Here is a 72,089-nt window from a genome sequence, read left to right as displayed (position 1 = left end):
ATGTGTCAGCGGAGCTCAGGCAAACGCAACTGAGTTAGTAAATGTTTCCTTGGCCCGAGGCTTGATGCCTTTGATGAGGGTATGGGACTGTTCTAGGGATTACAGGCAGGACATCACCGAGCAGCCAGGCGGCTTATTCCTCATCTCCCCAAGGCTCGGGGTTAAAGTGTGAGAGTCATTGGCCAGTGGTGATTGCAGTGTCCCTGTCCTTAGGAGCTAGTAATGAGAGGTGACTTCAGCAAGAGCACAGGGAGGTGATGAGCTCCGCTCTGTACACACACACACACACACACACACACGCACAGACACACACACACACACACACACACACCTGTTCCTGAAGAAGGATGTACAGTTCTGCTCTGAACATTATGCTGAAGTCATCAAGCCTCAGGGAGTGTGGACTGGTTTCTCAGCATCTCTGTAGACACGCAGACACCAGATTCATCCTACAAGGTGTGTGGCCCTGAACCTCTCACTGACATCAGAGAGAAGCCAAGAGCCTGGAGCTTACTCTTCTCATCCACCACCTTCAGAAATGGAGAAGTGAAGACTCCACTCTACCCCTAGGGAAAGGACCCAAAGGGGACAGGGCACCAAACTCTAGGTTAGAGACGTGCATTAAACATGTATTAATTGCTCAGTGTACTTCTCACTCCCTCCAAGACAGATGCCCTAGGGCAGTGGTCCATCAACTTTAGAGTTCATCAGAATCACCTGGGGAGCTTGTTAAAGATGCAGATCGCAGCTCTACCGCCAGAGATGCTCCTTCATGAGACGTGGGACCAGGTATCTCCAGGCAGATGGTTCTGAGGGCTCACTCTGAGGAAACACTGTCCTCTGGAAGAACGTCAGGGTGGATGCCCTATGAGTGCATCCCAAAGGAGATGTGGAAAGACGTCCTACTGGCCCTTCCCTACCAGATTTCTGTTTCCCCTAGTTGGGTCATAGCTTGAGATTGAAGAACGGTTTTTCTCCCCAGTGGGTATTCCTCTTTGGTTTTGTGCTTATAAAATTAATTCTGCTGCGTGATGGATTCCAAATAATGTAGATGTGAAAACAAAGGATAATGTCAAAGGACTTCACCCTTCCATGAGTTATTTTATCCTCCTAAAATGATTTTTCGTCATAAAATTTTATGTTTACATTAATGGGATTTAGTTTATATAGTATTTCATAGCCTTCTTTTTGTATAATAATTATAATATTTGCATTCCTACTTCTATGTATACCAATATATAGAGTACATACAATATCCAACAAAACTTAAAAGTTTTGGTCAATCTCATTGAATTGACCCAAAGATTCACTGTGAATCTTTATTTAAAAATATACTACTCCTTAAATTTTCTGTCAGTTATCTGATCAAGGCAACTTCAATATCTCCAAAAGAATGGATTTTGATGGACTCCACTGTCTTAATATCTGTGTGCCAGTGTCTTGCTCCTTTAAAAAGACAAGAACCTAACTTTGAAAACACATGAAGAGTGGAAGTCAAAGTGGAACCCTGTGGAAAGTGAGGCAACAAAGCCAGATTGTTTTCAATTACTTGTAGCCTAAGTCCTAACTTACTGAATGAAATAAATGAGTAATAAAGGAAAATTGATATTATAATATCTGACACATGTATCAAATATCACTCCATCAGATGTTTTGATTTCAATATTCACACCCCAAACAGACTAGAATTTGGGCAATACTACTGCCTGAAACGTCACTCTACTTGCTGGTTACCTACTAATTAGTTTTATATTTATAAAGTTGGGCAAATATATTACATTTTGCATATGGCAGACACACACAAAAAAAGAGGTGAAAAGATGAGGGTGAAAACTTGACCATAATAACAACAATATGGATTGGATTCAAGACAAATGCTGTCTTACGGGCTGTGTCAAGAAATAGGGCAACTCAAATGAGGACTTTTAGACATGAGTGACATCATATAACAAAATCGTTTAATGTCCTGTCAGGAACTCAAGTGTCCCTTTGTGGATGTAGATATACTCTGATATCAACCAGTGCTTTATAACAAATTTACATTTTATTGGGCATCATGTGTGAAACAATGGTTAGTTAAAATAGTAAAATATGTTTTTGAGTGTCATTAGCAAAATTACAAGTCACACTGCAATCCCAGCAGGCTTAATGGAAACAAGAAGCCACCAATGGACATAGGATGTAATTCTTTCAAAGCTTTGGCTTCATTTTCATTGAACTATGTAGTCTCGGGTGATGACACAAAGCATGATATGTAGTATCTGATATACGTACGTTATTTTTGAAAGAGAAAAGAAAGTCAGAGAAGAACCTCTGGTGTTAGAGATTGAAAAAAAGGAATTTACTGCAGCCAGAATCAATCTGAAAATATCATCATGAACCACAGACTTCTCTATTGCTAAAACAATTTCAGCATTCTCTTGCTTCACTCTCCCCTCTCACAGAATTCATGTGAGGTGTTATAAATGTGTCTCCCATGACCTCCATGATGTAATTCCTTACACCAGTCTCTTCAAAACTCAGTTCACAGATCTGCAGCAGCAGCATCACGTGAAAGCATCGTTCGTGCCAAGTTTGGGGTCCCGTCCCAGAACTACTGAATCGGAGTCCATGGTGGTAGATTCCAGGAATCTGTGTTTTCACGAGTTCTGGGAACTCTTGTGCACACTAAAGTTTGAGAAGTTTTGCTTCATTCTTCACCAGGCAAGACAGATGTCGATGAAGGATAGTCAGTGCTGAAACAGGAGTGGCATTTATAGGAAAGCAATTATGCGATCAGAGAGTGTCCACTATAATTTGGTTGTATTTACAAAGGAGGCCAGCATGAAGCATGTTTTTATAATGATTCTGTATGGGGGCTAAGACATATCAACTACACAGTGTCGGCAAAGGGGGTGGGAGGAGACCCAATGCCAGTCTCGGTCTCCTCCAGGCCTTCATCTTCAGAGCTGTTGTGACATTTTATATCATGGGCAGAGAGTCATACATTTCCTGTTACTTAAGAGACATGTAGTTTGGATTCTTTGATTTCAATAGACACAAGAAGATGAAAAGAAAGCCCATTTAGTCTGCATAAGCGAGTGTACTGAAATAATATAGCTAATTCTTCAGATTCTGGGGTGTGTTAAAAAGCCTGAGATTACAGTCCCAAAATATAAGGGTTTTCAAAAATATCCTGAAATAAGAGATAACGAAACTATATATTATTGCATCATTTATGCCCTTGAGTCATAGAAATAAGTAATAAAATTATATTAGCATTGGCTAATGAAATTTATTTATAAAGGAGAGCATTATTGATAAGAGAATGAAATTCTGGTCAATAGATATTTACCAACATGCCATCATTCATCTCTTAGGAGACATTAAAGTTTTAAGACATATTTAAATGGAAAAATCAAATCTGTGAGATTAACAAAAGGGAGCTTCTGATTTAAATAAACATCACAGATATATCAGTGTGAGAAAAATGTTGCCCTACGGAAAAGCTTCCCAAGAGCCTCTTTCATGTCCCTGTTCCTAAAGCTGTAGATAAAGGGGTTCAGCATGGGTGTGACCACTGTGTACATGAGAGCCACAATAATGTCCTTGTCGATGAAACTGCTTAACGTAGGGAGAAGGTACTGCCCAAATATTGCCCCATAGTACAGGGACACCACAGAAAGGTGGGACCCACATGTGGACAATGCTTTGCAGATGCCCTTGGTTGAAGGGACCCTCAGGATGTTGACCCCAATGTAGCCATAAGATACCAGGATGCATATAAATGGCAGGGTAATGACCACCACCCCTACTGTGAACATGACCAACTCATTGAGAAAGATGTCTGAGCAGGACAGCTTGAGCAGGGCACCAAGGTCACAGAAGAAATGGGGGATGGTGTTAGCAGCACAGAAGGATACCTGGGTCAGGAGGAGGGTGTGGGTCAGGGAGCTGACACAAGACAGGATCCAGGACACAGCCACTAGTAAAGCACACAGCTCTTCCCTCATGATGGTGGTGTAGTGAAGCGGGTGACAGATGGCAACATATCGGTCATATGCCATTGATGTAATAAGGAAGCTGTCCAGGTCAGTGAAAAATATGAAAAAATACATCTGTGAAATGCACCCTGCATAGGGGATGGATTTGTACTTAGTCTGCATGTCCATCAACATCTTAGGGACGGTGACAGATGAAAAGGAGACGTCAGAGAAGGCCAAGTGGCTGAGGAAGAAGTACATGGGCGTGTGCAGGCGAGCGTCCAGCCTGATGAGCAGGATGAGGAGCAGGTTCCCCAGCACCGTGGTCAGGTACATGCCCAGGAACAGGACGAAGAACATGCCCTGATGCTCGGGCCTGATGGGGAGCCCCCGCAGGAGGAAGTGGGACACACTGCTGTGGTTCTCAGGCCTCATGCTGCCCCGTGTCTGCTGGGGATGAAGAATGGTTGAGAGGATTAAGGACTTTGAAATAATCATTTTTAGCAGTCATATGAAAATATGTATGTTTTATTTCAGAAACTGGGAAACTTAATCTGTTTCTCATATCTTCCTTATATATTGTCACATAAGGGAATTAGAAAAATTGTTGATGAGGGAATGTGTATGAGAGCCAGTTTGTCTAGGTTCACTGAGGAGAGAGAATTCTCGTGTCTAGGGCACTGAGGACCAGCGCATGGAATATGATGTCTCAGCCATGTTATTGCCCTAAGGATGCTGTGTGGTGAGCTCTCCAAATCATCAACCATGGCATAGCAACCTTTAGAAGAGTTGACTTCAATACCCATTGTTAAATTTCAGAGGAGAGGTGAACTTTTCAAATAAAAGGACGCAAAGAACGGTATTGTATTCCTTAAAGAAAACTCATCAATATACATTTTGATTTATTTCAATTGAGTAAAAGATCCCTAAGAAAATCTGGATTATGTTAATTCATTCTCCCCACTGCAGTGAGGGGGATATTTTGGAAGTGTAAGAGGCCTTCCTGAAACTGCTGGCTTACCCCACTAAACAGTTTCGGAATGCTTACATCTGGGCTTTCCAGACCTAGTTTTCCATGTCAGGATCCAAAGCAAGTGGAAATGCCTCCTGAAAGACTCTGCTTCCATGTATCTCTGTCTTTACATGTTAGGTCACTTTTCTTTCTTTTAGCCCCTTTCTGTCTTCCTGTCTATCCCTTCACTTTATCTTTCTATGTTTTTCTCCTTCCTCCCATCTCACTGTCTCTGCCTCTGTATCTTCATTCTTGCATGACTCGGTGTCTCTTTCTCCTCCATGACAAAATCAGCTTTCTAATTCTTCCTCTTCTATACCCATAAAAACAGATAAACATATATTGCTGAGGAAAACATCCATTCCATTCTTAACACTGTTCTTACCTGCATTTATGACCCAGTGTTTGACGGGTAAGTGTGTCCGGAGATTCTCTTTTGGGGACTTAAGTATCAGCTTCCAACATCCTAGACATTTCCTGAGCATACAAAAGAAAAGCTACGAGCTCAGACTCTCACTTCTGTCTACCAGTCCCAGATCTATCAACCGAAGAGTATAACTAGCCAAGGAGAGAACCCTAGGGGGTGGGGAGCTGGGCTTATAATTTCCTGTTAAAGATATCCATCAGACTTGGGTTAATTGCCCAACTTTCCCCTTGGTTCCTTTGGAAAACATGTCCCTTGGGAGTCACGTTTGTGCTGGGAAACTTAGAGAATGAGCCCACAGAGATGGCTGTCAAGGCTCTGCTTTCCCAGCCTTAATCACACTGTGGCACAGGATAAACTCCAGAGAGGTTTAAAAAGAGAGAATTGCTGGCTCCAACCAGATCCAAATAGGAAGCCAGACGACTGAATGGCTTCTGAGAATTTAGGTAGAACCCTATCCCACGCAAAAGGATCTCACTGGGCACCTACCCACCAGGTAACCCAAAGGAAATGACTTCATGTGTCTTCTCTCTGGTGATCATTATAAAATATAAAGTGGGAGGAGGCATGAATTGTCACTTTTTTTTTGAGGTTTTATTCTTTTCTTGACAAACTTAGGTTTAGTTACATCAAGCAAAAATAGTTTTCAAGGAAGAAAGAAAAGGAAAGAAGGAAGGACGGAGGGGACGGAGGGAGGGGGAGAGGGAAGGAGGGAGGGAGGAAAGAAAGAAGGAGGGGAAGTGGGCAAAAATTAACGCCCAAAGAAGACAAATTTGCAAATAGGAAAAAAAGTTGACACACACAATCCAGAAAAATGGACTCTTACAATTGAAAAGCTTCAGGTTCTTTAAAGTTGACCTTTTGAAGAAAATGATCATTTATTGTAGCATTAGTGATTCTTAGGGGTGAGATATATAGGACAAACAAAGAAGTATTTATAGCTTGAGATAATCATTTTTTAGTTTATTTTGCCCTTTTTGATATCTGGGTTTAAGAGGTGGGAGACACAGCAAAGCTTCCATTTGCGCACCTTCTTTCTAGCTATGATGACCCTGTTTTACTGCCATAAGTTAATGTAGCTCAGGAGACTCTGTCAACTCAGAACTGTGGAAATCCAGCAGCATTCTAGGCAAAAGCCTGAAAAGAACGTTACCAGAATATTGGCCAGTAGCAGCTTAGCAAACTCAAAATAGGCCATAAGCTAGACTGTCTACAGACACTGCATGCCCTGGAAAGGACACACCAGATGCTTGGTGCCCTGGAGAGGGAAACCCCATGGCAAGGTCAGTAGGTCAGCTGAACAGACAAAAAGACTTGGATACAGGATGTAGGCAGCTCAGGTACTGGATACAGGAAGCTATGGAAGCAAGCAGTACAGATGGGGATAGGCTGCAAGGCACAGACAGAGGTGTGTGTGGTGGCTTTGGACAGTCAGGATGGAGACTCCTTGGATTAAGGTCTGACATGCTGTGGACAGAGGAAAGACCCCAGGCAGGTGGCATGGCATAGACACAGAAGGGCTTACAATGGGATAGATGAAAGACAAGATTCTAACTGGAAAGCAAAGGACAAGTTATTGCACCTTTCACAACACTGCGTGGTCCTCTTCAGCTTTTAGAGACATACTACGGACTACACACTACCCCTGCTCTGCCCAGGTTGTCACATGACTTGATAGACTGACAGTTTTAAGTAGGATAAAGAGCAGTAGAGGACTCTGCAGCTGGTTCACGCTTTGGTACAAGGGACCTTCTCATTGGACGATCTGAATTGACAGAACCCACCCAGTGCTGGAAGTAGCCATGGTCTACTGTAAATATAATGGCACCACAAGGAGCCTCCGACAAACTCCATTAGAAGACTTGCAGTGCATTGCCTCTGGAGCCAGGAGCTGCTGGCAAGCTCCTGGGTTGTAGGAGACTGTGTGCCTACTCATAGGACATCAAGTGACTGGAGCCAAGTATTGCCAGGCACAAAAAGTCCTGAGGTCAGGTAGACACAGCAGCCAATTTGGCATTAAGCCTTAGTAGGTGTAGAGAGCCCGAAACAGGTAGCCTGTCATTTAACTATGCTGCATTGATGTCTATCCCTCAGCTCACAACTATGGCCACCGTCTTGATGAATCTGTAGCAAGCCATGAATGGATCTGCTCATGGCAGGAGGCAAATGTAGCGACTCTGTCAGTTCCCCACTCGTAACTGTCATCTTACCATTTCAGTGCAATCTAGCTAGAACATCAACGTCCAGTATTTCTATTTCTTTGAGGCCTTTCTGTGGCTACTGGAGCCCAATTTTCCTTTACATGTAGCAGGCCAGAAGTGCCAGAAAAATCAGCACTCCTCACCCTCTCCTACGACCCGCAGCACTCCTCTGTTAAATACAGACAGGAGTTGGCACAAAAATACTTCAATTCATTCACCCCTAGGGTGGACCAATTTTAGGTGTGTTGGATTCTAATGTTCCCAGTGGAGATAGCTTCAGTTACCTAGGTGATAATTTTATTGATATATATCCTTCCTGTGTTTATAGCCTTACATTCCCTGTCCTGCTTTTCCCACTCTCCTATTGCTGTTTCCTTCAATCCCCAAATAAACCACTTGTCCTTAATTCTTGTTTCAGAGTTGGCTTCTAGAGGAATGTAAGCTGATCAGTCTTTTATCGTGTAATAGTGATTTTCTATTATTGACCATTTGTTAGGAAACAGTATTTCTAGCTTCACTATGATTCAGTAAGCATTTTTTAAGTGGATCTCTATGTGCCCAATGCTAAGGGACAAAAATTCAGGGATAAATGAGACAAAATCTTGCTTTCTTTACTTCAACTGCTTAGGAAGGCTAAATCCAGCGGTAGAATATAAACAATGCTAGGCAGTAAGAATTTCTTGTGGGCTGTAGATTATTTTTAGGAGTGGGCACCAGGAGCTTGTCGTTACAGGTTTGTGCCTTGATTCTCAGGGTCCTATGTGAGTGGAAGGGGTGGGAATCTGAGCAATCAGAGCAGCGGTGCCTCTTAGGGGCAGCTGTCTTCCGCTTCTTAAAGTTTGTCAACCTTTTGGTTTTTCCTCCTGGATTACTCTCTTTCCCAGGAGATTCAGCAATAGTTCACAAAACTATCTAATATTTTCATTACTTATGTAAGAAATGCATGATTATATAAATTTGGCAGAGAAATAATTTTTAAATAAATAAATTCTTCGGTTCCCAACAACAAAATACAGCTTCTGTTAACATTTTGGAGCACATCTTTCCAGATTTTAAAAAAAGCGACAATCTGCATTTTTGCGGTTGGTTATAAATATGCCATATACAATTTCTTATTCTGTTCTTTAAAAATTTATAAGCTTTTCATGAACATAATTTTAATGGTTATGTAATATTCCAGTGGGTGTGTACCATAGTTGCCTTAACCCTTCCCATATTGATGGGAACTAATTCCTAGTTTTTGTAATTATGCTGTAATTAGTACTGGGGAAAAATCAGAAACTGTCGTATGTCAAAGCCTATCCTGCTAACTACCAAACTCAGATTACTCCTATTTTGTTACAGATTTTGGTATCTGTGTCATTTTACTTCTTCCTTACGAATTACTGTCAACTTGGAGGCCATCCACATTTGCATGAGTGAACCATTCAACAAAGTGACGTATTTATCCTTTGATCACATCGTCAGGGACCTTGGTCTCCATTGCACGTTTACCGTTCCTTCCCATGGTCGTATTACAAAGACTGGAATTGCTTTACCTATAAAATATTAAATTTAAATGTTCAATTCCTTGTTCTGTTTTTCCACTCTACCCAGTATACAGAATCTTTGGCCACATTATTCAGTCTCTGATTCTGTTCATTTGTCCCTAGAACTTGTTTTGTCTTCATTCTGTGAACTCTCCAGGATGGATTTTATGGGTTATCATTCTCTAATGAATTTGCCTGAGTCTTTACCACAATGGCCTTTCACCCCACCCATAGCAAAGCTTCGGCGTCGGAGCAATTCAGTTAGCCACTTCTGCACTTCCTTACTTTCCATTTATTCCTCAATCCACTGCAGTCTAGATTCTGTTCCCACCACTCACTGACCTTGCTACTGGTCACATCATCAAAATCCTCCTTATTACTAAATTCAGTGGATGGTTTTTCAACACTTAACCTTCTCTTCCCTTAGGCCCCATGGTCCCACTTTTTCATATTTTCCTTCTATAACTCTGGTTGTTCTTTGATGTCTTTTTGGGGACACTCTTTGCCTGCCATTGCCTTAATTGTCAATGTTCTGTATGGCCTGTCCTCCGCCCTGTTCTCTTCCCTTCCCTCTTTTCTTTCCCTCCTCTCTCCTCTCTTTCTCTCCTCTTCATTCTTGTGTCCTCTTTTCTCAACTTTTCTTTTTCATCTCATTTCTTTTTATGCAATCTCATTCTCTCCTATGTTAATGGTCCATGAATTTCCATCTCTGTCCAAAATAACTGCCTCCTGCATTTCTCCAAATGGATGACCCATTGGTACTTTATACTCAGTGTGTTAAAAACTTCTCAGATCTGTTGCTCCTTCTATGTCCCCTATCTCAGTAAATACCACAACCATACACTCAGCTGTCCAAGCCATACATTTAGAGAGAGGTTTTTTAGCTCCTTCATTTTCCTCATTTTCTACAGTCTTACCAAAATTAGCTCACATCAAAATTACCACATCTTTTAGGTTCTGACGCTGAAGGAGACTTAAATTGATACAGTTCTCTCCGACTCCATTATCTCTCTTAGATGTATTTCCATAATCTCTTACCTAAACGACTGTGACCACTTCCCAACTAGTCTTGCTTCTGGCCTTGCATCCATCTCTCCATCCTTGCCCTGCCAATATTCTCTCCGCTCACTGCAAACACATGCTACTATCCATTCTTCACCTATAGCGATAGTTTTTAATATGACACTCAATCTTCTGGTCAAATCCTTCTATGGCTCTCCTTTTCCTTTTGGATAAAATACAAATTGTTTAGTATGGCTTCCAAGCTTCTGCATGATTCTTTCCTGCTAATTTCTCTGGCCTTATCCTGAACCTCTTCCCCTTTTGAAGTGTACATTTCAGCCATTCTAATTTTCCTGATAATAGTTCCCCAAATTTGTCATCCTTTCTCTTCTCCAGGTCTTTTTCGAGTCCTCTCTTTTACTGCCTTCCAAATGTTCTGCGGCTGCACTGTCCATGTCCCCTTTTACTTGTTTCGATTGTCTTAGGTGTCTGCTTATGTATGACATCCTACAAACCTAATCTGCTTGCCTCCTTAAATTTGGGTTTGATACCCCTCCTCTGTGCCCCCATAGTACTCAGCACTCACTTCCATTACAGTATTTGACACACACTGTTTTATCTATCCTGCTCACTAGGTTAGCAGCTTTTGAGAGAAAAAACAACAAACCTGTGTTTTCAACTATATACTCACAGAATTCACACAACTCTTGCTACGTAGTAGGTACACACTGTTTTAAAGAATGAGTAACTGAATGAATGAGTTATAAAAAAAAAATGAATAAAATGCTATCTCCTCCCCTTAATTCTGTGACTCTTATCTATATTTGCCAGTCTTAATGGAGCAGGTTTCAGAAGGCTTCTCCCACTCATTCTTATGGTTAAGAATAGATTTTGGGCCCTAAGTATGTGCCAACTGTTACTATGTCATAACTATCACACACACACACACACACACACACACACACACACACACACACACACAGAGTCCCTGCATGCATTCAGGTGTTTTTGTAGGAAGGAAAAAAAAATCTCTTTCTGAGAAACAGAAGCCCAGCTATGCTTTCATAAGTGTTTAGTAGCCACTCTCCTCCTAATTCCAGACTGAATATGAGAGGAAAGAAGCCCATAGGCTACAGAGCCCACTATTACAAGGGAGGAATCATTGAACTTGACTTTCAATTTGAAGTTAATGTGTTTGGGTTTGAATTCTCGCTTGGTCATTTTCTTCTGAGCCACTCTCAAATGCAATAAGATAGGAAAAATGCTATCTATCTCAAGAATTATTGTGAGGGTTAAATGAACTTACAGTTGTGAAAATTCTTTGTAAATAAATGAATCCTAAAATCATAAAAGTTCTCATTTATATTCCCAAAGGAGTTGACTATCTTTAGTTTCTGGCAAAGGCACATCTCCACTGAGAACGGTTAACGGAAATGCAGTAATTACTCCCAAATTGTTCCTCACCAGAAATTTGTGGCCTTGGTCTCCTGGGTTCCCAGCCTGCCTGGTAAAAATAGATATTTTTGTCATTGTCTGTATCCAGCTTAAAAGAAATATTGGTTCATACTCTGGAGCTGACAGTATTTGAATTTATCACTCTCGAGCTAGGTAAGGGCAATACTTGTAAATCCACTCAACAATGTGCGTGTGTGTGTGTGTGTGTGTGTGTGTGTGTGTGTATGTTGTGGTCTGTTACAATATCTTGCAGATTTGTGCCAGGCACTTTATGTAATTTTGTTGTGTCATCTCAAATAACTTAGGTGGATATAATAATTATAATTCCATGTGGTTTGTACTTTCCTCTCTAGGAAAATTATCTTTCACAGTTTTGCTGAGTATCTGGCCTGCATCCAAGCTATGAACACAACCTTCCAGGTTTAAAAAAGTAATAATGATCTTCACTTTTTGCAGATAATTGTAAACATGCCTATATGTAATTTCATATTATGTTCTTTCAAATATTATATCATAAGCCTTTCATGAGCTCATTTTATTGGCTATGTGATATTATTTCCAATGGATGTGTACCATAGTTGCCTTAAACTTTCCCATATTGAGAGAAACTAGGTAGTCCATTAGAAACATTGGCCAGGGTCCAATCTGCTTTTGCCCTGAAGCTCTGAGAAATTTCCTTTATGAGCAGTTGTCTTTGTAAATTTAGTAGCTGGTAACTTAGTTTTTCTATTCACCTCCAATCATCTGAGTAAGGACTGAAACAGTATATCTATCCCAAACTTTTGGTGAATTACAGACCCCATCTTCTCTTTAATGAGGACTAGGTGTCTTTTTTTTTCTGTCAAATCATGCTCTGCTAGAGACAATGCAGTGTGTGCGATGGTTAGAAACATGGATTTGAAATCAGATAAATCTGGGATTGAATGATCGGTCCATCATTTTCATGCTGAATGATTCTAGGCAAATTATTAACACTCAAAGCCTTACTTTGCAAATGGTTAAATAAGAATAATTTCTTTTTTGTGGTCCTGTTAGGCTGATATGATGTAAAGTAGATGTCACAACAGCTGGTCTACAGTACACAATAAATATGTGATTAATGAATGGTCATTATTATAATTGTTACTGTTGTTATTGTTGATATTACCATCTAGACACATATCTTGAAAACATAGATTTTCATTCATTCCCAAACTTTCTGATTTACTTCCTAAAATTCTAGAGTGCTCTCAGGCAATAGGTACTGTCTTACTTGAGGATATAGTTAATAAAAACATGTAATATAGTGGGAAGAATTTAGTCTTTGAAGCCAGGTACACCTGGGCACAAATCCCAGGCTCTGCGTATACTAGTGCTAGACATTGGGCAAGTTTCATCACTGAGCCCCAAAGTTCTTTTCTGTTACATGATGGTCAGAAAGCCTATGTTGAAAGATTGTGGGTAGAAGTGAACAGTATTTGAAAAGCACCTGGTGAAAATTAGGTGCTAAATCAGATTTTATTAAAATGTGACTATTTCTAGCCCTGTCACAACCATTTCAGCCAAATTGGAAACATAGTACATTTGCTGTCAGTGTCTTAGCCTCTGCTTCCACTCTGCCTGAATCCCCAACTCTCACCACTCCTCACTTTGTCTGAGGAGTCAGTGCCTTGGTTCTGCCATCCAAACCTGTCCCCCCAAATGAGTGGCTCCCAGCCATTCCATCTCAGTGAGCATGTTGGCTAGAGGGATCTCTGTCCCAGAGCCCTAATCTGTAGTTGAGACCTTAAAGCATTTTCCTCTGTTGAAAGAATTTCAGGTATCAGCAGCCTGTTGAGCTGGTGTCTTGGGTAGGAATATGAGAGGCTCAGTATTGTTCTGGAATCCTCTACACAGCGTAGTTCTGCATGCCCCCACCCCCCAAAAAAAATAACTGCCTCAGATAACCTGAAGAATCTCAAGAAATTTGAGAGTATTCCATCACTCCTTTTCCACAATCCATGAAGATCGCAGGTAGAGTCAGGGTTGGGCCCAGGTTGTTGGAATCTGTGTCGAAAGCCTTCTGCCTCTGGGACTAAGCACCAGACTATCTTCACCTGTTTCTGGGAGACCTAATGTAAATCCTGTGTAAATACTCTGATTTGATATCTGCTCCCGGGTCTTATAGGGAGCCAGCTGACTGCTTTGCTGTCATCACTGAAAGTTACCATTTGACTTGAATTTACACTTACGAGTTTAAGCTGGTTCGTGATTATACTTTTCTTTTTACTCAGTTGGGGGTGGGGGAACCAGGACTGGTGGTCCATTGCTGTCTTCTGAATCCAGTTGACAAAATGATGATGAGACCTCGGAACACTACCTTCTCCCTCCTGCTTCTTTTCCTCTAGGTGGATAGTGTATGTGTAGGTGGGAATGAAACAGCAGCAATCTTTACCCCTTCTTGAAAGGGGAAATCATTACCTGGGCATGGAACCTCTGATTTCTTACAGCAGCCTTGTCCTACTCATCTCTTTAGGGCCTAGGAGCAGATTTGCCCTTTGCCATAAATTTTGGGATGATTGACAGTCTGCCTATTGGTTATATATAGATTGGCCAAAGGAGTTCCATTAAACTTTAATACTAAAACTTATCTAAACCACTAGCGGTAAAGCATAGAATTAAAAGCGTCTTGGAAATGGACAGGGAAAAAGAGAGGGAGGCACAATGGCTTCCTAACATTGATTATTATGAAGTCATTCTTTTAAAGATGTGAACATTGCCCAACATGAACCATGCGCTGGTTAAACTGACAACATTTTGTTATGAGTTGGATTTTACCCAGACACATTTTTCCTCCATTTGACATCCTGCTACTTTCTGGGGAACACACTTCACTCTCCATCCTCTGTCTCACACTTCTTGAGCGCTAACATTTTCTAGAGAATGTAGCTGAAGAAGTGTTTCTGTTTTATTTAGAGCAATGTCTTTATTATTTAATATTTCAAAAATAATGTAAATAAGATATGTGACCCCATGTACCCACACACAGATTTAACAAATATTGTCATGCTGCCTCATTTGTTTCTGACCGTTGAAACAAACAGCCTAGAATATTACAGACACAGCCCAAGTTCTGTCCACCCATCCTTATTTCCTTCCTCTTTCTCTATATGGTTAACTATTATGAAGATTGTTTTATACCTTTTGATACTTCTTATATGTTTTTATACTTTTACCACATATACGTACCATAAATAAGATATAGTGTTGTTAGGTGTTTTAATTGATATGATATACTGTAAGCATAATTTTGCATTTATTTTAACCCAAAGTTAATTTTTAAAGATCTATCCATATCCAAAATATACAAGGAACTCATGAAACTCAATAACAAACAAAAATAAAACCCAATTGAAAAATGGGCAGACAACCTGAAGAGACATTTCTCCAAAGAGGACATACAAATGGCAAATAGACATATGAAAAAATGCTCAATATCACTAATCATCAGAGAAATGCAAATAAAAACCACAATGAGATATCACCTCACATCAGTTAGAATGGCTATCATCAACAAGAGAAATAGTAACAAGTATTGGAGAGGCTGTGGAGAAAAAGGAACCCTCATACACTGTTGGGGGGAATGCAGACTAGTGCAGCCGTTATGGAAGGCAGTGTGGAGGTTCCTCAAAAAATTACGAATAGAATTACCACATGACCCAACAATCCCTCTCCTGGGATCTGAAAACATTTATACATAAAGACACGTGTGCTCCAATGTTCATTGCAGCTTTGCTTACGGTGGCCAAGACATGGAAACAACCAAAATGTCCTTCGATAGATGAATGGATAAAGAAGTTGTGGTATATATACACAATGGAATACTATTCAGTGGTAAGAAAAGATGATATAGGAACATTTGTGACAACATGGATGGATCTTGAGAATGTAATGCTAAGCGAAATAAGTCAGACAGAAAAAGCAGAGAACCATGTGATTTCACTGATATGTGGTATATAAACCAAAAACAACAAAAGAACAAGACAAACAAATGAGAAACAAAAACTCATAGACACAGACAATAGTTTAGTGGTTACCAGAGGGTAAGGGGGGTGGGGGTGGTAGATGAGGGTAAAGGGGATCAAATATATGGTGATGGAAGGAGAACTGACTCTGGGTGATGAACACACAATGGGATTTATAGATGATGTAATACAGAATTGTACACCTGGAATCTATGTAATTTTACCAACAATTGTCACCCCAATAAATTTAAAAAAAAGAGATCTATCCATGTGGACACTGTGGTAGAATTCATTCAGTTGTACTGCTGGATAGCATTGTATGAATAAACTAACCTCTGTTTATCCATTTCTTGACTATTGGTCAATTAACTATTTTGATTCTTTACTATTACTAAGTTGCAAACAATAAGTGGTTTTTGTCCTTGTGAAGAAACGTGAACAGTTTTCTACAGCATAAATGGAGAAAAATTATTACATCAAAAAGAATATAAATCTTCAACTTTATGAGATATATTCAAAGTAGATGAACTAATTTAAATATCTGATAGCAATATCTGAGAGTTTCTTTTCTTCACATGCTTCTTAATGCATGGTGTTCTTGCATATTTTAAAAATTTTTTATCAGTAGCATCTCATTTTAATTGACATCTCTTTCATCATTGGAAAGTGGATCCTCTTTTAATATGTTTATTGGCTATTTTGAGTTCATTTTCTGTGGATTTTAGCTCTTACGGATGGAGATTTTTGTCTTGTCGTTATTAATGCACAGGAATTTTGCATGTATCCTGAGTTCTAATCTTTTTCTGATTTGAGGAAGTTTATATTGTTCCATCCGTGGTTTGTGATGGTTTGTGGTGGTGGTGGTTGTGGTTGTAGTAAAGAAAATTTGTTTTAATGTAATCAAGTTTATCAGAATTTATATTTATGTTGTATGCTTTGGGGGGGTCATGATTAAGAAATGTGATACTACCCTAAGATCATAACGTAATCTACAACATTTTTTCTAATGTTTCTAAAATTTTGCTTCTTACATTTAAATTTTTATTTTTTTTTAATTTTTATTAAATTTATTGGGGTGACATTGGTTAGTAGTTATATAGGTTTCAAGTGTATAATTCTATCATATATCATCTATATTTTGCATTGTGTGTTCACCCCAAAGTCAATGCTCCTTCCATCACCATATATTTGACCCCCTTTACCCTCTTTTGCCACCCCTCCCTACTGCCTTAAACCTCTGGTAACCGTTAAACTGTTGTCTGGGTTTATGAGTTTTCGCTTGTTTGATTGTCTTATTTGTTTGTTGTTTTCAGTTTTATATCCCACATACAAGTGAAGTTATATGGTTCTCGACTTTTTCTGTCTGACTTCTTTCGCTATCATAATAATCTCAAGTTCCATCCATGTTGTCCCAAATGGCACTATTTCATCTTTTCTTATGGCAGAATAGTATTCCATTGTGTATATCTACCACCTCTTCTTTATCTAATCATCTATCGAAGGATTCTTAGAGGCTATTTTAGAGACACTGAAAAGATTAGAATTCCTTTTTAAAATTATTTTTGGCTTTTAGTTGTACCTCTTTGACCATAATGCCATGTGGCAACTAAATAACAGGGAACCCCAGGATTATTAGGGTTAGACCTGAGTCTTGAACACGGCCTGATGTAAGTTTCTTAAAGGGGCTGCCATGCCAAATTTATTGGATGTGACATCTTTTATTCGATCAGCAAATTATATTGTGTATGCATTAATTATCTGTGATAGATTCTGGGCCTACAACCAATGAACAAATTAGAAATAATCATGGGATATGTAGACAAGCAGGGAATACAGAATTAAACAGATCATTACACGCAAAATTATGAAGGGCAATGAGATTTCTTTTTTTTTTTTTTTTTTTTTTTTTAGATATTTTTATTGGGGAAGGGAAACAGGACTTTATTGGGGAACAGTGTGTACTTCCAGGCCTTTTTTCCAAGTCAAGTTGTTGTCCTTTCAGTCTTAGTTGTGGAGGGCGCATCTCAGCTCCAGGTCCAGTTGCCATTTCTAGTTGCAGGGGGCACAGCCCACCATCCCTTGCGGGAGTCGAGGAATTGAACTGGCAACCTTGTGGTTGAGAGCCCGCACTCCAACCAACTGAGCCATCCGGGAGGCAGCTCAGCTCAAGGTGCCCTGTTCAATCTTAGTTGCAGGGGGCGGAGCCCACCAGTCCTTGCGGGACTCGAGGAATTGAACTGGAAGCCTTGTGTTTTAGAGCCCACTGGCCCACGTGGGAATCGAACTGGCAGCTTTCGAAGTTAGGAGCATGGAGTTCTAACCGCCTGAGCCACCGGGCCAGCCCAGCAATGAGATTTCTGATGTCAAATAATTTGTTTTGCTTTCAGAGAACAAACTCTGAAGTCAAAATACTTGGGTCCAAATCCCAGCTTCTCCACTTCTTATCACTGTTGACAGTGAGACTCTCTGCCTCAGCTATTCCATCTAAAAGTGGAAAACAATAACAGTCCCTGCCTAGCTCAGATATGTAAGACTGTTGAGTCAGTTACTACAGGTAAGCTAGTAGAACAATGCATAAGGACAATGTTTAATAAACATTAGTTGTTAGTATTATCATTTACAGAGATGGGGACCAGACTGAGAAAGAAAGTGGCTGTGTATCCTAACCTATACCTTTTGTACATTTATCCAGCAAAATATGCATGAAATGTAAGAAAATATGAAGACAAGACACTCCCTAAATCAAAAGAACATCTATTATGCTATGCAGCGACTATCATTTTCTTTTATCCTGAGGCATTCCACCTTTTCCCTTCAACTTTCCGCACCAGTCCCCTCCAGCTGGTCTACCAGTATGAGGCCTGAGAACCAGAGCGGTGTCTCCCAGTTCCTCCTCCTGGGGCTCCCCATCCGGCCAGATCACCAGGGCACATTCTTCGCCCTGTTCCTGGGCATGTACCTGACCACGGTGCTGGGGAATCTGCTCATCATCCTGCTCATCAGGCTGGACGCTCGCCTGCACACGCCCATGTACTTCTTCCTCAGCCACTTGGCCTTCACTGATATCTCTTTCTCATCTGTCACCATCCCTAAGATGCTCGTGAACATGCAGGCTCAGGACCAATCCATCCCCTATGCAGGCTGCATTTCACAGACATATTTTTTCATATTCTTTGCCGATTTGGACAGTTTCTTGATCACTTCAATGGCCTATGACAGGTATGTGGCCATCTGTCACCCTCTACAGTATAACACCATCATGAGTCAGAGCGTTTGTGTCATGCTGGTAGCTGGGTCCTGGGTCATCGCTTGTGGTTGTTCTCTTTTGCATACCCTCCTCCTAACCCGGCTGTCCTTCTGTGCTGACCACACTGTCCCCCACTTCTTCTGTGACCTTGGTGCCCTGCTCAAATTGTCCTGCTCAGACACTTCCCTCAACCAATTGGTAATCTTTACTGCAGGATTAATGGCCATTATGCTTCCATTCTTATGCATCCTGGTTTCTTATGGCCATATTGGGGCCACCATCCTCCGGGTTCCCTCTACCAAGGGGATCTATAAAGCCTTGTCCACTTGTGGATCTCATCTCTCAGTAGTGACTCTCTACTATGGGACAATTATTGGTCTATATTTTCTTCCTTCATCCAACAGTACCAATGGCAGTAACATAATTGCTTCATTGATGTACACAGTGGTCACCCCCATGCTGAACCCTTTCATTTATAGCCTGAGAAATAAAGACATGAAAGGAGCTTTGAGAAAACTCTTGAGTAAGAAAGCAGATTCTTCCAGCTGATACCTACCTTTCTTTTTAATGCACCCATATGATCTTATTTCTTCAATAACAGTAAATACAAATTATTGAAAATATAGCTCACTTGTCTTCCTTCCACAGCTGTCACTCACAAACCTTTACTGATATTATTCTTGTGCCTGTTCAGGGCAATAGTGAAATGGGATATGCTTTATAGGGCTTAGTTTGCTCTTTTCTTGGATGATGCCGATTGTAAAACATTTTGAGGATATATGTCACTTTGGCTGGTATCATTAAATGGAAACTCTTAGGGCTGGTCCTTCCCCAAATTTTAAAGTTGTTGTTAAATGTATTTCATCTTTTACATCTCCATGTCAAAAGAATTTTCCATTTTGGTGACAACATGTCTTCTCCTTTCCCAGGTACCCAGGCAAGCAGGGACCTTGAGCCCTTCCAGAACTTTCAGGGAGAACATATTAAATTGTACTCTCTTACAAAATAATTAACACACTGCTTTCTTGTCCTTCGAGAACACAGCTCACACTTCCCTTCTCCCCAAACACATACAGATGTTCAGCAACAAAATAAATGTCACCTCTGGTGTCTCAGATACCAGTCAAAGAGCTTAATATGCTTTGAAATCATCTACTCTAATCCTGAGAACGGCCCTAAGAGATATGTTGGGAAAACTCAGGCTCAAAGACATGAAGAACACCTTAGGATGTTCTTAGGACAGCAGTTAGTGAAAGGAAGACTTGGTCTTGGCTGTCTGACTCCAGAGCAATCCAGCCAACGACTATAATTGTTTATATGGAATGCTGAGGAGGAATAATTAGCTTAGCCTGTGGCAGAGGGTACATGAAGAACTTCCCAGAGAAGGTGCTGCTCTACCTGAGACTGAAATCAGAATTATCCAAACAACGAAGTTCTATCTTGTCCTGATGACCACAGGCAGAGGGAGCAGCCTGTGGCAAGACGTGAAACTGGAAGTTCCAGCTAAGGTGCCAAGATGTGAGAGACACCAGATTCCAAAATGAGTTATAAGACACAAAATGACGATGTTTATAAGAAATGCCCAGGAATCAGTTTCATAGCTCTTGAGTCTTTCAACCTAGATGTGGATCTAAAAAGTGCCAAGAGCTAGAGATGAGAGGTTCTTGTAAAGAAGTTTTTGGAGAAAGCTGTTCAGTGAGCCCCAAATCTGCCTTTGGGGGGATGTGCTTTCCTCCTCACTTCAAGCTTAGTAAGAGAAGCTTCAACAGAAACATTCAGAGAGTTGGATATATATCTCCTGCTTTTATGAGAGTGAGAGCAATAGGAAAGATGAAATGGTGGGGGGGGGGACAGAGAGAGAAACAGAGACAGAGAGAATATGAAAATTATATTTGGGATATACCTTCACTTAATTTCATGGTGAGGCAATAAAAACACAAATGTTTCCTACAGACCACAGGTGGATTACGTGAGAAAGAACAGATATGAAACCATTTTCAATTCTTCCCAAGAAGACCTATTAGAAAGCCTAGGAGACTGTAAGAGAGAATAAGAGATCTGTAGAAGATACACCATCCCAAACCAGGAGCTATGAGGGGAAACAGTCACAGGAAGAAAATATACTTTAGTTATATCACAGAGGATGTGTAGGAAGGTAGTTTGGGAGCCTCTTGATATCCCCTGGCTTGGAAGTAACAACAAGAGAATGAGTTAGTTGTAACCATCATCGAAGTCAAGAGGAGCCAAAAATCTCTTTAATATGGTAGCAACCAGAGGACCATATTATTGTCACCCTTTTCTCATTCTTCCTCCCATGCTCCATCACCACAAATATGAGTTCAGTAAATATGAATAGACTGGAAAATGAGAGAAAAAGAGACAATATACCATTATGACTCCTTTCTGGACCTCAGATTCTTGCTTGCAGCCAGATCCAATGACGGGAAGGGCTATTTAAGTACAGAATCAAGATTGTGTTGGAAAGAAATCTTTACCCTTTCTAATACCTAAGGATTAGAAGAAAATTTATGGGCTCCTTAAAGAGTTTTTATTTAGCAGAGGAGGAAGACAAATCCTCAACTAAATAAATTTTTGAAAAAACAGCAGAAAAAATTACATCTCTTGAGTAGTTCTTGTTCAATATTGAGTTATTGTTTTTTAAAAAATATTTACTCCTTCCTCCTCACTTCCCCACTCGATTGATGTTAGGCTTGCTTTGTGACATAAGGGCTTTTTCATACCCCTATTGTATCAGTTAGCTCTTGCCACAAAAATGCTGGGTAAGAAATAACCACAAAAATCTCAGTAGCATTCAGCAATAAGCATTTATGTTACTTATGACTCTGAAGGTTTGTTTAGGCATCACTTATCAAACTTGGGGCTTGGCTCATCTAGCTTGGGATGGTGGTTTTTCTGGTCTTGGCTGGTCTTATTCATGCTTCTGTGTCCAGCTGCAGGTCAGTTGATCTAAAGTGGGCTCATCAGTGCTGTCTCTGTCCCATGCATCCCTCATGCTGTTTCTGGGACTTGTATATGGGCACTCTCTCAGTCTCCTACCCAATTTCCCCTTCTTGTCCGTATGTCCTACACTAGATTGTTTGTTGTTAACTTACCATCATTATTACCCATTTCCAAGTCTTCACCTGCATTATAATGGTGAGGATGGAGACTATATTTTCTAGATTTTTCTTTTCTGTATTGTTCATGTTTGTTTTCCAATGAGAGGAACTCATGAAAGACTTAGAAGCCTGAAGAGGAGAAACCATTACTCTCTGGAGGTAATCACAATCAGATACACAGGCAGATATGAGATTCACAGAAGTTTCCCATTGAGCTCCCAAGAGCTATCTGAATTTCCGCTGCAGACTGAGTGTTTTGTGCCCATCTCAGCCTACCCAAACAATATTGTAGCTGGACCAGCCCTTGTGGTTTTTATGATTGTAAGATGGCCTCAGCCATAACCATCAAGAAACTTAAAAAAAAAAAAAAAGTATATTACTGAGGTCCTAAAAAGCACTGGGTACATGTGGACATGTGGGGCCACACGGTAAAGTTGAGGGTAGAGAGAGCAAGAGTGAGTGCACAGGCCTGGAGTTCTGCTTTTATTGGGGTCGAGGGTGGGGGCCGAGGGTTTCGTGGGCTCACTCTTTATAGGCGATTTAGAACATAAGAGCAAGATCATGTAAGAAGAGAATAAACAAGTGATCCAAATGGTCAGTTATAGAAATCAACCAAGATCTCTAAAACAAACAAGCCTCAGTGAGAGAGGTGGCCTGGCTCTTTATCTAAGTGTGGCTGGCAATGTGTTTTTTGGAGGTAGCCATCTTTGAAGTGGATGCTTCAGCAATCAAAGCTTAAATCAGGACTCGCATTACGAAAAGAAAAGCCGACTGTCAGGGCTTACACTATACAGAGACATTTGGAGGAGCTTTTCAGTGATTCTTGAAATTTGCAGCTACTACTCATTAACCTTTTGAAACCATCTATTTTATGCTTTAGGCTGAAATTTTAAGTTTTAGATATTTTTAATCTTCAAGAGGAACTTCCCTAATCTCTGGTCCTCAGCTCTTGTGACAGTTTGTATAAGGAAGACTGTTATTCTACCCTCCTGAACAAATCTTTAGTGATATGCTTCCACTTGAAAGTTACCCATCATTTATCTGCATCTGTTATTTTAGAGTACAGATGAAATTCTGAGTATTACCCAACTGATACTTTCATTTTCAGTCAAGCACATCTATATTGAGAATATGTCTCTTTTACTACCAAGTCATGCATGTTGAGGATACACTCATTGGAAGGGCTGTATGGGAAGTCTAAAAATCATTCCTGAGTCCCTGGCAGAAAGAAGTAATCAAACGGGTTGATATTTTTTATTAGTTTCAGGTGTATAAAACAACGCAATTGTTAGACATTTACACCCCTTACAAGGTGATAACCCCCACCCGTCAATGTACTACCTCTCTGACATTGTATATAGCTGTTACTATACGATTGACTATATTCCCTATGCTGCACTTTACATCCCATGACTACACACACACACACACACACACACACACACACGCACACTCATGAGCACAGAGTCTCATACACCACCCACAAGCCCACAGGCAGATCCATCACCAAGTGCAGATTTCCAGCTCCTCTGACCTGGACTCATCGTCAGTGAGTTCAGACACCTGTTCCGGGCTGCTGCCCAGCTCCTCAGCTTCTCTTCAGGAGACTCAGTATCCAGATGAAAAGAACTATCTGTGGCCCTAGTGCTTCTAATAGACTTTCGTTTTCCTTAACCAGCTCCAGGGAAGTGAGTCTAAAGATGACACTTAATTACTAATGAGAGGACTGAAACAAAGTCCCCAGGCTTCTGGCTAATTTCTTCCTGCCTTTTGGGGAGCTGCATGTCCTAGAGCCAGAGGTTCTGGGGTCCCAGGGGATGGTGTCCCTGATGCCAGCCGTGACCTGGACGCCTGTGTTCTTGGACATTGATCCAGCTGGGACGAAGGATTTTTCAACTTTTTATTTTGAAACGATTCTAAAGATATAGTTGAGTTGTAAACATGACATGAAGAATTCCTGGACAGGCTTCACCCAGATTCCATAATGGTTAACATTATACTATGTTTACCTTCTCTATGTTTGTACGTATGTATGGATGTATAACTCAGGCTTAGATTTATGGCCGATGTACCACAGTGCATATCATCAGAAGGCATGACAGCAATTTTTGCACTTATTAGTGTTTTTATCCTTGATCAATTGACTACGGTGGTGTCTGTCAGGTTCTCTACTGTAAAGTTACTATTTTAACCTTAAAGTTAATAGGTATCGTTTGGGTAGGTATTTTGACACTATACAAATATACCTTTTATCTTATTTAAAAAATCACCCACTATATTTAACATCCACTGGTGATTCTTCTGTGACAAAGTTATCCCCAATTTGGAACACAAATGCTGATTTTCTAATTCTAACATTTCTTCTATTAATACATTTATTAGTTGTATTCTCCTGTAAGAAGGATCTTTCCCTTATTCCCCACTCATTTGTTTTTAATTGATTTATATCATTATGGATTCATTGATTCCTATTTATTCTCTGAGTTATAATCCATTACCATTGTTGTTCATTTTGAAATGTTAGGTGTATTCATTGCTTTAAACGCTTCTAAACGATGTCAGAGAACCCAACTAGGAAATATATATAAAAGAAACACAAGAAGGAAAAACTAGAAACTAGGAAACTAAAGGAATGACTACCCATAGGAGGTGGGTCAGGAGTGGGACAGAAACAATGGGGGATGGGAACAGTATGTTGATACATAACATATAGATTTGAGTGTATTTATACATATTAAACTCCATAAATTCAAACTGATATCTCCAATTCTAATTTCACTCTATAGAGTTCTTTCCAGCCTTTCCTTTACCATATACATAGCACCTTTCCCCAGGGGTGAGGAGTCTGTCCTTTTCCTCAATATGTTTATTTATTTGCTGAATCTTTGACCCATGTTATTTCAGAATCTTGAACTTATACCACTATTAATGACACACGAACTTCTGCTCAAAACTTTGTTTCCAGTTGTTGTTGTTTTTTATTGTGAGAGTATGTAGACTAAATCTGGGTTCAAGAATAAATTAGGTGAGTTATTTTATTTTCCCCTTAAGTCTAATTATGGTATTGATTTTCAATGTAGTTAGGTTCACTTGTTTTCTTTTATTCTATTTTACTTTATTCACCACCTCTTCTACTTATTTTTTAGTTGGTAATAGGTAACACAGTCAAAACTATACAAATAAATGTACTCATCTGCCCATCTTTTCTACCTGTTCCCACCTACCTCCTCTAGGAGAGCAATCTCACTAGTTTCTGATTTATTCTCCTTGTGTTTCTTTTTCTTCAAATGGGCAGATATACATGTGTTTTCTTTCTGTTTCATTTTTACACAAAAAGTAATGAGCTATAGATTGCTTTTTTGGAATTTAACAACATCTCCTGCATATCCCTCCATATTGACTCATAAATATCTTTGCTGTTTTTTTCACTGTTGCAAAGTACTCAATTGTGTTGATGTTCCACAGAGTTTCCTTTAAAGGACCTAGAATGAGATGGTGGTGATGAATGTACTAAATGCCACTGAATTGATACCTCAAATGGTTAAAATGGTCAATTTCATGTTATACATATTATACTAAATTTTTAAAAATTTGAAGAGAAAGCAAGAAGTAATCTCTACACAAAGCACTGAAAAGTCATCAAATAATAATAATAATGTATCATTAATAAGTTAATAGATGGGGAATATAATAACAAAATATATATTTAATCAAAAAGGAGAAATAGAAGTGAGAATAATTATGAAAATATCTCAAATAGAAAACATATACCGTATTTCACCAAAAATAAGACCTAGCTGGACCATCACCTCTAATGCATCTTTTGGAGCAAATATTAATATAAGACCCGATCTTATTTTAATATAATATAAGACTGGGTCTTATATAATAAAATATAATATAATGTAATATAATATAATATAATATAATATAATACCAGGTCTTATATTAATTATTGCTCCAAAAGATGCATTAGAGCTGATGGTCCAGCTAGATCTTCTTTACGGGGAAACACAGTAGTAATATTGAAAACATAAATTAAAATATATCATGATTGCATTCAATGTTATTAGATTAAATTATCCAGAAATATAATAATTGTTGACTACATAAAAACATCAAAATCCGCCTTTTCACTATTAACAGTAGACACCTCAGAGATATAAGGACACAGAAAGGTTTAAACTAAAATAATGGAAAAGGAATATTTTGCACATACTGGTCACAAGAAACTTGCATCTTTACTATCTAACTATACTAATACCTATAGATGTAGATATAGATATCAAGTATCTATACTACTATCAGAACAAATAGATGAAAGGTTCATTTAGGACCCATTGCTAGTGATAATAAGAAAATACCTCCTAATTATAAATGCAGTGGTGTGCTGCTAAATGTATTTTTTAAACTTCTCTGTTTTTGTTTTTTGCTTTTTTTTATAAGCCTTGCTTTGTAGCACTTGTTCATGTCCCTTGGACATTTTAATTATTGCCCAAGTCCATTGTAATTATTCTTATCATGGATGATTTCAGTCTACCCACATGATGTCATTGAATGTGAGTTGGAAAGACAGGCACACAATCAGCTTAAAGCCAATGAAAGCCAGCTTCAGCGCACCACTGCAATATTGTGATGCCAAATGGGTGTGTCCTCAATAACATACTATAAACAGTACATAAGCAAAAACTGACATATTACCAGGAGAAAAAGACAAATCCAAATTTTAATTGTGACAAGTTTTGCATAGGATTTTGCACATATCTTATAGGAGATAAACAAGCAAAAACATTACTTAGGGGTAAAGAATTATTACCAATCCATGGAGCAAACTAGACCTAGTTGACATATTCACAGCACAATATATGACAGCAGAATGCATGTTCAATTGAAGTTATATGGAATTGTCGGTCACGCAATAATCTTAGGAGAAATAGCTCGCTGTGCTCATGACTGCAATCTGAAGATTTAGTGATTGTCACTTGAAGAAGTTAGCCCTATAGACAAACACATGTAGGGCCTGTTTTATGTCTTTGTTCCTCAGGCTATAGATGAAGGGATTCAGCATGGGTGTAACTACCGTGTACATGACTGAAGCAATTATGTCCTTGGAGTCCCACGATGAGGAGAAAAAGTAAACGCTTGCAACTGTCCCATAGTATAAAGATACCACAAAGAGATGGGAGCCACAGGTAGAAAAGGCTTTCAAGAGTCTCTTCGTGGTGGGAACCCTCAGGATAATAGTCCCTATACAGATATATGAGCCTAAGACACTACCCAAAGGCAGGATGAAAAGTATTCCTCCCTCAGTGAAGATCACCAGCTCATTGAGTGAGATGTCTGAGCAGCTCAGCTTCAGGAGCACAGTGAGGTCACAGAAAAAGTGGTTGATGGTACTGTCAGCGCAGAAGGACAGTCGGACCAAGAGAAGGGTGTGCAAGAGGGCATGGACAAAGGAGACAAGCCAGGAGCCAGCCACCAGCGTCACACACAGCTTCTCCCTCATGATGGTGGGGTAGTGTAGAGGGTGACAGACGGCCACGTACCTGTCATACGCCATCACCGCTAGAAGGAGATTGTCAAAAGCAGCATAAAATATGAAAAAATACAACTGAAAAATGCACCCTACATAGGGGACGGATTGGTACTGAGTCAGCATGTCCATGAGCATCCTAGGGACGGTGACAGATGAGAAGCAGATGTCAGAGCAGGCCAAGTGGCTGAGGAAGAAGTACATGGGCGTGTGCAGGCGAGCGTCCAGCCTGATGAGCAGGATGAGGAGCAGGTTCCCCAGCACCGTGGTCAGGTACATGCCCAGGAACAGGACGAAGAACACGCCCTGATGCTCGGGCTGGATGGGGAGCCCCCGCAGTAGGAAGTGGGACACGCTGCTCTGGTTCTCAGGCCTCATGTTGTCCTTGGTCTGCCAGGGATGGAGAAAGTTTGGGAATCTCAGGAACCTAGAAAAGATGACCAGGACCGTCACATCTCATATTGTTCTGCTCTGGGAAAACCATGAACGTGTAGGTCCACTCCTGTTAATTCCTCATTCCTGTGGACACAGGCACCTTTGCTCCATCCCAGTCTGGCTCCAGGAAAACATCGCACCCTAATCTACCAACAAGACGTCATGGTGCAGAAGCAAGAGGGCATTCAGAGTTTCCTTCAGCCATTATTACGGACCATCGAGTCTGTGTCGGGGCCTCTACAAGGACGGAGGTGCAGCCGTGAACAAGAAAGGCAAGGTCCCCGCTCTCTGTGCTTGTAGAAAATGTTGAGCATAGAGAGATCATTTCTGCCCAGGCCAGAGCCAAACCGTAATAGTTCACTGCGGCAGAAATAGTGGATGAGCCTCGGCAAACTGGTACCAGTTGTTTCTGCCTTAAAGAAACACGTGAGACCCCAGCGCTGAGGCTGCATTAGCGCGTTGTCACACTCCTGTGAAGCTGCCGGGTCCCGCTGACCTACAGCTGTAAACTCACAGACACTCTAGAAATGGGGGCCATTCAAAGCCTCTTGAAGCCAGAATAGCACCCAACTCAGAATAGTCCTCAAACTGTCTTTCCTAATAATGCTGAGCTTTTGGTGGACAGTTGGGTCTGCTCTAGAACTTTACCTACGTTTTCTAACTAAATGCACACATCAGCCTTACATTCCCAGATTTTAAAACCTCTTTGTCACCACGCAGCAGCCTACCCATCTGTCTCCTCGTACCTGCCCCTAAAGAAAGGAGAGTCTGTGAGATGGATCCTTTCAGGGACTTTGCTACACCTTTGTGTTTGCACCTTATGTCTCCCTGTTTGGCTCCAAAGATGACTGGACAGTCAAAGACGGTACGACTTTCCATGTGGAAAGCAACCTAAGACAGGCACAGTCGAGTGGGGACCAACAGGGGAACCCACGGGGTTTGTAGAGGTGGGCACAGCCCCCCACCTTCCCCAGGCTAAGGAAAGCCTCTGCCTCTGTGGCTGCATTCCTTCCCAAAACCTGCAGGGGAAGAGATTCAATGAGGTGCTCTCCATCTATTCATATGCATATAGGTTTTTTCCCTTGGGGAAGTACAGACCTTCTGAGACTTGCCTGCAGCTGCCTGCAGGTAAGCGTGATTGGCTTGAATCAGTTTCCTATTATAGTGTATGGAATTCACAGATCTTGAGATTGACAAGCTTTATCTCCTTTGCTTCCCCACCTGACTAATAAAAGCTGATGCGTAGGCCGATTGGGCACCACAGCCCATAGCCCAGTCTTTGAGGCTGCCAGTCCCTTGGCCCTGCACTTAAACTCTATTCATGGCTACTGTCTTTTCTTAACCGGGCACCACCCTCCTCGCTCCCCACAACCCTCGTCGTGCTGGACGCAACAACTCTTCACAGCTGCACTAAGAATTTGTGTTCTTTCACCTATTTAGGTTTAAGGTATTGAAACAGAAATGATAAAAATTCCATAGGCACACAACAGTAGCGGAAGAATGGCACCAACACACACACGTATATCTGTATCTATAATATATGACATATATATAAATTGATATATATGTATTGTCATTTTCTATAGATTAAAAGTTACCACGTATTAGCTACTCCATGGAGTTCACTCTAGTATGTCTGTGTGATCAGAGCCCATGTTCTTAACCAACACCCAGGAAACCTCCCTTCTTTGGTTAGGGGAGCCAAGCACGATACATTATTTCAGAGTTGTGAGAACCCAAATGTGTCCAAAATTTTCTTAGACCCCTGCCTAGATAATTTCATTCCTTCATATTTATAAACTTTAAAACTGAAAAAAATTCTCAAATATATTGACTTCTATTTATACAAGAAATATTTACCAAGACCCTCTGTAAGATTCACAACGCAAATGCAATTCTTCCCGTTTTAATACATGTGGAAACTGAGGCCAAAGAGTTAAGTAACTTTCTCAAGTTCTCACCGTTATTTGATGGCGATTCGGTCCAATAACTTCACACAGCATGATGCATGAAGTTTTGTTGTTATTGTCGTTTTCTATCTTTCTTCTTGTGGGGTTATTTAATAAAGTAAAGGGTTGCAAAATTCTGAATGACACAGTCACACTCAGGTACATGAAAGTGATAGCAGATCTGTTTCAGGAAACAGGGAGTTGCTTAGAGTTTAGTTATCTCAGCCAATGGTGCCCCAGAAGGAGGGCCCTTAAGGAAATACTTGAGGTCATGGATGCAAATCAGATGCCCCAAAACACACATGCACACCCAGTCACACTCACTGCACCAACAGCACAAGCCTCCCGTTACTGAGAGGTGCCTTCTGACCCGTCCCCTTCCCGGGGAAGACAGTCAGCGGGGGGAAGTGAAGCCTGTTCAGTCACAGGCAGTCACTAAACCACCACCCACACCTCATGCACGTGGTAATGTACCCACGGTAACATACACACAGGCAACAGCAAACAATACAGATTCCTGCTCTCACACGCGTGTGTCACTCACAGACACAGCTCCCACGTGCACTAGCACACACTGCTGAGATGAGGTTTGAGCCCTTCTGAGCTCGGTTCCTGGTGAGGTCGGGCCTCTTCTCCTCCAGCAGCGAGACAACAGTCTCATCCCGATGCTCAGCTCTCATCGCTCAGCTGTGATGCAGAAATTTATGATCATGGGTGTGAGTCAGGAGTCCCTAATCACACGCTAGGAGGCTGGTAACTTGGTCTCCACGCACTGAAACAGGGTCCAGATTGGATGTAACTCAGGAAAAAGTCAGGCTGTGAGTCACATATGTAGTACACACACATACATGCAGCCATCAAAGACATGTACACAAGCATACAGTACACACACACACACACACAAACACACACACACACTCACGAGCACAGTCTCATACACCACCCACAAGCCCACAGGCAGATCCATCACCAAGTGCAGATTTCCAGCTCCTCTGATCTGTACTCATCGTGGGTGAGTTCAGACACCTGCTCCAGGCTGCTGCCCAGCTCCTCAGCTTCTCTTCAGGAGACTCAGTATCCAGACAAATAAAACAACTATCTGTGGCCCTAGTGCTTCTAACAAACTTTCGTGTTCCTTAACCAGCTCCAGGGAAGTGAGTCTAAAGATAACAGTTAATTAGTAATGAGAGGACTGAAACAAAGTCCCCAGGCTTCTGGCTAATTTCTTCCTGCCTTTTGGGGAGCTGCGTGTCCTAGAGCCAGAGGTCTGGGGTCCGAGGGGATGGTGTCCCTGATGCCAGCCGTGACCTGGACGCCTGTGTTCTTTGGCATTGTTCCAGCTGGGACAAAAGACTTTTCAACTTTTTATTTTGAAATGATTCTAAAGATAGAGTTGAGTTGTAAACATGACATGAAGAATTCCTGGACAGGCTTCACCCAGATTCCATAATGGTTAACAATTTACTGTGTTTACCTTCTCTATGTTTGTTTGTACGTATGTACGGATGTATAACTCAGGCTTAGATTTTTCGCAGATATACCACAGTGCATATCATCAGAAGTCATGACATCAATTTTTGCACTTACTAATGTTTTTTATCCTTGATCAATTGACTACGGTGGTGTCTGCCAGGTTCTCTACAGTAAAGTTACTATTTTAACCTTGAAATTAATAGGTATCATTTGGTTAGGTATTTTGAGACTATACAAGTTACCTTTTTCTTTAAATAATTTCACCCACTGTATTTAACATCCACTGGTGATTTTTCTGTGACAAAGTTATCGCAAATGTGGAGGCCAAATTCTGGTTTTCTAATTCTAACAGTTCTTCTATTAACACATTTATTAGTTGCATTCTCCTGTAAGAAGGATCTTTCCCTTATCCCCTCTCATTAACACCACTATTCCTATTTCTACATTAATACCACTATTAATGACCCACTAACTGCAGCTCAAAACTTTGTTTCCAAAAAAAAGACTTTGTTTCCAGGTGTTTTTCTTTTATTGTGAGAGCATGTAGACAAAATCTGAGTTCAAGAATAACTTAGCTTAGTTATTTTGTTTTCCCCTTAAGTCTAATGATGGTATTAATTTTCAATGGACTTAGGTTCACTTGTTTTCCTTTATTCTATTTTACTTTATTCACCACCTCTTCTCCTTAATTTAGGTGGTAATAGGTAACATAATCAAAACTATGCAAATAAATATACTCATCTCCCCATCATTTCTACCCATTCGCACCCATCTCCTGGAGGAGAGCAATCTCACTAGTTTCTGATTTATTCTTCCTGTGTTTCTTTTACATAAAATGGACGAATACATGTATATTTTTTATTTCCCCTTCATTTTTACACAAAAGGTAGCATGCTGTAGATTGTGTTTTTTCCCATTTAACAATATGTCCTGGAAATCCCTCCATATTGATTTGTAGATATCTTTGCTGTTGTTTTCACAGTTACAAAGTACTCAATTGTGTTGATGTTCCACAGAGTTTCCTTCAGGGAACTTAGAATGAGATGGTGGTGATGAATGTACTAAATGCCACTGAATTAACACCTAAAATGGTTAAATTGGTCAATTTCATGTTATGATTATTATACTACATTTTAAAAAATGTAAAGGGAAAGCAGGAAGTAATCTCTACAGAAAAGTGTAAAATAATATTAATGTATGATTAATAAGTTAATAGATGGGGAATATAATAACAAAATACATATTTAATCAAAAAGGAGAGATAGAAGTGAGAATAATTATGAAAATGTCTCAAATAGAAAAAGTATATCGTGTTTCCCCAAAATAAGACCTAGCTGGACCATCAGCTGTAATTCGTCTTTTGCAGCAAAATTTAATATAAGACGTGGTCTTATTTTAATATAAGACCGGGACTTATATAATATAACATAACATAACATAACATAACATAACATAACATAACATAACATAACATAACATAACATAACATAACATAACATATGAAAGTAAAGGGTTGCAAAATTCTGAATGACTCAGTCACACTCAGGTACATGAAAGTGATAGCAGATCTGTTTCAGGAAACAGGGAGTTGCTTAGAGTTTAGTTATCTCAGCCAATGGTGCCCCACAAGAAGGGCCCTTAAGGAAATACTTGAGGTCATGGATGCAAATCAGATGCCCCAAAACACACATGCACACCCAGCCACACTCACTGCACCAACAGCACAACCCTCCTATTACTAAAACGTGCCTTCTGACCCGTCCCCTTCCTGGGGAAGACAGTCAGCGTGGGGCAGTGAAGCCTGTTCTGTCACAGGCAGTCACTAAGCCATCACCCACCCTCATGCACATGTAACGCACCCATGGTAACATACACACAGGCAATAGCAAACAATACACATTCCTGCTCTCACACACGTGTGTGTCACTCACAGACACAGCTCCCACGTGCACTAGCACACACTGCTGAGATGAGGTTTGAGCCCTTCTGAGCTCGGTTCCTCGGTGAGGTCGGGCCTCTTCTCCTCCAGCAGCGAGACAACACTCTCATCCCGATGCTCAGCTCTCATCACTCAGCTGTGATGCAGAAATTTATTATCATGGGTGTGAGTCAGGAGTCCCTAATCACACACTAGGAGGCTGGTAACTTGGTCTCCACGCACTGAAACAGGGTCCAGATTGGATGTAACTCAGGAAATAGTAAGGCTGTGAGTCAGATACGTAGTACACACACACGTGCAGCCATCAAATGATATGTACACAAGCATACAGTACACACACACACACACACACTCACAAACACAGAGTCTCATACATACACCACCCACAAGCCCATAGGCAGATCCATCACCAAGTGCAGATTTCCAGCTCCTCTGACCTGGACTCATCGTCAGTGAGTTCAGACACCTGCTCCGGGCTGCTGCCCAGCTCCTCAGCTTCTCTTCAAGAGACTCCGTATCCAGACAAATAGAAGAACTATCTGTGGCCCTATACAAATAAATGTGCTCATCTACTCATCTTTTCTACTTATTCCCACCTACCTCCTGGAGGAGAGCAATCTCACTAGTTTCTGATTTATTCTTCTTGTGTTTCTTTTACATAAAATGGACGAATACATGTATATTTTTTATTTCCCCTTCATTGTTACACAAAAGGTAGCATGCTATAGATTGCATATTTTTCCATTTAACAATATGTCCTGGAAATCCCTCCATATTGATTCATAGATATCTTTGCTGTTTTTTTCACAGTTGCAAAGTATTCAGTTGCGTTGATGTCCCACAGAGTTTCCTTTAAAGGACCTAGAATGAGATGGTGGTGATGAATGTACTAAATGCCACTGAATTGATACCTCAAATGGTTAAAAAGACCAATTTCATGTTGTGCATATTATACTACAGTTTTAAACATTTAAAGAGGAAGCAAGAAGTAATTTCATACAATAATAAAATCATACAGTAATAGTAATGTGTGATTAATAAGTTAATAGATGGATAATATAATAACAAAATATCTATTTATTTAATCAAAAGGGAGACATAGAAGTAAGAATAATTATGAAAATGACTCAAATAGGAAACCTACCATGTTTCCCCAAAAATAAGAGCTAGCTGGACCACCAGCTCTTATGCATCTTTTGGAGCAAAAATTAATATAAGACATGGTTTTATTTTAATATAGTATAAGACCGGGTCTTATAATATAACATGACATAACATATCATAACATAACATAACATAATATAATACCAGGTCTTATATTAATTATTGCTCCAAAAGACACTTTAGAGCTAATGGTTGGCTAAGTCTTATTTTGGGGGAACACGGTAGTAATATGGAAGATGTAAATTCAAATATATCATGATTGCATTTAAGGTTATTAGATTAAATTCTCCAAAATATAAGAATTGTTGATTTACATAAAAACATCAAATTCCACCTTTACACTATTATATTAACATTGGACACCTCTCAGATGTAAGGATATAGAAAGGTTTAAAGTAAAATAATGGAAAAAGAACACTTTGCACATACTACTAACAAGAAACTTGCATCTCTACTATCTATACTATACTAGTACCTAGAGATGTAGATATCAAGTATCAATACTGTTATCAGAAGAAATAGATGAGATGTTCAAGTAGGACCCATTGCTAGAGATACTGAGAAATATCTCCTAATTGTAAAAGCAGTGGTGTGCAGCTAAATGTATTTTTTAAACTTCTCTCTGTTTTTCTTTTAAAGCCTTGCTCTGTAGCACTTGCCCATGTCTCTTGGGCATTGTAATTATTGCCATATACATTGTAATTATTCTCATCATGCCTGATTTCAGTCTACCAACCTGATGTCATTGAATGTGAGTTGGGAAGACAGGCACAAAATCAGCTTAAAGCCGATGACAGACACTTCGGCATACCACTGCAATATTGTGATGCCAAATCATGTGTCCTGAATAACATACTATAAACAATATATAAGCAATAACTGACATATCACAAAGGAAAAAAAGACAAATCCACATTTACAATTGTGACATGTTTTGCATAGGATTATGTACATATCTTATAAGAGATGAACAAGAAAAACATTAATTAGGGATAAAGAATTATTACCAATCCAAGTAACAAACTAGACCTAGTTGACATATTCACAGCACTACATATGACAGCAGAATGCATGTTCTATTGAAGTTATATGGAGATGTCAGCCACGCAATAATCTTAGGAGAGAGAGCTCGCTGTGCTCATGACTGCAATCTGAGGATTTAGTGATTGTCACTTGAAGAAGTTAGCCCTATTGACAAACACATGTAGGGCCTGTTTTATGTCTCTGTTCCTCAGGCTATAGATGAAGGGATTCAGCATGGGTGTAACTGTTGTGTACATGACTGAAGCAATTATGTCTTTGGAGTCCCACGATGAGGAGAAAAAGTAAACACTTGCGAGTGTCCCGTAGTAAAATGATACCACAAAGAGATGGGAGCCACAGGTAGAAAAGGCTTTCAAGACTCTCTTCGTGGTGGGAACCCTCAGGATAATATTCCCTATACAGATATATGAGCCTAAGACACTACCCAAAGGCAGGATGAAAAGTATTCCTCCCTCAGTGAAGATCACCAGATCATTGAAGGAGCTGTCCGAGCAGCTCAGCTTCAGGAGCACAGTGAGCTCACATAAAAAGTGGTTGATGGTACTGTCAGCGCAGAAAGACAGTTGGACCAAGAGGAGGGTGTGCAAGAGGGCATGGACAAAGGAGACAAGCCAGGAGCCAGCCACCAGCGTCACACACAGCTCCTCCCTCATGATGGTGGGGTAGTGTAGAGGGTGACAGACGGCCACATACCTGTCATACGCCATCACCGCTAGAAGGAGATTGTCAAAAGCACCAAAAACTATGAAAAAATACAACTGAAAAATGCACCCTGCATAGGGGATGGATTGGTCCTGAGTCAGCATGTCCATGAGCATCTTAGGGGCGGTGACAGATGAAACAGAAACATCAGAGAAGGCCAAGTGGCTGAGGAAGAAGTACATGGGCGTGTGCAGGCGAGCGTCCAGCCTGATGAGCAGGATGAGGAGCAGGTTCCCCAGCACCGTGGTCAGGTACATGCCCAGGAAAAGAATGAAGAACACGCCCTCCTGCTCGGGCCTGATGGGGAGCCCCCGCAGGAGGAAGTGGGACACGCTGCTCTGGTTCTCAGGCCTCATGCTGCCCTTGTTCTGCCAGGGATGGAGGAGGTCTGGGAATCTCAGGAACCTAGAAAAGATGACCAGGACCGTCACATCTCATATTGTTCTGCTCTGGGAAAACCATGAACGTGTACGTCCACTCCTGTTAATTCCTCATTCCTGTGGACACAGCCACCTTTGCTCCAGCCCAGTCTGGCTCCAGGAAAACATGGCACCCTAATCTGCCAACAAGACGTCATGGTGCAGAAGCAAGAGGGCATTCAGAGTTTCCTTCAGCCATTATTTATGGACCATCGAGTCTGTGTTGGGGCCACTACAAGGACGGAGGTGCAGCCATGAACAAGAAAGGCAAGGTCCCCGCCCTCTGTGCGTGTAGAAAATGATGAGCATAGAGAGATCATTTCTGCCCAGGCCAGAGCCAAACCGTAATAGTTCACTGCGGCAGAAATAGCGGATGAGCCTCGGCAAACTGGTACCAGTTGTTTCTGCCTTAAAGTAACACGTGAGACCCCAGTGCTGAGGCTGCGTTAGCGCGTTGTCACACTCCTGTGAAGCTGCCGGGTCCCGCTGACCTACAGCTGTAAACTCACGGACACTCTAGAAATGGGGGGCCAGTTAAAGCCTCTTGAAGTCTGAATAGTGCTCAAATCAGAGTAGTCCTCAAACTGTCTTTCCTAATAATGCTGAGCTTTTGGGGAACAATTGGGTCTAGGCTAGAACTTTACCTACATATTCAAACTAAATGCAAACATCAGCCTTACATTCCCAGACTTTGAAACCTCTTCACAAGTGCACTAAGAATTGGTGTTCTTTCACCTATTTTAGTATTAAGTTATAGAAACAGAATTGATAAAAATTCCATATGCATAAAACACTACAATAGGGGACAGAATGGCATACACACACACACACACACACACGTATATCTCTATAATATATGTGATATATAATATATATAAATTGATAGATATGTATTATCATTTTCTGTAGATTAAATGTTACCACGTATTAGCTACTCCAGGGGTTCAGTCTAGTATGTTTGTGTGATCCGAGCCCATATTCTCAACCAACACCCAGGAAACCTCCCTTCTGTTGGTTAGGGGAGCCAAGCATGATACATTATTTCAGAGTTGCGAGAACCCAAAGTTGTCCAACATTCTCTTAGTCCCCTGCCTGGATAATTTCATTCCTTCATATTTATAAACTTTAAAACTGAAAGAAATTCTCAATGCATTATCTTCTACTTATACAAGAAATATTTACCAAGCGCCCTGTAAGATTCACAAGGCAAATGTAGTTCTTTCCGTTTTATACATGTGGAAACTGAGGCCAAAGGGTTAAGTAACTTTCTCAAGTTCTCACCGCTATTTGATAGCGATTCGTACCAATAACTTCACACAGCATGAAGCTTGGAGTTTTCTTGTAGTTGTCGTTTTCTGTCTTTCTTTCTTTTTGTGGGGACATTTAATTAAAGTAAAGGGTTGCAAAATTCTGAATGACTCCTTCACACTCAGGTACGTGAAAGTGATAGCAGATCTGTTTCAGGAAACAGGGAGTTGCTTAGAGTTTAGTTATCTCAGCCAATGGTGCCCCAGAAGGAGGGCCCTTAAGGAAATATTGAGGTCATGGATGCAAATCAGATGCCCCAAAACACACATGCACACCCAGCCACACTCACTGCACCAACAACACACTGCCTCCCACACCTCATGCACGTGGTAACGCACCTACAGGAACATCCACATAGACAACAGTAAACACTGCTGAGCTGAGGTGTGAGCCCTTCTGAGCTCGGTTCCTTGGTGAGTTCGGGCCTCTTCTCCTCCAGTAGCGAGACAACACTCTCATCCCGATGCTCAGCTCTCATCGCTCAGCTGTGATGCAGAAATTTATGATCATGGGTGTGAGTCAGGAGTCCCTAATCACACGCTAGGAGGCTGGTAACTTGGTCTCCACGCACTGAAACAGGACCCAGATTGGATGTACTCAGGAAAAGGGTCAGGCTGTGAGTCAGATACGTAGTACACACACATACGTGCAGCCATTAAATGATATGTACACAGCATACAGTACACACACACACACAGGCACAGTCACGAGCACAGAGTCTCATACACCACCCACAGGCCCACAGGCAGATCCATCACCAAGTGCAGATTTCCAGCTCCTCTGACCTGGACTCATCGTGGGTGAGTTCAGACACCTGCTCCGGACTGCTGCCCAGCTCCTCAGCTTCTCTTCAGGAGACTCAGTATCCAGACAAATAAAACAACTATCTGTGGCCCTAGTGCTTCTAACAGACTTTCGTGTTCCTTAACCAGCTCCAGGGAAGTAAGTGAGTCTAAAGATGACACTTAATTACTAATGAGAGGACTGGAACTAAGTCCCCAGGCTTCTGGCTAATTTCTTCCTGTCCTTTGGGGAGCTGCGTGTCCTAGAGCCAGAGGTTCTGGGGTCCGAGGGGATGGTGTCCCTGATGCCAGCCGTGACCTGGACGCCTGTGTTCTTTGGCATTGTTCCAGCTGGGACAAAGGACTTTTCAACTTTTTATTTTGAAATGATTCTAAAGATATAGTTGAGTTGCAAACATGACATGAAGAATTCCTGCACAGGCTTCACCCAGATTCCCTAATGGTTAACGTTATACTGTTTACCTTCTGTATGCTTGTACATATGTACATATGTAACTCAGGCTTAGATTTTTGGCAGGTATACTGTAGTGCATATCATCAGAAGGCATGACATCAATGTTTCCAACTACTAGTGTTTTTATCCTTGATCAATTGGCCAGGTGGTGTCTGCCAGGTTCTCTACTGTAAGGTACTATTTTAACCTTGAAATTAATAGGTATCATTTGGGTAGGTATTTTGAGACTATACAAAGGTAACTTTTTTCTTATTAAAATTTCACCCACTATATTTAACATCCCCTTGTGATTCTTCTGTGACAAAGTTATCGCAAATGTAGAGGACAAATGCTGATTTTCTAATTCTAACATTTCTTCTATTAATACATTTATTAGTTACATTCTCCTGTAAGAAGGATCTTTCCCTTAATCCCCACTCATTTGTTTTTAATTGATTTATATCGTTATGGATTCATTGATTCCTATTTATTCTCTGAGTTATAATCCATTACCATTGTTGTTCATTTTGAAATGTTAGGTGTATTCATTGCTTTAAACGCTTCTAAACGATACCAGAGAACCCAACTAGGAAATATATATAAAAGAAACACGGGGAGTAAAAGCTAGAAACTAGGAAACTAAAGGAACAACTACCCATAGGAGTAGGGTCAGGAGTGAGTAGAAAGAATGGGGGATGGGAACAGTATGTTGATATATAACGTAGATTTCAATGTATTTATACTTTCTAAACCCCATAAGTTCACATCATAGAATTCTTTCCAGCCTCTCCTTTACAATATATACATAGCACCTTTCCCCAAGGGTGTGGAGTCATTCCCTTTTTCTTAATATGTTCACTTATTTGCTGAATCTTTTAACACGTTGTTTCAGAAACTTAAACTCATACCACTTTTAATGACACACTAACTGCAGCTCAAAACCTTGTTTCCAGTTTTTCATTATTGTGAGAACATTAGACAAAATCTGGGTTTAAGAATAAACTTAAGTTAATTATTTTATTTTCCCCTTAAGTCTAATTATGGTATTAATTTTCAATGTACTTAGAATCACTTGTTTTCTTTTATTCTATTTTGCTTTATTCATCACGTCTTCTATTTATTTTTCAGCTGGTAATAGGTAACACAGTCAAAACTATACAAATAAATGTACTCATCTCTCCATTTTTTTCTACCCATTCCCACCCACCTCTTTTAGGAGAGCAGTGTCCCTGGTTTCTGATTTATTCTTCTTGTGTTTCTTTTTCATCAAATGGACAGATACACGTATGTTTTATCATTTTTACACAAAACATAGCATGCTATAGATTGCTTGTTTTAAATTTAACAACATCTCCTGCGTATTTCTTCATATTGACTTACAATATCTTTGCTGTTTTTTTCACTGTTGCAAAATACTCAATTGCATTGATTTTCCATAGAGTTTCTTCAGGGGACCTAGAATGAGATGGTGTTGATAAATGTACTAAATGCCACTGAATTGATACCTCAAATGGTTAAAATGGTCAATTTCATGTTAAGCATATTATACTACAGTTTCTAAAAATTTAAAGGGAAAGCAAGGAGTAATTTCTACAGAAATCACAGAATAGTCATAAAATAATAATAAGGTATGATTAATAAGTTAATAGATGGGGAATACAATAACAAAATATATATGTAATGAAAAGGGAGAGATAGAAAAGAGAATAATTATGAAAATGATGTTTCAAATAGAAAACATATAGTAATATGGAAAATATAAATTCAAATATATCATGATTGCATTTGATATTATTAGATTAAATTCTCCAGAAATATGATAATTGTTTATCTACATAAAAAGATCAAAATTACCTTTACACTATTAACAGTGGACACCTCACGGATATAAGGATATAGAAAAGTTTAGAGTAAAATGATGGAAAAGAAATATTATGTACACAGTAGCCTCAAGAAACCTGCATCCTAACCATCTATACTGTAGTACTAGATGTAGATATAGACATCAAGTATCTATATTACTGTTGGAATAATTAGATGAGATGTTTGTGTAGGACCCATGCCAGAGATAAGAGAAATATCTCCTAATTATAAATGCAGTGCTGTGCTGTTAAATGTATTTTTAAAATTTCTTTCTGTTTGTTTTTTTAACACGCCTTTCTTATAGGCCTTGCCCATGTACTTTGTAATTATTCTTATCATGGATGATTTCAGTCTACCCACATGATGTCATTGAACGTGAGTTGGGAAGAGCAGCACACAATCAGCTTAAAGCCAGTGAAAGCCAGCTTCAGCGCACCACTGCAATATTGTGATGCCAAATTGGCGTGTCCTCAATAACATACTATAAACAGTACATAAACAAAAACTGACATGACAAAGGAAAAAAGATAAATCCACATTTGTAATTGTGACAAGTTTTGCATAGGATTTTGCACATATCTTATAGGAGATAAACAAGCAAAAACATTAATTAGGGGTAAAGAATTATTACCAATCCAAGTAGCAAACTAGACCTAGTTGACATATTCACAGCACTACATATGACAGCAGAATGCATGTTCTATTGAGGTTATATGGCGATGTCGGCCACGCAATAATCTTAGGAGAAATAGCTCGCTGTGCTCATGACTGCAATCTGAAGATTTAGTGATTGTCACTTGAAGAAGTTAGCCCTATTGACAAACACATGTAGGGCCTGTTTTATGTCTCTGTTCCTCAGGCTATAGATGAAGGGATTCAGCATGGGTGTAACTACCGTGTACATGACTGAAGCAATTATGTCCTTGGAGTCCCACGATGAGGAGAAAAAGTAAATGCTTGCGAGTGTCCCATAGTATAAAGATACCACAAAGAGATGGGAGCCACAGGTAGAGAAGGCTTTCAAGAGTCTCTTCGTTGTGGGGACCCTCACGATGATAGTCCCTATACAGATATATGACCCTAAGACACCACCCAAAGGCAGGATGAATAATATTCCTCCCTCAGTGAAGAGGACCAGCTCATTGAGTGAGATGTCCGAGCAGCTCAGCTTCAGGAGCACAGTGAGCTCACAGAAAAAGTGATTGATGGTACTGTCAGTGCAGAAGGACAGTTGGACCAAGAGGAGGGTGTGCAAGAGGGCACGGACAAAGGAGATAACCCAGGAGCCAGCTACCAGCGTCACACACAGCTCCTCCCTCATGATGGTGGGGTAGTGTAGAGGGTGACAGACGGCCACGTACCTGTCATACGCCATCACCGCTAGAAGGAGATTGTCAAAAGCACCAAAAACTATGAAAAAATACAACTGAAAAATGCACCCTGCATAGGGGATGGATTGGTCCTGAGTCAGCATGCCCATGAGCATCCTAGGGACGGTGACAGATGAAACAGAAACATCAGAGAAGGCCAAGTGGCTGAGGAAGAAGTACATGGGCGTGTGCAGGCGAGCGTCCAGCCTGATGAGCAGGATGAGGAGCAGGTTCCCCAGCACCGTGGTCAGGTACATGCCCAGGAACAGGACGAAGAACACGCCCTGCTGCTCGGGCCTGATGGGGAGGCCCCGCAGGAGGAAGTGGGACACGCTGCTCTGGTTCTCAGGCCTCATGCTGCCCTTGTTCTTCCAGGGATGGAGGAGGTTTGGGAATCTCAGGAACCTAGAAAAGATGACCAGGACCATCACATCTCGTATTGTCCTGCTCTGGGAAAACCATGAACGTGTAAGTCCACTCCTTTTAATTCCTCATTCCTGCGGACACAGGCACCTTTGCTCCATCCCAGTCTGGCTCCAGGAAAACATCGCACCCTAATCCGCCAGCAAGACGTCATGGTGCAGAAGCAAGAGGGCATTCAGAGTTTCCTTCAGCCATTATTTATGGACCATCGAGTCTGTGTCGGGGCCTCTACAAGGACGGAGATGCAGCCGTGAACAAGAAAGACAAGGTCCCCACCCTCTGTGCGTGTAGAAAATGATGAGCATAGAGAGATCATTTCTGCCCAGGCCAGAGCCAAACCGTAATAGTTAGTTCACTGCAGCAGAAATAGTGGATGAGCCTCGGCAAACTGGTACCAGTTGTTTCTGCCTTAAAGTAACACGTGAGACCCCAGTGCTGAGGCTGCATTAGCGAGTTGTCACACTCCTGTGAAGCTGCCAGGTCCCACTGACCTACAGCTGTAAACTCACGGACACTCTAGAAATGGGGGGCCAGTTAAAGCCTCTTGAAGCCAGAATAGCACCCAAATCAGAATAGTCCTCAAACTGTCTTTCCTAATAATGCTGAGCTTTTGGTGAACAATTGGGTCTGGGCTAGAACTTTACCTACATTTTCAAACTAAATGCAAACATCAGCCTTACATTCCCAGACTTTGAAACCTCTTCACAGGTGCACTAAGAATTGGTGTTCTTTCACCTATTTTAGTATTAAGTTATAGAAACAGAATTGATAAAAATTCCATATGCATAAAACACTACAATAGGGGACAGAATGGCACACACACACACACACACACACACACACGTATATCTCTATCTATAATATATGTGATATATAATATATATAAATTGATAGATATGTATTATCATTTTCTGTAGATTAAATGTTACCACGTATTAGCTACTCCAGGGGTTCAGTCTAGTATGTTTGTGTGATCAGAGCCCATATTCTCAACCAACACCCAGGAAACCTCCCTTCTGTTGGTTAGGGGAGCCAAGCATGATACATTATTTCAGAGTTGCGAGAACCCAAAGTTGTCCAACATTCTCTTAGTCCCCTGCCTGGATAATTTCATTCCTTCATATTTATAAACTTTAAAACTGAAAGAAATTCTCAAATGCATTAACTTCTACTTATACAAGAAATATTTACCAAGCGCCCTGTAAGATTCACAAGGCAAATGCAGTTCTTTCTGTTTATACATGTGGAAACTGAGGCCAAAGAGTTAAGTAACTTTCTCAAGTTCTCACCGTTATTTGATGGCGATTCGGTCCAATAACTTCACACAGCATGAAGCTTGGAGTTTTCTTGTAGTTGTCGTTTTCTGTCTTTCTTTCTTTTTGTGGGGACATTTAATTAAAGTAAAGGGTTGCAAAATTCTGAATGACTCCTTCACACTCAGGTACGTGAAAGTGATAGCACATCTGTTTCAGGAAACAGGGAGTTGCTTAGAGTTTAGTTATCTCAGCCAATGGTGCCCCAGAAGGAGGGCCCTTAAGGAAATATTGAGGTCATGGATGCATATCAGATGCCCCAAAACACACATGCACACCCAGCCACACTCACTGCACCAACAACACACTCCCTCCCACACCTCATGCACGTGGTAACGCACCTACAGGAACATCCACATAGACAACAGTAAACACTGCTGAGCTGAGGTGTGAGCCCTTCTGAGCTCGGTTCCTTGGTGAGTTCGGGCCTCTTCTCCTCCAGCAGCGAGACAACACTCTCATCCCGATGCTCAGCTCTCATCGCTCAGCTGTGATGCAGAAATTTATGATCATGGGTGTGAGTCAGGAGTCCCTAATCACACGCTAGGAGGCTGGTAACTTGGTCTCCACGCACTGAAACTGGACCCAGATTGGATGTAACTCAGGAAATAGTCAGGCTGTGAGTCAGATACGTAGTACACACACATACGTGCAGCCATCAAATGATATGTACACAGCATACAGTACACACACACACACACACAGTCACGAGCACAGAGTCTCATACACCACCCACAGGCCCACAGGCAGATCCATCACCAAGTGCAGATTTCCAGCTCCTCTGACCTGGACTCATCGTGGGTGAGTTCAGACACCTGCTCCGGGCTGCTGCCCAGCTCCTCAGCTTCTCTTCAGGAGACTCAGTACCAGATGAAAAGAACTATTTGTCATACTCGTATTTCTAACAGATTTTCGTGTTCCTTAGCCAGCTCCAGGGAAGTGAGTCTAAAGACAACACTTAATTACTAATGAGAGGACTGAAACTAAGTCCCCAGGCTTCTGGCTAATTTCTTGCTGTCCTTTGGGGAGCTGCGTGTCCTAGAGCCAGAGGTTCTGGGGTCCCAGGGGATGGTGTCCCTGATGCCAGCCGTGACCTGGACGCCTGTGTTCTTTGGCATTGTTCCAGCTGGGACAAAGGACTTTTCAACTTTTTATTTTGAAATGATTCTAAAGATATAGTTGAGTTGCAAACATGACATGAAGACTTCCTGCACAGGCTTCACCCAGATTCCCTAATGGTTAACATTATACTGTTTACCTTCTGTATGCTTGTACATATGTACATATATGTAACTCAGGCTTAGATTTTTGGCAGGTATACTGTAGTGCATATCATCAGAAGGCATGACATCAATGTTTCCAACTACTAGTGTTTTTATCCTTGATCAATTGGCCAGGTGGTGTCTGCCAGGTTCTCTACTGTAAGGTACTATTTTAACCTTGAAATTAATAGGTATCATTTGGGTAGGTATTTTGAGACTATACAAAGGTAACTTTTTTCCTATTAAAATTTCACCCACTATATTTAACATCCCCTTGTGATTCTTCTGTGACAAAGTTATCGCAAATGTAGAGGACAAATGCTGATTTTCTAATTCTAACATTTCTTCTATTAATACATTTATTAGTTACATTCTCCTGTAAGAAGGATCTTTCCCTTAATCCCCACTCATTTGTTTTTAATTGATTTATATCGTTATGGATTCATTGATTCCTATTTATTCTCTGAGTTATAATCCATTACCATTGTTGTTCATTTTGAAATGTTAGGTGTATTCATTGCTTTAAACGCTTCTAAACGATGCCAGAGAACCCAACTAGGAAATATATATAAAAGAAACACGGGGAGTAAAAGCTAGAAACTAGGAAACTAAAGGAACAACTACCCATAGGAGTAGGGTCAGGAGTGAGTAGAAAGAATGGGGGATGGGAACAGTATGTTGATATATAACATAGATTTCAATGTATTTATACTTTCTAAACCCCATAAGTTCACATCATAGAATTCTTTCCAGCCTCTCCTTTACGATATATACATAGCACCTTCCCCAAGGGTGTGGAGTCATTCCCTTTTTCTTAATATGTTCACTTATTTGCTGAATCTTTTAACACGTTGTTTCAGAAACTTAAACTCATACCACTTTTAATGACACACTAACTGCAGCTCAAAACCTTGTTTCCAGTTTTTCATTATTGTGAGAACATTAGACAAAAATCTGGGTTTAAGAATAAACTTAAGTTAATTATTTTATTTTCCCCTTAAGTCTAATTATGGTATTAATTTTCAATGTACTTAGAATCACTTGTTTTCTTTTATTCTATTTTGCTTTATTCATCACATCTTCTATTTATTTTTCAGCTGGTAATAGGTAACACAGTCAAAACTATACAAATAAATGTACTCATTTCTCCATTTTTTTCTACCCATTCCCACCCACCTCTTTCAGGAGAGCAGTGTCCCTGGTTTCTGATTTATTCTTCTTGTGTTTCTTTTTCATCAAATGGACAGATACACGTATGTTTTATCATTTTTACACAAAAGATAGCATGCTGTAGATTGCTTGTTTTAAATTTAACAACATCTCCTGCATATTTCTTCATATTGACTTACAATATCTTTGCTGTTTTTTTCACTGTTGCAAAATACTCAATTGCATTGATTTTCCATAGAGTTTCCTTCAGTGGACCTAGAATGAGATGGTGGTGATAAATGTACTAAATGCCACTGATTTGATACCTCAAATGGTTAAAATGGTCAATTTCATGTTAAGCATATTATACTACAGTTTCTAAAAATTTAAAGGGAAAGCAAGGAGTAATTTCTACAGAAATCACAGCATAGTCATAAAATAATAATAAGGTACGATTAATAAGTTAATAGATGGGGAATACAGTAACAAAATATATATTTAATCAAAAGGGAGAGATAGAAAAGAGAATAATTATGAAAATGATGTTTCAAATAGAAAACATATAGTAATATGGAAAATATAAATTCAAATATATCATGATTGCCTTCGATATTATTAGATTAAATTCTCCAGAAATATGATAATTGTTTATCTACATAAAAAGATCAAAATTACCTTTACACCATTAACAGTGGACACCTCACGGATATAAGGATATAGAAAAGTTTAGAGTAAAATGATGGAAAAGAAATATTATGTACACAGTAGCCTCAAGAAACCTGCATCCTAACCATCTATACTGTAGTACTAGATGTAGATATAGACATCAAGTATCTATATTACTGTCGGAATAATTAGATGAGATGTTCGTGTAGGACCCATGCCAGAGATAAGAGAAATATCTCCTAATCATAAATGCAGTGCTGTGCTGTTAAATGTATTTTTAAAATTTCTTTCTGTTTGTTTTTTTAACACGCCTTTCTTATAGGACTTGCCCATGTACTTTGTAATTATTCTTCTCATAGCTGATTTCAGTCTACCCACATGATATCATTGAATGTGAGTTGGGAAGAGCAGCACACAATCAGCTTAAAGCCAATGAAAGCCAGCCTCAGCGCACCACTGCAATATTGTGATGCCAAATTGGCGTGTCCTCAATAACATACTATAAACAGTACATAAGCAAAAACTAACATATGATAAAGGAAAAAAGATAAATCCACATTTGTAATTGTGACAAGTTTTGCATAGGATTTTGCACATATCTTATAGGAGATAAACAAGCAAAAACATTAATTAGGGGTAAAGAATTATTACCAATCCAAGTAGCAAACTAGACCTAGTTGACATATTCACAGCACTACATATGACAGCAGAATGCATGTTCTATTGAAGTTATATGGAGATGTTGGCCACGCAATAATCTTAGGAGAGAGAGCTCGCTGTGCTCATGACTGCAATCTGAGGATTTAGTGATTGTCACTTGAAGAAGTTAGCCCTATTGACAAACACATGTAGGGCCTGTTTTATGTCTCTGTTCCTCAGGCTATAGATGAAGGGATTCAGCATGGGTGTAACTACCGTGTACATGACTGAAGCAATTATGTCCTTGGAGTCCCACGATGAGGAGAAAAAGTAAACGCTTGCGAGTGTCCCATAGTATAAAGATACCACAAAGAGATGGGAGCCACAGGTAGAAAAGGCTTTCAAGACTCTCTTCGTGGTGGGAACCCTCAGGATGATAGTCCCTATACAGATATATGAGCCTAAGACACCACCCAAAGGCAGGGTGAAAAATATTCCTCCCTCAGTGAAGAGGACCAGCTCATTCAGTGAGATGTCCGAGCAGCTCAGCTTCAGGAGCACAGTGAGGTCACAGAAAAAGTGGTTGATGGTACTGTCAGCGCAGAAGGACAGTCGGACCAAGAGAAGGGTGTGCAAGAGGGCATGGACAAAGGAGACAAGCCAGGAGCCAGCCACCAGCGTCACACACAGCTCCTCCCTCATGATGGTGGGGTAGTGTAGAGGGTGACAGACGGCCACGTACCTGTCATACGCCATCACCGCTAGAAGGAGATTGTCAAAAGTACCAAAAACTATGAAAAAATACAACTGAAAAATGCACCCTACATAGGGGATGGATTGGTCCTGAGTCAGCATGCCCATGAGCATCCTAGGGACGGTGACAGATGAAACAGAAACATCAGAGAAGGCCAAGTGGCTGAGGAAGAAGTACATGGGCGTGTGCAGGCGAGCGTCCAGCCTGATGAGCAGGATGAGGAGCAGGTTCCCCAGCACCGTGGTCAGGTACATGCCCAGGAACAGGACGAAGAACACGCCCTGCTGCTCGGGCCTGATGGGGAGCCCCCGCAGGAGGAAGTGGGACATGCTGCTCTGGTTCTCAGGCCTCATGTTGTCCTTGTTCTGCCGGGGATGGAGGAGGTCTGGGAATCTCAGGAACCTAGAAAAGATGACCAGGACCATCACATCTCGTATTGTCCTGCTCTGGGAAAACCATGAACGTGTAAGTCCACTCCTGTTAATTCCTCATTCCTGTGGACACAGGCACTTTTGCTCCATCCCAGTCTGGCTCCAGGAAAACATCGCACCCTAATCAGCCAACAAGACGTCATGGTGCAGAAGCAAGAGGGCGTTTAGAGTTTCCTTCAGCCATTATTTATGGACCATCGAGTCTGTGTCGGGGCCTCTACAAGGACGGAGATGCAGCCGTGAACAAGAAAGACAAGGTCCCCACCCTCTGTGCGTGTAGAAAATGATGAGCATAGAGAGATCATTTCTGCCCAGGCCAGAGCCAAACCGTAATAGTTCACTGCGGCAGAAATAGTGGATGAGCCTCGGCAAACTGGTACCAGTTGTTTCTGCCTTAAAGTAACACGTGAGACCCCAGTGCTGAGGCTGCATTAGCGCGTTGTCACACTCCTGTGAAGCTGCCGGGTCCCGCTGACCTACAGCTGTAAACTCACGGACACTCTAGAAATGGGGGGCCAGTTAAAGCCTCTTGAAGTCTGAATAGCGCTCAAATCAGAATAGTCCTCAAACTGTCTTTCCTAATAATGCTGAGCTTTTGGTGAATAATTGGGTCTGGGCTAGAACTTTACCTACATATTCAAACTAAATGCAAACATCAGCCTTACATTCCCAGATTTTAAAACCTCTTCACAGCTGCACTAAGAATTTGTGTTCTTTACCTATTTTAGTTTTAAGTTATAGAAACAGAAATGATAAAAATTCCATATGCATAAAACACTACAGTAGGGGACAGAATGGCACACACACACATACACACACACGTATATCTCTATCTATAATATATGTGATATATAATATATATAAATTGATAGACAGGTATTATCATTTTCTGTAGATTAAAAGTTACCACGTATTAGCTACTCCATAGGGTTCAGTCTGTATGTCTGTGTGATCCGAGCCCATGTTCTTAATCACTACACATGAAACCTCCCTTCTGTTGGTTAGGGGAGCCAAGCACGATACATTATTTCAGAGTTGTGAGAACCCAAAGTTGTCCAAAATTTTCTTAGTCCCCTGTCTAGATAATTTCATTCCTTCATATTTATAAACTTTAAAACTGAAAAGAATTCTCAAATGCATTATCTTCTGTTTATACAAGAAATATTTACCAATGCCTTTTGTAATATTCACAAGGAAAATGTAATTCTTTCCATTTTATACATGTGGAAACTGAGGCCAAGAGTTAAGTAACTTTCCCAAGTTCTCACCGCTGTTTGATGGAGATTCAGCCCAATAACTTCACACAGCATGATGCATGGAGTTTTGTTGCTGATGTTGTTTTCTACCTCTCTTTTTTTTGTGGGGATGTTTAATGAAAGTAAAGAGTTATAAAATTTCTGAATGACTCCTTCACACTCAGGTACATGAAAGTGATAGCAGATCTGTTTCAGGAAACAGGGAGTTGCTTAGAGTTTAGTTATCTCAGCCAATGGTGCCCCAGAAGGAGAGCCCTTAAGGAAATATTTGAGATCATGGATGCAAATCAGATGCCCCAAAACACACATACACACCCAGCCACACTCACTGCACCAACAGCACAACCCTCCCGTTACTGAGAAGTGCCTTCTGATCCGTTCCCTTCCCAGGGAAGACAGTCAGCGTGGGGCAGTGAAGCCTGTTCTGTCACAGGCAGTCACTAAACCACCACCCACACCTCATGCACGTGGTAACGTACCCACGGTAACATACACACAGGCAACAGCAAACAATACACATTCCTGCTCTCACACACGCGTGTGTCACTCACAGACACACCTCGCACGTGCACTAGCACACACTGCTGAGATGAGGTGTGAGCCCTTCTGAGCTCGGTTCCTTGGTGAGGTTGGGCCTCTTCTCCTCCAGCAGCGAGACAACACTCTCATCCTGATGCTCAACTCTCATCACTCAGCTGTGATGCAGAAATTTATGACCATGGGTGTGACTCAGGAGTCCCTAATCACACGCCAGGAGGTTGGTAACTTGGTCTCCACGCACTGAAACAGGGTCCAGATTGGATGTAACTCAGGAAAAGGGTCAGGCTGTGAGTCAGATACGTAGTACACACACATACATGCAGCCATCAATGACATGTACACAAGCATACAGTACACACACACACACACACACACACAAACACAGAGTCTCATACATACACCACCCACAAGCCCATAGGCAGATCCATCACCAAGTGCAGATTTCCAGCTCCTCTGATCTGTACTCATCGTGGGTGAGTTCAGACACCTGCTCCGGGCTGCTGCCCAGCTCCTCAGCTTCTCTTCAGGAGACTCAGTATCCAGACAAATAAAACAACTATCTGTGGCCCTAGTGCTTCTAGCAGACTTTCGTGTTCCTTAACCAGCTCCAGGGAAGTGAGTCTAAAGATAACACTTAATTACTAATGAGAGGACTGAAACTAAGTCCCCAGGCTTCTGGCTAATTTCTTGCTGTCCTTTGGGGAGCTGCATGTCCTAGAGCCAGAGGTTCTGGGATCCCAGGGGATGGTGTCCCTGATGCCAGCCGTGACCTGGACGCCTTTTTCTTGGACATTGATCCAGCTGGGACAAAGGACTTTTCAACTTTTTATTTTGAAATGATTCTAAAGATTTAGTTGAGTTGCAAACATGACATGAAGACTTCCTGCACAGGCTTCACCCAGATTCCCTAATGGTTAACATTATACTGTTTACCTTCTGTATGCTTGTACATATGTACATATATGTAACTCAGGCTTAGATTTTTGGCAGGTATACTGTAGTGCATATCATCAGAAGGCATGACATCAATGTTTCCAACTACTAGTGTTTTTATCCTTGATCAATTGGCCAGGTGGTATCTGCCAGGTTCTCTACTGTAAGGTACTATTTTAACCTTGAAATTAATAGGTATCATTTGGGTAGGTATTTTGAGACTATACAAATGTAACTTTTTTCCTATTAAAATTTCACCCACTATATTTAACATCCCCTTGTGATTCTTCTGTGACAAAGTTATCGCAAATGTAGAGGACAAATGCTGATTTTCTAATTCTAACATTTCTTCTATTAATACATTTATTAGTTACATTCTCATGTAAGAAGGATCTTTCCCTTATTCCCCACTCATTTTTAATTGATTTATATCATTATGGACCCATAGATTCTTATTTATTCTCTGAATTATAATCCATTACCGTTGTTATTCATTTTGAAATGTTAGGTGTATTCATTGCTTACAAGGTTTCTAAATGATGTCAGAGAACCAAGTAGGAAATATATATAAAAGAAACACAAAAAGTAAAAGCGAGAAGCTAAGAAACTAAAGGAATGACTAACCATAGGAGGTGGGTCAGGAGTGAGTAGAAAGAATGGGGGATGGAAACAGTATGTTGATATATAACATAGAATTCAATGTATTCATACGTTTTATACCCCATAAGTTCACACCATAGAGTTCTTTCCAGCCTCTCCTTTACCATGTACATAGCACTTTTCCCCAAGGGTGTGGAGTCATTCCCTTTTCCTTAATATGTTTACTTATTTGCTGAATCTTTGAACAGGTTATTTCAGATTCTTAAACTCATACCACTTTTTTTTTAAAGATTTTATTGGGGAAGGGGAACAGGACTTTATTGGGGAACAGTGTGTACTTCCAGGACTTTTTTCCAAGTCAAGTTGTCCTTTCAGTCTTAGTTGTGGAGGGTGCCTTCAGCTTTAAGTTGTCCTTTCAGTCTTAGTTGTGGAGGGCACAGCTCAGCTCCAGGTCCAGTTGCCATGCTAGTTGCAGGGGACGCTGCCCACCATCCCTTGTGGGAGTCGAACTGGCAACCTCGTGGTTGAGAGGACACGTTCCAAACAAATGAGCCATCTGGGAGCTCAGCGGCAGCTCAGCTCAAGGTGCCGTGTTCAATTTTAGTTGCAGGAGGCGCTACCCACCATCCCTTGTGGGACTCGAGGAATATAACTGGCAACCTTGTGGTTGAGAGCCCACTGGCCCATGTGGGAATTGAACCAGCAGCCTTCGGAGTTAGGAGCATGGAGCTCTAACCGCCTGAGCCACCGGGCCGGGCAAAATTCATACACTTTTACTAACACACTAATTGTAGCTCAAAATTTTGTGTCCAGTTTTTCCATTATTGTGAGAGCATGTAGACAACAATCTGGGTTTAAGAATAAACTTAAGTTAGTTATTTTATTTTCCCCTTAAGTCTAATTATGGTATTAATTTTCAATGTAGTTAGGTTCACTTGTTTTCTTTTATTCTATTTTGCTTTATTCATCACATCTTCTATTTATTTTTTAGCTGGTAATAGGTAACACAGTCAAAACTATACAAATAAATGTACTCATTTCTCCATTTTTTTCTACCCATTCCTACCCACCTCTTTCAGGAGAGCAGTGTCACTAGTTTCTGATTTATCCTTCTTGTGTTTCTTTTTCATCAAATGGATAGATACACGTATGTTTTATCATTTTTACACAAAAAATAGCATTCTGTAGATTGCTTGTTTTAAATTTAACATCTCCTGCATATCCCTCCATATTGACTCATAGATATCTTTGCTGTTTTTTTCACTGTTGCAAAATACTCAATTGCATTGATTTTCCATAGAGTTTCCTTCAGTGGACCTAGAATGAGATGGTGGTGATAAATGTACTAAATGCCACTGAATTGATACCTCAAATGGTTAAAATGGTCAATTTCATGTTATGCATATTATACTAGTTTTTAAAAATTTAAAGGGAAAGCAGGAAGTAATTTCTACAGAAATCACAGAATAGTCATAAAATAATAATAATATATAATTAATAAGTTAATAGATGGGGAATACAATAACAAAATATATATTTAATCAAAAGGGAGAGATAGAAAAGAGAATAATTATGAAAATGATGTTTCAAATAGAAAACATATAGTAATATGGAAAATATAAATTCAAATGTATCATTATTGCATTTGATATTATTAGATTAAATGCTCCAGATATATAATAATTGTTTATCTACATAAAAAGATCAAAATCCACCTTTACACCATTAACAGTGGACACCTCACGGATATAAGGATATAGAAAAGTTTAGAGTAAAATGATGGAAAAGAAATATTATGTACACAGTAGCCTCAAGAAACCTGCATCCTAACCATCTATACTGTAGTACTAGATGTAGATATAGACATCAAGTATCTATATTACTGTCGGAATAATTAGATGAGATGTTCGTGTAGGACCCATGCCAGAGATAAGAGAAATATCTCCTAATCATAAATGCAGTGCTGTGCTGTTAAATGTATTTTTTAAGTTTCTTTCTGGTTGTTTTTTTTAACAAGCCTTTCTTGTAGGACTTGCCCATGTACTTTGTAATTATTCTTCTCATAGCTGATTTCAGTCTACCCACATGATGTCATTGAACGTGAGTTGAAAAGACAGGCACACAATCAGCTTAAAGCCAATGAAAGCCATCCTCAGTGCACCACTGCAATATTGTGATGCCAAATTGGCGTGTCCTCAATAACATACTATAAACAGTACATAAGCAAAAACTGATATATGACAAAGGAGAAAAAGACAAATCCACATTTGTAATTGTGACAAGTTTTGCATAGGATTTTGCACATATCTTATAGGAGATAAACAAGCAAAACATTAATTAGGGGTAAAGAATTATTACCAATCCAAGTAGCAAACTAGGCCTAGCTGACATATTCACAGCACTACATATGACAGCAGAATGCATGTTCTATTGAAGTTATATGGAGATGTCAGCCACGCAATAATCTTAGGAGAGAGAGCTCGCTGTGCTCATGACTGCAATCTGAGGATTTAGTGATTGTCACTTGAAGAAGTTAGCCCTATTGACAAACACATGTAGGGCCTGTTTTATGTCTCTGTTCCTCAGGCTATAGATGAAGGGATTCAGCATGGGTGTAACTGTTGTGTACATGACTGAAGCAATTATGTCCTTGGAGTCCCACGATGAGGAGAAAAAGTAAACGCTTGCGAGTGTCCCATAGTATAAAGATACCACAAAGAGATGTGAGCCACAGGTAGAAAAGGCTTTCAAGAGTCTCTTCATGGTGGGAACCCTCAGGATAATAGTCCCTATACAGATATATGAGCCTAAGACACCACCCAAAGGCAGGGTGAGAAATATTCCTCCCTCAGTGAAGAGGACCAGCTCATTGAGTGAGATGTCCGAGCAGCTCAGCTTCAGGAGCACAGTGAGCTCACATAAAAAGTGGTTGATGGTATTGTCAGTGCAGAAGGACAGTCGGACCAAGAGAAGGGTGTGCAAGAGGGCATGGACAAAGGCGACAAGCCAGGAGCCAGCCACCAGCGTCACACACAGCTTCTCCCTCATGATGGTGGGGTAGTGTAGAGGGTGACAGACGGCCACATACCTGTCATACGCCATCACTGCTAGAAGGAGATTGTCAAAAGCAGCATAAAATATGAAAAAATGCAACTGAAAAATGCACCCTGCATAGGGGATGGATTGGTCCTGAGTCAGCATGTTCACGAGCATCTTAGGGACGGTGACAGATGAGAAACAGATGTCAGAGAAGGCCAAGTGGCTGAGGAAGAAGTACATGGGCGTGTGCAGGCGAGCGTCCAGCCTGATGAGCAGGATGAGGAGCAGGTTCCCCAGCACTGTGGTCAGGTACATGCCCAGGAACAGGGCGAAGAACACGCCCTGCTGCTCGGGCCTGATGGGGAGCCCCCGCAGGAGGAAGTGGGACACGCTGCTCTGGTTCTCAGGCCTCATGCTGCCCTTGGTCTGCCAGGGATGGAGGAGGTTTGGGAATCTCAGGAACCTAGAAAAGATGACCAGGACCATCACATCTCGTATTGTCCTGCTCTGGGAAAACCATGAACGTGTAAGTCCACTCCTGTTAATTCCTCATTCCTGTGGACACAGGCACTTTTGCTCCATCCCAGTCTGGCTCCAGGAAAACATAGCACCCTAATCTACCAACAAGATGTCATGGTGCAGAAGCAAGAGGGCGTTCAGAGTTTCCTTCAGCCATTATTTATGGACCATCGAGTCTGTGTTGGGGCCTCTACAAGGACGGAGGTGCAGCCGTGAACAAGAAAGACAAGGTCCCTGACCTCTGTGCATTAGAAAATGATGAGCATAGAGAGATCATTTCTGCCCAGGCCAGAGCCAAACTGTAATAGTTCACTGCGGCAGAAATAGTGGATGAGCCTCGGCAAACTGGTACCAGTTGTTTCTGCCTTAAAGAAACACGTGAGACCCCAGTGCTGAGGCTGCGTTAGCGAGTTGTCACACTCCTGTGAAGCTGCCGGGTCCCGCTGACCTACAGCTGTAAACTCACGGACACTCTAGAAATGGGGGGCCAGTTAAAGCCTCTTGAAGCCAGAATAGCGCTCAAATCAGAATAGTCCTCAAACTGTCTTTCTTAATAATGCTGAGTATTTTACTGATTATACTGTGTGCCGGGCGCTATGCTAAGGCTTTTTACACATTGCCTAATTAAATCCACACATCAGCCAGTGCATTCCCAGATAAAATCTTCACAGCTTCACTAAGAATAAATGTTCTATCGCCTATTTTAGCTGTTAGGAAAAAGAAATGAGTATGATATAAATTCCACATACATAATATATAAACTATATGTATTGCCATTTGCTGTAGGTTAAAAATGATCAAATATTCATTCAGCACAGGGAATAGAGTCAATAATACCATGATAACTTTGTATGGTGACAGATGGTTACTAGACTAATTGTGGTGATAGGTATACAAATGTTTACTCACCATATTTTATATACCTGAAACTAATATAGTACGTTAACTATGATTAAAAATAAATTTAAAGGGAAAAATTATCAAATATTGACGGCTTCATGCAGTTCAGTCTACTATGTCTGCATAATCAGAGTCCATGCTGTTAACTGTTACACATGGAAGCCCACCCCCATCATTGGTTAGGGAGGCCAGATACCTCGTGTTACTTTAGGGCTGCAAGTAATTTAAAATTGTCTTAGTTTCTTGCCCAGATAATTCTCTTCATTTATGTTCACTTGTTTTCCAATTTACAAAAGACCCTTACATTCATTATCATTTATTCAAAATACATATATTTATTGAGGGCCTGTAAGTTTTAAGAGGCAAGTGTCATTCCTTCCAATTTATAGACTGAAAACTGAGGCCAAGGAGTTAAGTGACTTTTCCAAGGCCTTGTCGCCGTTTGGTCGGTGTTCTGCACTCTAACTTCACACAGCATGACACCTGATGAGTCTTTGCCTGGGGTGTTAAGTGAAAGTGAAGGGTTAAAAACTCTGAGTGACTCAGTCATACTCAGTCATGAAAATCATACCAGATCCATTTCAAAGACAGGGAGTTGCTTGGAGCTTTGGTTATGTCAGCCAGTGGTGCTCTGGAAGAATGGTACTGAAGGAAATAGTTGAGGTTATGGGGGCAAATTAGAAGCCCCAGACAGAGAGACAGACAGACACACACACACATACATTGCTGATTTGAGGATTTTAGTCGTGTTTCCAATCCCCATTCTAAAGGAAGGCTAACCAGTATGTGGCTCAGCTCACAAACACTGATATACATATAAGTCATAAATAACACACAAGGTAAGACGTACACAATTTGCAGTAATGTATCACCCACAAACACACATTGCACATCAACACACTGACACATGACACATCTGGTAAACACTCAGCTCACCACATATGCATAACTCAAACCTTATACACACACATTACCGAAAACACTCAAGGCCACACATAATTCAATAATCTTACAAGAAACGCATACCAACAACACACATGCACCCCCAGCCACACTCACTGCACCAAGAGCACACATCCTCCCATTACTGAGAGGTGCCTTCTGATCCGTCCCCTTCCCAGGGAAGACAGTCAGCGTGGGGCAGTGAAGCCTGTTCTGTCACAGGCAGTCACTAAACCACCACCCACACCTCATGCAGATGGTAACGTACCCACGGTAACATACAAACAGGCAACAGCAAACAATACACATTCCTGCTCTCACACACATGTGTCACTCACAGACACAGCTCCCACGTGCACTAGCACACACTGCTGAGATGAGGTTTGAGCCCTTCTGAGCTCGGTTCCTTGGCGAGGTCGGGCCTCTTCTCCTCCAGCAGTGAGACAACACTCTCATCCTGATGCTCAGCTCTCATCACTCAGCTGTGAGGCAGAAATTTATGACCATGGGTGTGAGTCAGGAGTCCCTAATCACACGCTAGGAGGCTGGTAACTTGGTTACTTGGTTTCCACACGCTCAAAAAAAGCCTAGATTGGATCTAACTCAGGAAAAGGGTCAGGCTGTGAGTCAGATACGTAGTACACACACATACATGCAGCCACCAACTGACATGTACACAAGCATACAGTACACACACACACACACACACTCACAAACACAGAGTCTCATACACCACCCACAAGCCCACAGGCAGATCCATCACCAAGTGCAGATTTCCAGCTTCTCTGACCTGGACTCATCGTGGGTGAGTTCAGACACCTTCTCTGGCTGCTGCCCAACTCCTCAGTTTCTCTTCGGGAGACTCAGTATCCAGATGAAAAGAAGAAACATCTGTGACTTCAGCATTTCTACAGATGTTCATGTTCCTTAAACAGCTCCAGAACAATGAGCAAAAAGATGACATTTTAATTACCAGTGAGAGGACTGACACAAAGTCCCCAAGCTCCTGGGTTAGGGAGGAGCCACCATAGTATAATTGGCCAGTGTCTTACAGTGCTTAGGGGAGCTGAGTGTCCAGGAGCCAGAGGGGACTGAAGCTCCAGGGAACAGTGTCCCTGAGGCCAGCGATGCAATTCTACTTGGACATGCTTCCAGGTGGGAAAAGGATTTTTTAAAAACAGTTATAATAATGGCTTGTTGAGAAAGGTTTTCACAAGCTTGGGGGAAACTATTAAGAAATGGTGAGGGTTAGCAACATGGAAAATGGATGCAAGAGGAGGGAGTGGTTATCAGAGCATAGTGAGACTTGTGGGTGTAAGAGAGGACCCCTACACAGGAACTGTGGACAGCCACCATCAACCCATGGTCCAGCAGGGAGGAAAGCAGGAGAATAAATGCCCCAGCCTCTCTCTCCTCCTGCCTTTTGATCTCTTGCTTATGCTTTCTGTGGGCCAAAGCCAAAGGGCCAGGGAGCCCAGTTGATACAACCCATAAAGTTCAGACTCCTGAGACAAAACAGGATGGAGAAGGCTGGGGAATGACCTAGAAGGGCATGTGGAGAACATCTAGCATACATTAGATCATAGCTAATATAGATAATATTTTCTGGATGGCAAATACGCCAGTACGTTTTATTCTACAGATATGCTTCCTTTCTCAGTGTAAAACTACAGGTTTATCATAGAGACTGTAAACTCTTAAAGAGCAGGGGTGAACTTTTATAGAATTACCTTCCTGTGTCCTGCCCTTGGCTCAGCAGTTCGTATTCTGTCTCTGACAAGAATATTTTGGAATATTATAAGTATATTCCAAAATATACTCAGAGAATATTTTGGAATATTATAAGTATCTGCCTGGTTGCCCACTTTAAATTTAGGGATATAACTACAGGATGTTCTGTTCTATCTTATTGAGCAATTATGGACAAAAGTGGTTTTTTTTTACTTTTTATTTTGAAATCATTTCAGGCTTACAGAAAAGTAAAATATACCAAAAAAAACAAAACATATACCTTTCACTCAGAGTCCCCAAAAGTAAATATTTAACCACATTTGCTTTATTATTATGTCAGTGTGCATATATATCTCTGATTCAGGATCGAGGTCTTTGGCAGATGCACCGCAGTGCTTATTATCAGAAGGCGACTGATAACAATTTTTCCAATAACTGGGGGTTTTAACCTTGGCCAATTGATTAAGGTGGTATCAGCCAGGTTTCTCTACTGTAAAGTTACTATTTTATCTTTGAAATTAGTAAATACAACTTGGGTAGACATTTTGAGGCTATAGAAAAATATGCTATTTCTCATTAAAATTTCAGCCATGATATATATGACATAATACTTAATAAGAATCTGGTGATTCTTGCCTGAAACAAGTAGCCAAATGGTGACTTTTCTCATTTCATTGATCATTCCAAAAGTACATGTACTAGTTCTCTATAAGAGGGAAGTTTTCCGTCTCTACCATTTTTTTAATCAACTTATTTATTTCATTATGGATTCATAGATTCTCATTTAATCTCTGAGTCACATAATCCATTATAGTTGTTATTCTTTTGAAGCTGAAATTATTCCAGATTTGGCCATGTGGGAGCTGGCTCCTGTGTTCCCATGATTCATTGATTACTTCCTTACTTTCAGACTCAGCAAAATTTCCCCAGGTTATCTTCCTGTGTCCTGCCTCCAATGCTAGAATCAGTCATCTTTCTCAGTAACCGGGGTTCCTTTTAGAGAAAAATGGTATTTAGAGAGAAATTTTGTTAGGTATGTTCATTGCTTACAAGGCTTCTAGACCATCTCAGAAGATGCAGCTAGGAAATACATGTAAAAGAAACACAGGAAGTATAAACAAAAAACTAACAAACCAATAGAAATGGTTACTCACAGGAGGAGGGTTGGGAATAAAGTGAAAAGAAGGGGAGGTGGGAATAGTATAAATTTTGGTACATAATACGTAAATTTCAGCCTATTTATTCATGTATTAAAAATCATGGGTTCATACTGATATCTCCATTTCCAGTTTGATACCATAGAGTTCTTTCTAGCCTTCTTTATTTCTATATATGTGACACTTTTCCCCAATAGTGAAGACTCATCCCCTTTTTCAACAGTATTTTTGCTTATTCACTAAACCCTAGAATACAGATTAAGCAATTTCATAATCCTAAACCCATATCACTGTGGATGACCAAACTAACTGCAGTTGGATATTTTTTCTTTTTTCTTTTTTTTTTAATTAAATTTACTGGGGTGACAATTGTTAGTCAAGTTACATAGATTTCAGGTGTACAATTCTGTATTACATCATCTATAAATCCCATTGTGTGTTCACCACCCAGAGTCAGTTCTCCGTCCATCACCATATATTTGATCCCCCTTACCCTCATCTACCACCCTCCTCCCCCATTACCCTCTGGTAACCACTAGACTATTGCCTGTGTCTATGAGTTTTTGTTTCTCATTCATTTGTCTTGTTCTTTTGTTGTTTTGGGTTTATATACCACATATCAGTGAAATCATATGGTTCTTTGCTTTTTCTGTCTGACTTGTTTCACTTAGCATTATATTCTCAAGATCCATCCATGTTGTCACAAATGGTCCTATTTCATCTCTTCTTACTGCCAAATAGTATTCCATTGTGTATATATACCACAACTTCTTTATCCATTCATCTATGGAAGGACATTTTGGTTGTTTCCATGTCTTGGCCACCGTAAATAAAGCTGCAATGAACATTGGAGCACACATGTCTTTATGGATAAATGTTTACAGATATTTTGGGTAGATACCCAGGAGAGGGATTGCTGGGTCATACGGTAATTCTATTTGTAATTTTTTTAGGAACCTCCACAGTGCCTTCCATAGCAGCTACACCAGTCTGCATTCCCACCAGCAGTGTATGAGGGTTCCTTTTTCTCTACAGCTTCTCCAACACTTGTCTTGTTGATGATAGCCATTCTAACTGGAGTGAGGTGATATCTCATTGTGGTTTTTATTTGCATTTCTCTGATGATTAGTGACATTGAGCATTTTTTCATATGTCTATTTGCCATTTGTATGTCCTCTTTGGAGAACTGTCTCTTCAGGTCCTCTGCCCATTTTTCAATTGGGTTGTTTGTTTTTCTGTTGTTGAGTTGCATGAGTTCCTTGTATATTTTGGGGATATTTTTTCATAGTTATTTTTTTCTTTATTCTGAGGGTGTAGAGACAAAATACTGTGTTCAGGAATTACTTGGGTTGGTTATTTTAAGTTCTCCTTCAGTCTAATCACGTTATTCAGTTGAAATATAGTTCATTTGTTTTGTTTTTATCCTATTGTTTTGGTTCCCGATCCTTTTTATTTATTTATTTATTTATTTATTTATTTATTTATTTATTTATTTGAGGCAGGTGAAAGATAACATGGTCAAAACATATAAATAGGTACACCCATCCCCCCATCCTTCCTGCACATTCCTGCCCCGCTCTTGCAGAAACCAGTCACTAGTTTCTGACTCCTTCCCTGTTCCTTTTTGCTCAAACGAGCCCATACGTATTTTTGTATTTCTCTTCCATTCTCATAAAAAGGGTAGCATGCAGCTGACACGCTCTGATACATTGCTGTTTTACATTAACAATACATCTTGGATATAAGAGCTAAATTTATAAATGACAAAAGCAGAGCCTGCTAATTGCTTTAGACAGAGTATGGATTGGTGTGAAATAATTGACTTCAGTTGTTAACACCATAAGGAAGACTATTCTTTAGAAATTTAAATGCCTTATCTGGAGATGTGAAGGAAGTTTCTCAAGTAAGACAGGATATGGAGAGAAAGGAAGGTCCACAGGCCTAGGAAGTTTTTTGGTAGATTGGAAAGGCATGCCTAATTGTAGCAGAGATTCATCCTCAACAGTAATGGCCTACAAAGGTGACTGCAGTCTCTCATGTGACTTCAGTTGGCACGCTGGTCCTAATACCATACTCAGTGTGGCATAGTGACCAGGGTTATAGGAATTTTTTTTAAAGACTCTCTCAAACATTTCACACCTGGAGACTTACCCAATGGAGGAGGGCATGAGCTTAAACTCAAGAGCAGAATGCCATAAATTTTTGCAGGAAAATATGAATAATAATGCTGTACTGAGTCTAGGTAAGAAGTTTATTCAGTAATGCTCCAAATAGAACCTTAAAATGAAGACCTAAATAAAGAAATAAAGTAAAACCTCATTTTAAAACAGTAAGCGCACAGTAGGAATGTGATGAGGTAGGGGAGAGAGATGCTGCAAATCAGATCACATCACAGGAACACAACACCATGGCATTGAACCCGAATCAGTTTAACTGGGAAAATGACACACAACTGGCCAGTTTGGGAAGGGGATTGAAGATGGCTGGGTCTGGTTAGGTATTACCTATTTTATACTGAGGTTGAATTCTAGAAATAAAATCACCATCTTGAAGAGATATCTGCACCCCCCACCATGTTCATTAAGCTTTTTTTAAATAGCCAAGACATGGAAACAACTTAAGTGTCCATCAATAGATTAATGGGTAAAGATAAGCAAATAAATTATATATATATATATAGTATTTGGCCATAAAAAAGAAGGAAATCCTGTCATTTGCAACAACATAGATGGACCTTGAGGGCATTATGCTAAGTAAAGTAAGTCAGACAGAGAAGACAAATACTATAAATACTATATAATCTCATTTATATGTGGAATATAAAAAAACAGAACTCAGAAACAGACTAGATTAGTGGTTGTCAGGAGCGAGGAACGGGGGATGGGAGAAACGGGTGAAGGTGGTCAAAGAGCACAAACCTACAGGTATCAAATGAACAACTTCTTTTTGTAATTTACAGCATGATGACTATAGTTAACAAGACTGTACTGTGTATTTGAAAGTTGCTGAGGCAGTAGATTTTAAATGTTCTCACCACAAAAAAAGTTGTACCTATGTGAGGTGACAGATGTGTGAACTAGCATTGTTGTGGTGATCATTTTGCATACGAGGTCGGACAGTTAAGTTCAGGAACTCATCCTAGAAAAAGTGCTACGTACCTCATTGCTGAATATCACTACGGTCACCTCCAAAGTACTCCCCTAGGGAAGCTATGCACCGATGCCAGCGCCTAGTCCACCCTTCAGAGCAATTTTGGAACTCTTTTTCTGGAATGGCCATCAGAGCTGTCATCATATTACACTTGATGTCCTCAATGTCATCAAAATGTCTTCCTTTCAATATTTCCTTTATCTTCAGGTAAAGAGAGAAGTCTTTGGGGGCCAAATCAGGTGAGTAAGGAGGGCATTCCAATACAGTTACTTGTTTACTGGCTAAAAACTCCCTCACAGACAGTGCCATGTGAGCTGGTGCATTGTCGTGATGCACGAGCCATGAATTATTGGTGAAAAGTTCAGGTCGTCTAACTTTTTCATGCAGCCTTTTCAGCACTTCCAAATAGCAAACTTGGTTAACTGTTTGTCCAGTTGGTACAAATTCATAATGAATAATCTCTCTGATATCAGAAAAGGTTAGCGACATCATTGCAACAAGTTCACAAAACTAATTGTCAGACTTTTATTTCAAATCATTGCATTGCACACCTTAAACTTACTCAATGTTATATGTCAATTATATCTCATTAAAGCTGAAAATAAATATTTGTTGAATGCAAGAATAGAAAGAAGGAAGGCCACATGAATATTTAGTGGAGGACGCAGGACCCAGGGCTTTCTGTCTTGGTAGTACTTATTCTTAACATGTAGCTTAATATTTATTTATTTATTTATTTATTTAGATTAACATTTAGAAATTAAACTCAAGGTTAAGGAAAAAGACACACGTGTTGTATGAGTCAGTGGTTTATACTGAGGGCTATAGAAGAATGTGTATTTCCTATAAGATTGTTGTGGGTGATGTTCACCAGAATACATGATACTCTCTGTATAAAGTCCAAAAGGACATTTCTCTCTGGTGTCAGTGCCAGTTGTTATTCCCATTTTCCAGGTAAAAAAACTGAGGGTCATAGAGGCAAAGTAACTTGTTAAAAGCAGTGAAGTGACAAGGCCAGCATTCTAATACCTCCTTTCCTCAACAGTAACCCTCAAAACACTGCTCTGAGGTTAAACTCTGAAAACATGTTAATTTTGCAAAGCCCCTTTGCTTGACCCAGTGCTTTAAACATACATAAACCAACACTAACCTAATCCCACATAGAAAACAGTTTAATCCACGTGGCTCTCCAGACACTGGAACACACATACACACCATTGATCTGCTCTCCCTGAATCCCCTGACCACTGCAACCTCCTTGCAATGATCTATGACCAGCCCAATTCTAGAACATACCTTGGTCCACATCTGAATGTCCAAACGTAAAAATATTCACCCACATAAATACCTGTCCACCCTTGATAACCCATAGCTGGGGAAACTGAAGTATGCCCTTGAGGTGTTGCAGGAAGGTTAAGAAGCTCTGAGATTAGCCCCAACATCTAGGCAGGAAGCCTCGGGGGTCCCTTTCCCTGTGGAGTCAGCTCTGCTAACTGTGATTCTTATCTGCTTTCTCTGGCTGGAGAGATCACAGGATACATTCCCCTGAGAGGTCATCACACCACAACTCCCTCCCCTAACAAGGGCTCCAGAGGCCAGCAAAGTGGAGCTGAAGCTCATAAGACACGGACTGGGCTTCCACTATCAAGAGTCAGGGCATCCCTGCCTTCTGAGATGAGGAGCTGGGGAAAGCAGCTACATTCTGGGGACCAGACGTTAGGAAAGAAACGAGGGGGTTTGAGGCCAGTGAAAGACAACGTGTTAGCCCTTTAGAGTATTAGTCCCTCTCCCCTTTCCTGTCCCTCCCTTGTTAATTAGAAATTCCTGGGAGAAACTGAGGGAGCTGAGCTTTGGCTGAGAAGCAGACTTGTTGCTGATTAGCAGATGTGGTGCAGATCAGCTTCTGGCGAAACCGGGAAGGACAGAAAAGCATCTGGATAAGAAGGTGAGCTGCAGGAAGCCGGCCATTCCTTTTGGTACTTATTCTGTCCTCCCTGATAGCTTCGAATATTTTGTGTATTAAGAAGTCATAGGGTCCAACTAAAACTTGCACCTGGCTTTTGGTTTTCAGCCCAATCAGTCTGACCTCTAGGCCATCTGAAACATAGGTTTTGGTGAAAGCAAAACCCCATCAGTAGAACGAAACAAAACGGTTGTATTCCCAGCCTCATCCATTCACCGTGTGCTTTCAGAACTGTTCTTCCTGCTTCTCAGATTGAAAACCTTCTTCCCTTTTTTCTAGTCCTCAGCATGGGTGATCCCCATGTGTAGGACACGGTCCCCCAACCTCATTCATTAACCCAAATCTCCACTGATTTCTTGTAGTCCGCTTTCCCCAGGCAGCCCGGCCCACTCACGAATGACTCATTTTTTGAATTGATCTGTGTTTAAAAAACTGTTTTTCAAACAGGGAATCTCACTTGCTATTCATGAAACATCAGGCATCAGCATGTGGGAAGGTGACGGAGGACAAACCAACCCCCCATCTTTTCTGTAAAGTCCAGGGCACTGTCCACTGCACAAACACAACTCCACACACCAGACACACCTCAGCCTGCATGGCCAGTTTTTTTCCACCTGACTTTGGCCAGTTAATCATGGATATTCAAATTTCCAAATGCTACCACCTGTACAGCACAGAATGGCAGGTCACCTCTCTTGCAAATACAAGGCTAGATTCTTGTACAGATGGGAGAAGAAAGCTTGTCAGTTAAAGGGGATAGAAAGGTAGTCCGTGAGGAAATGACCACCATAAGGAAAACAGTGCCTGTCCCTGACTGTGATATATCTACAGACCAATATTTACACCAAACATTAAGAGGTGGAACATACGGGTTAAGAGCATGAGCTTCAAATTAAATCTGCTTGGGGCTCACATCCTGATGGTGACTCACTTCCTTAATGACCTGGAGCAAACCCCTTCACCTCTCTAAACGTCACTCTCTGGTAACAGCACAGGCCTCCTAATCCCTTAGGATTTAGTGAGATGCTTGGTATAAACATGTACTAAATTTTCGATAAATATTGGTTATTTGTATTAACTTTAATTGCGGATTCATTCGAATCATTCAATGTATAAATAAATATTCCTTCTATAACAAAGTCTTGTAAACTCATGAAATCAGTCTGGCAGTTTGGAAGGAGGGATATGATATTTTAAGCACGTGAATTAATTGACACTGAGAACACCCAGGAATAGCAGATTGGGGAAGGTGACACTGGGGCTGAGAAGATCAACAGTTTCTCCTGAGTGTTTACAATATGCATATCTCTCTTCTAAGTGCTTTAAATGCATTATCTCACTAGATCCTCATGAGAACGTGGATATCTAGGTCCAGTAATACACATGAGGAAACTGAGGTCTACAGATGTTTAGTAAGTTACAACTAAAATGCAAGTATGTTTTAAAAGATCTACTCTCTCAGCAACTTTCAAATATGAAACACAGTATTATTAACTATAGTCATCAAGCTATACATTGCATCATTTAATTGTTAATGAAATTACAGCATTTAATGATTAAATGAGTTAATATATTAACATATCAATGTTACATGAATTAGTATATTAATATGTAATATAAAATGTTTTTAAATGCATGAAAAGTTCCGTGTAATAAGCCCATTCAAAATGTGTGAAAGCATATGCTGCCCCTAAAGAAATTATTTTTTAAACAATTTGGTGATAAATGTTCATTGTAGAGATTTTTGTAGTAACCAAGAATATATAAATAACTAATGTCTCAAAATGTTGGAAAATCCCTGTGTAATATGTCCATTCATAAGGTATGGCTGACTCTAAAAGAATTGATTTAAAACACTTTGCTGATACCAGATCTCTCATTGCAGAGTTTTTTGTAGTAGCAAGAAACAGACGCCACTTTGATGTCTATCCAGGTAACTGGATATGACTGAAAAAAAAAGATCCATATATTTTAAAAATTAACATGTTTCTCATAGATATTTTTAGATACATATATGAAAGTTGGATTTTAAAAACATTTCATTGAATACTCAGCAATTGATGCCTACCCTATACAAATATGATTTAGGACAGGGGGTTAAAGAAAGGGAAAATAATTTACAAAGAGGTGAGACTCGCAAAGACTGATGATGATAGAATGCCATGAGCCAAGGAGGATGACCTTGTATTTTGTATCCAGAGGGGAGGGAAAAAAAAGAACACTCTTTTGAACTGGGTTCAACATTCCTCTTAGATTTGCCCTGTTGGTCATTTTGGCAAACCCTATTTTTTTCCAAGACAATGCTAAGATGAGCTTTAGAATGACACAACTAAATTGGCTTTGATAGGGAATGAGTGTCCTGTGACCTTTCTATCTAAAGTACCTCCATCTGTACTCCCTGTGCAACTCCATTCCTTTATATACTGATTTATTTTATTCTCAGGTTTTATCCCTACCTGATATTATATCATATATTTTGTTTGTTGATGATCTGTCTCCCCAACTGGGACATGAACTGCACAAAAGCAAGGATGTCTGGTTTTATTCCTACATTCCCAACAGGGAAACGCTGCTTTTCAAAGAATAGGAACTAATGAACTTGAATCAGAGAGGTCCATCTCTGATGGTTTCTAGAGGAAAACTCTTATCTGTCCCTCTAGCTTTCAATATAAAGCCCTGGAGATGCCCATGGATTTGGGAAGGGAGAACCTCATCAAGGCTTATGAGGTTGACAAGCTGTCCCTGCAGCTAATTGTGACCAAACAGAGGAAACACAGACTTGCTGGGTTCTCACAATTTAGGTTATGGAATCAGAGCATGTTAAATAACAAAATTTCTGGTATATAACTAGATCCAAGTCAATGGAAAAAGTCAACCAAACCAGCAGTGTCTCTGAGTTCATCCTCCTGGGACTGTCCTCCCGGCCTGAAGACCAGATGCCACTCTTTATCCTCTTCCTCATCATATACATGGTCACCATGACAGGGAACTTCCTCATCATCCTGGTCATCTGCTCTGACCCCCAACTCCAGACCCCCATGTATTTCTTCTTGACATTCCTGTCTTTCACTGACATTTGCTTCACAACAACCATCGTCCCCACGATGCTAGCTAACTTCCTGTCAGAGAAGACCATTTCCTATGCTGGGTGTCTGACACAGATGTATTTTATTTATGCTTTGGGCAACACTGATAGCTTCCTTCTAGCAGTCATGGCCTTTGACCGCTATGTGGCCATCTGTGACCCCTTCCACTATGTTACCATCATGAGCCATCGCCGCTGTGTCCTACTGGTGTCCTTCTCCTGCTCATTTACTCACCTCCACTCTCTCCTACACACACTTCTGCTGAATCATCTCACCTTCTGTGACTCCAATGTTATCCATCACTTCCTCTGTGACCTCAGCCCTCTGATGAAATTGTCCTGCTCCTCCACATTTGTAAATGAAATTGTGATAATGACAGAAGGACCTGTGGTTTTGGTGACCCCCTTTCTATTCATTACTTTCTCTTACATACGAATCCTCATCGCAGTTCTCAAAATCCCCTCAGCGGCTGGGAAACGCAAAGCCTTCTCCACCTGTGGTTCTCACCTCACCGTGGTAACACTCTTTTATGGAAGCATCTTCTATGTCTATTTACAACCCCTGTCCACCTATACTGTCAAGGACTACATAGCAACAATTGTCTACACAGTGTTGTCCTCCATGCTAAATCCTTTTATCTACAGCCTGAGAAACAAAGACCTGAAGCAGGGTCTGAGGAAGCTGATGGGCAAGAGGAAATTCGAGGTAGCACCCTCTTGACAAACCCATTGGAGTCTGCTCCACTTGAATCTGGTCTCTGCTGGTTCTTGGTGAACAATCAAACTGTTGGAGGTTAGCATTTTTAACCCATGTGAGACAAGGCTATTGTGGACACGTACAACCATTGATGACATCCCCACCAGCTGGCCCTGCCTCTGCTTAAATCATGATACTCTTCCTCCACTTTCCTACAAAGATCCATTCCTTTCTCATCTTCCAAATACTGCTTTAATTCTTTTCTCCAAAATATTTCCTGAACAAGCCTCTCTCTTTTTATTAAGACATCCTCCAAAACCCTTCCCATTTCAGTATATTGCTAAAAATAATTACTTAATTTATAGCCATTAAATTCCTTCAATACTTGAAGAGGGAAAGAAGAGGAGGAGGAGGAGGAGGATTATATTTTACCTAATTTTATAATTTGGGAGAGTTTTATAATTCTTTATTTTTCTCTTTCTAAAATTTTTACTTTTATTTTCCTATCCTCTATACTGCGGTTTTATTTCTTTTAAATTTTCTCTAATTTTTTCCATACAATTAAAATATGCTAATGGCCAGGAAGAACAAGAATCAAGAATGGTAACATGAAAATTATCCATTTCACATTGGGGAGGTTGGACCCTTTCTTCATTCCAGCTATCCCTAAAGCTGTATGTCTAAAAATACGTGATTTAATACTTTATTTGAGAAACTCCAACCCTTAGAAATCTAACTCAGAGAAATATTATCAGAAATGTATACTGAATATACATATATATATATATATATATATATATATATATATATATATACATATATATATATGTAAAATCCCAGTTTATAACAAGTAAAAATTGGCAACAACCTAAAATCCTATCAATAGGGAATGGAGAAATTAATTATGATTAATTACTTAGACTGTAACAATATGCAGCGTGTTCAAAGAATAGAATGGATCTCTATTACTTCTTTGAAAAGCTATTAAGTAGAAAAGTCAAGATGGGGAGCAAAGTATAAAAGTACGGATCTTCAGATTATCATGCTGAGTGAAATAAGTCAGACAGAAAAAGTCGAGAACCATATGATTTCACTCATATGTGGAATACAAAACTGAAAGCAACAAACGGACAAAACAAGCAAACAAACAAACAAAAACTCATAGACACAGACAATAGTTTAGTGGTTACCAGAGTGTAAGGGGGAGAGGGGGCAGTGGAAGAGGATAAAGGGGGTCAAATACATGGTGATGGAAGGAGAACTGACTCTGGGTGGTGAACACACAATGCAATATATAGATGATATATTATAGAATTGTACACTGGAAACCCATATAATTTTATTAAGCAGTGTCACCCCAATAAATTTAGTTTAAAAAAAGTATGAATCCATTGTGTTTAAAATATATAAGTGTATATGAATATGTATATGTGTATAGTCACTAGAGTAAGAATTGAAGTGCAGGGGGTACAGAGAGGGAGAGAATTTCCACTTCTCTATACACATTGATAATGTCCGAATTTGTTTAAATAAATATTTATTGCTCATGGAATTTAAAACTATTCATAAATTAGATGACCAATGCAATGGGGAAAGACTTGCTTTGTAAGGTACCAGCTGAAGAGAAACTTTCCAGGGGCTTGCATGTCTGAAAAACATTTTTTGGCTCTTTCCCTTGAATGATAATTTGATGGGATGTAGCATTTACTTACTAACACTTTTGGAACTTACAGACATGTCTACGTTGTCCTACTGCATCAAGTGTTTTCAGTGAGAAACAAGAGGCCATTCTAATTTGTGTTCCTTTGTATTCTCCTCCCCTAACCACAGCCTATAGACAGCCTACACCAAAGATGGCCACGCTGCCACGGCACAGGCCTTGGAGAGCAGACCCTAATTCTACCCACTTTACTCCAAGCCTGGGTACAGGAGCCTGATTCAGCATTGTCCTTGGAAACTGACATCCAATTCTAAAATTTAAATGAAAATGAACATGACCTAGAACAGCCAAGATGATCTTGAAGAAAAAAAAAAAATCACAAAGTTGGAGAACAAACATAACCAAATTTCAAGACTAACTGCAAAGCAAAAGTAATTAAGGCAGTGTAGCCTTTGTATAAGAATACATTAATAGAGCATTGTAACAGAATAGAGAACCCAGAAGTAAATCCTTATTTATATAATCACTTGATTTTTTGGCAAAAGTGCCAATGCAATTTAATGGGGAAAGGAGGACCCATTTAATACATTATGCTGGAGTAACTGGATATGCACATAGAAAACAATTAAACCTTGACCCCCTTACTCCACGCCATACACAAAAATTAATTCAAAGTGGCTTATAGACCTAAGCAAGGGCTAAAACTGTAAGATTTCTTGAAGAAAACAGAAATATTTTGTATATATATATGAATGATATATTCGTTACCTTGAGATGAATGAAGATTTTTTGGTCAGGAAACGCAAAGGACTAACCAACCACAAAAGAAAAATTATTAAATTGAGTTCATCAAAATTTAAAACTTCTGCTCATCAAAAGACCCCTTAGGAAGTGAAAAGGGAAAAGTATTC

The 72,089-nt window shown here is 40.4% G+C and overlaps 8 protein-coding genes across 8 annotated transcripts; 2 read left to right on the top strand and 6 right to left on the bottom strand.

Annotated features, from left to right (window-relative positions):
• Window positions 1-3,455: 3,455 nt before the first annotated feature.
• On the bottom strand, window positions 3,456-4,397 carry LOC109439644 (olfactory receptor 1J2). The gene has a single exon (XM_019719931.2). It carries the CDS (start codon window positions 4,395-4,397, stop codon window positions 3,456-3,458), a length of 942 nt encoding a protein of 313 aa, XP_019575490.2.
• Window positions 4,398-18,422: 14,025 nt separating this feature from the next.
• LOC109439648 (olfactory receptor 1J1) lies at window positions 18,423-19,364 on the top strand. Its single transcript, XM_019719933.2, has one exon. It carries the CDS (start codon window positions 18,423-18,425, stop codon window positions 19,362-19,364), a length of 942 nt encoding a protein of 313 aa, XP_019575492.2.
• Window positions 19,365-26,739: 7,375 nt separating this feature from the next.
• On the bottom strand, window positions 26,740-27,881 carry LOC141571369 (olfactory receptor 1J2-like). The gene has a single exon (XM_074331591.1). It carries the CDS (start codon window positions 27,843-27,845, stop codon window positions 26,913-26,915), a length of 933 nt encoding a protein of 310 aa, XP_074187692.1. The 5' UTR covers window positions 27,846-27,881; the 3' UTR covers window positions 26,740-26,912.
• Window positions 27,882-35,596: 7,715 nt separating this feature from the next.
• On the bottom strand, window positions 35,597-36,529 carry LOC141571368 (olfactory receptor 1J4-like). The gene has a single exon (XM_074331590.1). The coding sequence runs from the start codon at window positions 36,527-36,529 to the stop codon at window positions 35,597-35,599; it is 933 nt and encodes a 310-aa protein (XP_074187691.1).
• Window positions 36,530-41,630: 5,101 nt separating this feature from the next.
• LOC109447138 (olfactory receptor 1J4) lies at window positions 41,631-44,669 on the bottom strand. Its single transcript, XM_074331589.1, has 3 exons — window positions 44,447-44,669; window positions 44,082-44,255; window positions 41,631-42,774 (listed from the first exon to the last, which is right to left on the bottom strand). Exon 3 carries the CDS (start codon window positions 42,723-42,725, stop codon window positions 41,793-41,795), a length of 933 nt encoding a protein of 310 aa, XP_074187690.1. The 5' UTR covers window positions 42,726-42,774; window positions 44,082-44,255; window positions 44,447-44,669; the 3' UTR covers window positions 41,631-41,792.
• A 3,152-nt stretch (window positions 44,670-47,821) lies between these two features.
• On the bottom strand, window positions 47,822-48,928 carry LOC141571367 (olfactory receptor 1J4-like). Its single transcript, XM_074331588.1, has one exon. It carries the CDS (start codon window positions 48,926-48,928, stop codon window positions 47,996-47,998), a length of 933 nt encoding a protein of 310 aa, XP_074187689.1. The 3' UTR covers window positions 47,822-47,995.
• A 5,770-nt stretch (window positions 48,929-54,698) lies between these two features.
• Window positions 54,699-55,827, bottom strand: LOC141571366 (olfactory receptor 1J4-like). The gene has a single exon (XM_074331587.1). The coding sequence runs from the start codon at window positions 55,786-55,788 to the stop codon at window positions 54,856-54,858; it is 933 nt and encodes a 310-aa protein (XP_074187688.1). The 5' UTR covers window positions 55,789-55,827; the 3' UTR covers window positions 54,699-54,855.
• Window positions 55,828-68,597: 12,770 nt separating this feature from the next.
• Window positions 68,598-69,542, top strand: LOC109447143 (olfactory receptor 1L8). The gene has a single exon (XM_019731176.2). The coding sequence runs from the start codon at window positions 68,598-68,600 to the stop codon at window positions 69,540-69,542; it is 945 nt and encodes a 314-aa protein (XP_019586735.2).
• Window positions 69,543-72,089: the final 2,547 nt, after the last annotated feature.

Source organism: Rhinolophus sinicus, linkage group LG04 (genome assembly GCF_036562045.2).
Source record: "Rhinolophus sinicus isolate RSC01 linkage group LG04, ASM3656204v1, whole genome shotgun sequence".
In the NCBI taxonomy this organism is placed as follows: domain Eukaryota; kingdom Metazoa; phylum Chordata; class Mammalia; order Chiroptera; family Rhinolophidae; genus Rhinolophus; species Rhinolophus sinicus.
This window is presented reverse-complemented; position numbering and strand designations above follow the sequence as displayed.

Bases quoted from the DNA above. Each gene is read 5' to 3' on its own strand.
- LOC109439644 (XM_019719931.2), bottom strand. From the start codon at position 4,397: ATGAGGCCTGAGAACCACAGCAGTGTGTCCCACTTCCTCCTGCGGGGG.
- LOC109439648 (XM_019719933.2), top strand. From the start codon at position 18,423: ATGAGGCCTGAGAACCAGAGCGGTGTCTCCCAGTTCCTCCTCCTGGGG.
- LOC141571369 (XM_074331591.1), bottom strand. From the start codon at position 27,845: ATGAGGCCTGAGAACCAGAGCAGCGTGTCCCACTTCCTACTGCGGGGG.
- LOC141571368 (XM_074331590.1), bottom strand. From the start codon at position 36,529: ATGAGGCCTGAGAACCAGAGCAGCGTGTCCCACTTCCTCCTGCGGGGG.
- LOC109447138 (XM_074331589.1), bottom strand. From the start codon at position 42,725: ATGAGGCCTGAGAACCAGAGCAGCGTGTCCCACTTCCTCCTGCGGGGC.
- LOC141571367 (XM_074331588.1), bottom strand. From the start codon at position 48,928: ATGAGGCCTGAGAACCAGAGCAGCATGTCCCACTTCCTCCTGCGGGGG.
- LOC141571366 (XM_074331587.1), bottom strand. From the start codon at position 55,788: ATGAGGCCTGAGAACCAGAGCAGCGTGTCCCACTTCCTCCTGCGGGGG.
- LOC109447143 (XM_019731176.2), top strand. From the start codon at position 68,598: ATGGAAAAAGTCAACCAAACCAGCAGTGTCTCTGAGTTCATCCTCCTG.